General features: G+C 49.3%; 1 protein-coding gene, 1 non-coding gene and 1 pseudogene across 2 annotated transcripts; 2 read left to right on the top strand and 1 right to left on the bottom strand.

Annotated features, from left to right (window-relative positions):
* The first annotated feature begins 11,342 nt into the window (after positions 1 to 11,342).
* On the top strand, positions 11,343 to 13,324 carry LOC144116868 (small subunit ribosomal RNA; annotated as a pseudogene).
* A 1,540-nt stretch (positions 13,325 to 14,864) lies between these two features.
* Positions 14,865 to 15,016, top strand: LOC144116646 (5.8S ribosomal RNA). The gene has a single exon (XR_013311943.1). It is a non-coding gene; the product is annotated as a 5.8S ribosomal RNA (ribosomal RNA).
* A 1,732-nt stretch (positions 15,017 to 16,748) lies between these two features.
* On the bottom strand, positions 16,749 to 52,026 carry LOC144107832 (uncharacterized). Its single transcript, XM_077641043.1, has 4 exons — positions 51,776 to 52,026; positions 26,137 to 26,235; positions 19,827 to 19,980; positions 16,749 to 17,135 (listed from the first exon to the last, which is right to left on the bottom strand). The coding sequence occupies exons 1-4, from the start codon at positions 51,922 to 51,924 to the stop codon at positions 16,920 to 16,922; spliced, it is 618 nt and encodes a 205-aa protein (XP_077497169.1). The 5' UTR covers positions 51,925 to 52,026; the 3' UTR covers positions 16,749 to 16,919.
* Between the last annotated feature and the right edge of the window lie 2,829 nt (positions 52,027 to 54,855).

Here is a 54,855-nt window from a genome sequence, read left to right as displayed (position 1 = left end):
CGCTCTCTGGGGGCGAAGCGCAAAGTCTTCTTTTGCGGGAGAGAAGCGCTGAGAGCGAGTTGGACGCTCTCCGTGAAGAAGCGCAAAATTTTTCAAACTTTCCACTTGTGGAAATGAAAAGCGCAGAGAGCGAGCGGACCGCTCTCCGATGAAAAATTTTTTTCAATTTTTTTTCTCCTCCCCGTTCAGAGTGCGCGGAGAGGAAAAAATGCTCTCCAAAGTTTGGCGTTTTCCGAGGCGCGCCGGCGCTCCCTACCGCGGTAGGTTGGGCGTCGGGACAGCGCCTCGTTGCGGCTGGCGGAGTTTCAACTTTTCCGCTCGCCGCCAAACCTCGGACAGGGGGAATTATTTTTTAAATTTTTTTTTTCGCCCTGGCTGATGCGGTTTTTGGCGCGCGCCGCCCCGGCAGACGTGGTTTTCAAAATTGGCCGCGGCAGCAGCCGCGGCCCGGCGAATTTTTTTTTTCAATCTCCACTCGAATCCGAAACCAGAGTCCTTCACTGAGCACAGCGTCCTTAGTGGCGCGCCCTCCGGAGCTTAAGCGTCGCGAATTTGTCGCCCTCGGGAGCTTAAGCGTCGCGAATTTGTCGCCCTCGGGAGCTTAAGCGTCGCTAATTTTCCGCCCCGCCCCGCAGCTTAAGCGCCGCAAAATTACCCGTTTCCCCAGAGTCAGTTTGGCGGACTTGAGGTGCGTTCACCCCGGCAGACGCGGTAGATTTGTTCGGACTTTGAATTTTTCCGCCATTCTCCCCGGCAGACGCGGTATGTTTGTTCGGACTTTGAATTTTTCGCCATTCTCCCCGGCAGACGCGGCAGGTTTGTTCGGACTTTGAATTTTTCCGCCATTCTCCCCGGCAGACGCGGTAGATTTGTTCGGACTTTGAATTTTCGGCCAGTCTCCCAAGCAGACGCGGTAGATTTGTTTGGACTTTGAAAATGGAGCACACTGTCAAGTACGGGAATTTTTTACGGCCGCACCCTGTTTCGGAGGCTTACGAATTTAACATCCGCGGATGGGCCTCGGAGCGGCGAACGGTTTGGTGCCACATACGTCTCTTTCCTTTTGCCCTATCGGAAGATAGCGCAAGCGATAAGTGTTCACCCCGGTACCGTTTCGGAATTTTTCGCGGCCGTCTCAGGTGCCAAGTCTCGTCCGTTCTGTCGGATGCCTTCCGCTTTCCGTAAAACCCTTGATTTATAACGCGCCTTTCCTTCGCAGACAGCACCTAGAAGATCCGAGTTATTTCCAAGAAGAAAGACGTGTGCGCCGGTCTGATTTCCTGGCACGTGAAAATGGTACAGAAAAGGGCTATGCGTTCGCGTGGCGGGAAAACGGGCATGTCCTTGTGCGAAAGGCTGCAGGCCAGAACGCGAGCCATTCGCATCCGAGATGAAAATGACCTGAGTAAAATGGGGATGACTGCACTGCTTGGTGCGAGGAAAGCCATTCTTAACGCGAGACCGTGTTTACCAAGATTCTAGTTCTTTCGATGTTCTAAAACGGGCCGGCCGCAAAAGCCCGGTCCACATTTTCTTTTATTCCGCAAACGTGCGTAGCTTAAAGAATAAGGATTAGGAGGTCAACATTTCTTTTTTTTTTATCTTCTTTAAACCGCAGTTTTGACATTTTGCCATTCAGTGAAACATGGTATGCACAAACAGGTGCGGAACAATGTCTAGGAAAAATAATAAAGGCGGTGGAGTTGCACTGTAGGTTAAAAATAATCTTTCATATAAGTACAGTTTTTCAAGTCTGCGCTTTTTATCAATAGAAGCGGTTCTGTGTTCGGTGTTGGTTATCGGCCCCCTTGAGCAAGAATTTTGTTCTTTTCTTGATAGCATACCGATTAGAAACCAATTGTAATTATGGCCGATTTTACCATAACATGTGTTGGAACAATCAGCGGCAACAAGTGACTTTCTCGACATCATTTCTTTACATGGTTTCTCTAACATTGTTAATGCGCCTACACGTGCTACTTGGGGTCGAGTGAGACCCTAATTGATTTATGCTTGACTAATTGCGACGAACAGGACCCAGGTGTCTTGCTAAGTGATTTTAGTGACCACCTTTTGTTTTATTCCAAGATGGCGTGCACAAATCACTACACCTCGGTTCAGCCTGTAACACAGGAAAAAAAATGAACACATGGTCTCCAATGTGTACTGTCTTTGCGAAATTGACCCTAATCTAGTACACAATAGTCCCAAAAAATAATAGAGCTGCGCTTTTACTGTAGCAATGTTAACCAAGGGCAAAAAAGCGCCAAAAACTTGCGAAAAACTTCTGCTTTAGTAAAGCGCATAAGAGGCCGAAACCATCTGTTTGGCATATTTAGAAAAAAAAAATAAACGATAGAGCTGTCAATTCTAGAACAGCATAAATAAGATAGGAATAAATTAGGTTCGGACATATATAAATCTCGAATTCATCACTGCAGTGGAAGGTTCTCACGAATTCACTGCGATCCGCAAAAGACCTGGCGTACTGTAGAGGAAACTCTACAAAATACCGCAAACAGAAATCTCGGTTGATATTGCCACACTGCGAGCGCCGCCATGCGCCCGAGCGGCATGACTGGGCTCGTGTGGGAGCGAAGAAGAGGACGTTCCCGTTCGAACGCGCGCTGCTGGGTTTTCTGGCCTTCGGATTAACAAAAGCCCTTTTTTTTCGTGCCGCCCTACGTTTGTCGGCGACATTTTGGTGGAGCCGCTGGGTATCGTTCCATGAACGCTCACCCCGAGGGCAACTCTGACGCTGATCAGCGACGCTTAGACACAACACCCGTCCATAAAGCGAGCCGCCGCCTGCGAGGCCTACAACCCGAGTTCGGCCAACTGACGGCGCCGGTAAGGGCCATGACATCCACCGCGGCTAGCCAGACAAGTCACCACTCCGGGAGTGCCCCGCCATTTGTCCTTCACGCACCTCGATCGCCGCCACCGTTCCACGGGGACAGGTTCGAGGACGTCGAAGACTGGTTGGCCAGCTTTGACCGAGTGGCGAGTTTCAATGAGTTGGACGGCGAGCGCAAGCTGCGCAACGTCTACTTTGCGCTGCAGGACTCGGCCAAAACGTGGTTTGAGAACCACGAAGCTTCCTTTACCACCTGGGAGGCTTTTCGTCGAGAGCTGCTAGCGACATTTACCAGCAGCGAAAGAAAAGAGAAAGCGGAAATCGCCCTGCGCTCGAGATCACAGCAGCCGAACGAGGGCGTCGCGATGTTCATCGAGGACATGACGCAACTGTTCAACCGGGCCGACCCTGCTATGCCCGAAGCCCAGAAGGTACGACACTTAATGCGTGGCGTAAAAGAGCAGCTGTTTGCCGGACTGGTCCGTGACCCGCCACGAACAGTGTCCGACTTCACCAAGGAGGCAATGGGTATCGAGCGCTCTTTACAGGAACGGGGTGCCCACTTCGGACGTCAGGCTACTGTAGCAGCCTCTTCCCAGTCCCAGTACACGCCTACGTCGCTGCCCGCCGAGGACCTTCGGGAACTTGTAAGAAGCCTGGTGCGCGAGGAACTGGCGAAACTTCGCTTTGAAGCTCCACAGGTCAGCGTCGCTGCCATTACGGACGTGGTCCGCGAAAAAATCCGACGAGTTGTGCAGCCACCCCCAGCTCCACATCCGGCGCCCTCCGTTATGACGTACAGCGAGGCGCTACGAAGTCCCGGGCCAGCGATGCGAGCCTTTTCCCCCATCGCTCCTGTGCAATACCTGCAGGAGCCAATCGCAACAGCACCCTCCGTGCGGCAGGAGTTCAGGCCCCCCGTGAGCAAAGCGCACGTTTGGCGTACACCAAACAATCGGCCGCTCTGTTACCACTGCGGAGAGCCTGGCCATATCCTTCGCCACTGCCCCTACCGCAGGATGGGTTTAAGGGGGTTTTCACCTGACTCACCTCGACCACGCTACGGTGAAAGACCACGGGATATCGAACAGTACTTGGCTGAAAACGTGCAATCTTCGACCTCGGAGCGACGCCAGTCCCGATCGCCATCCCCAAGGCGGTTCTCTTCGCCCGGTCGCCCGTCATCCTCTGGCCAGTTCAGAGGTACGTCCCCACGCCGGGAAAACTGAAGACGGCGTCCTCTGGGGGTAGGACCGCCGCTGGCGCAGACAGTGAACAGCCTCCATCCGACGATTTTATGCGACGACCCCACCCGCCGACCTTAAAGACGATCCCACCGCCGACCTCACCGACAACCTCAGCGACGACCCCATCGACGACGGCACCAAAAACCTCGCCGACAAATTGTCAAACAATTGTTTCCGCCGCCGAAATTCTTGTTGCCGCCGATGGCTATGACGTATCTGCACTCGTCGATACCGGAGCCGACTTTTCTGTCATGAGTAGTAACGTAGCCGCAACCCTCAGAAAGGTTCTAACACCTTGGCATGGGCCGCAGATACGCACAGCTGGTTGCCATGTGGTAACGCCGGTTGGCGTTTGCACCAGCCGTATAAAGATCCGCGGTGCAACTTTCACAGGCTCCTTCGCCGTGCTACGAGAGTGCTCTAAAGAACTGATTCTCGGCATGGACTTCCTTAAAGAGTATGGGGCGATCATCAACCTGCATGAGCAATTGGTATCTTTTTCGACACAGCGAGCCGTTGATACCGACCCCGAGCCGCACAGAGCACCATTACGCATCTCTGATGACCACACAACGATACCGCCGAGAGCAAGCAAGTTTGTCACAGTCCAGTGTGATACCAGCTCCGGTACTCGGGGCATTGCCGAAGCGAATATGTCGCTGCTACTGTCTCGGCAAGTTTGCGTTGCTCGCGCCCTTGTCGACCTTGTTCACGCGCGTACCACGCTCTTAGTGACAAACTTTAGTTGTGAACCCCAACATTTGACGAAAAACACGGTGATTGCCCATTTTGAAGAACTTGGCGAACATGCCGGCCAATGTGCCTTATCAACAACGGCTCCCGAAATAGCCGAACAGGACACTGCAACAGCCATTAGGACCGACGTGAACCCTGACCTTCTGACCAATCAGAAACGCCGCGTGGAAAGCCTTATTGACTCTTTCCGCGACTGTTTTGCATCAACATCCAAGGTTCGCCAGACGCCAATAACTAAGCACCGTATTATCGTCGACAGTGACCAGAGACCGCTATGTCAGCGTCCTTATCGTGTTTCGTCGAAGGAGCGGGATGCTAACCGCCGCCAAGTTGCCGAAATGCTCCACGACGACGTCATACAACCATCGACGAGCCCCTGGGCGTCACCTGTTGTCCTCGTCGCAAAGAAGGACGGCAGCCTACGGTTCTGTGTAGATTATAGACGCCTCAATAACGTTACCAAAAAAGATGTCTATCCACTGCCGCGCATTGATGACTCATTAGACCGCCTCCGCCATGCTACCTACTTTTCGTCACTCGACCTTCGTAGCGGTTATTGGCAAATCGAGGTCGACGACAGTGACCGAGAAAAGACCGCCTTCGTTACTCCTGACGGACTGTACGAATTTAAGGTGCTTCCTTTCGGCTTGTGTTCAGCCCCTGCGACGTTCCAACGTATGATGGACACCGTATTAACTGACCTGAAGTGGCAGTCCTGCCTTGTCTATCTCGACGACGTCGTGATTTTCTCCGACACGTTCGAGGAGCACCTGAAACGTTTGCGTGCCGTCTTCGAAGCAATTCGTTCTGCGGGTCTGTCTCTCAAGCCTGAAAAGTGCCACTTCGCATTTCGGGAGCTCAAGTTTCTTGGCCACATTGTGAGCGCTCAGGGCGTTAGCCCCGACCCAGAAAAGACCGCCGCCGTTGCTGCATTTCCCCAGCCAACAGATAAACGAAGCTTGCGGCGTTTCCTGGGGCTTTGCGCCTATTATCGGAGGTTCGTTCAAAACTTCTCCAAGCTCGCAGAGCCGCTGACTCGCCTGACAAAAGACTCTGAACCCTTTTTCTGGGGCCAAGATCAGGAAAAAGCTTTCATAGAGCTTAAGGCCCGCCTCCAATCTACGCCTATCCTTGCCCACTTCGACGAGCAGGCCGACACGGAACTGCACACAGATGCCAGCAATGTGGGCCTCGGTGCGGTGATTGTGCAGTGGCAAGACGGTGTGGAACGCGTGATCGCATACGCAAGTCGCACTTTGTCCCGTTCCGAAGTGAATTATTCCACAACGGAAAAGGAGTGTCTCGGTGTTGTGTGGGCAATCACAAAATTTCGCCCATACCTGTACGGCCGCCCGTTTCGAGTCGTCAGCGATCATCACTCCTTGTGCTGGCTTGCGAACCTCAAAGATCCATCGGGGCGACTTGCACGGTGGAGCCTTCGGTTGCAAGAGTTCGACGTCACCATCGTGTATAAGTCGGGTCGGCAACATAGCGATGCAGACTGTCTCTCCCGAGCTCCTCTTCCGTGCCCACCAGATGAGTCCGACGACGATTCTGCTTTCCTCGGCGCTGTCACCACATCCGACCTTGCCCACCACCAGAGGGCCGACTGCGAACTGCTGCCTCTAATCGAGTACCTCGAAGGAACCGCTCCGTCTCCGCCCAGACTCTTCTCTCGCGGACTTTCGTCGTATTGCTTAATAGATGGAGTCCTCTACAAGAAAAACTACGGCCCGACCGAAACTGCGTATCTCCTCGTTGTCCCAACCGCACTTCGTCAGGAAGTTCTCGCTGCATGCCACGACGACATTTCTTCTGGCCACCTCGGTTTTTCCAGAACATTGGGACGCCTCCGCCACAAGTACTACTGGCCACGGCTTGCTGCGGTCGTCCAACGCTACGTTCGAACCTGCCGTGAGTGTCAACGACGGAAGGTACCACCGACAAAACCGGCCGGCCTTCTGAAGCCAATTGATCCACCGCAAATCCCATTCCAACAAGTCGGCATGGACTTACTGGGCCCATTCCCGGTGTCCTCCATGGGAAACCGGTATATTGTTGTTGCCACGGACTACCTAAGCCGCTATTGTGAAACCAAGGCTCTTCCCAGTGGCACCGCTGCTGAAATTGCACAGTTCTTTGTTCACCACATCGTGCTTCGCCACGGCGCCCGCGTGGTTGTATTAACTGACCGGGGAACCGCGTTTACGTCGGCTCTTACACACGAGGTCCTCCGTCTTAGTGGCACCAGTCATAGAAAAACTACTGCTTACCATCCTCAAACGAATGGACTTACTGAGAGGCTGAACAAGACCATCACAGATATGATGTCTATGTATGTCGACGCTGACCATCGCAACTGGGACGAAATACTTCCCTATATCACGTTTGCGTACAACACCGCCCTCCAAGAAACGACGCGCTTCACCCCCTTCCGTTTGGTGTATGGCCGAGATGCCCTGAGCATGCTTGACGCCATGCTGCTCCCGGATTGTACCCCCTCGTCTGCCCCAGGCGCTGACCAATTCGTTCGCGATGCAGAAGCCGCTCGCCACCTTGCTCGACAACGCATTCGCCACCAGCAGACAACTGACGCCCGGCGTTACAACCTCCGCCACAGGGAGGTGATTTACCAACCCGGCGAGCACGTCTGGGTATGGAGCCCTATACGTGTGCGCGGTCGCTCTGAAAAGCTCCTGCGGCGCTACTTCGGTCCCTACGAGGTGCTACGTCAACTCAGCGATGTGAACTATGAAGTGTACCCGCAAGGAGTTGTCCGGTCTTCTCGCCCGCCCAAGTCTGAAGTCATCCACGTGTTCCGCAGAAACCGTATTACACCCGTTAGCCCCTCCCGGAGTTCACATTCAGTGCTGCCGCCACACGCCATCGCACTTTCGGTGTCTCCACACTCTTTATCCCCCTTGCCGGAGGCATCGAGGCGATGCCTCTTGAAAGGAGGGGGGCAATGCCACAGTGCGAGCGCCGCCATGCGCCCGAGCGGCATGACTGGGCTCGTGTGGGAGCGAAGAAGAGGACGTTCCCGTTCGAAAGCGCGCTGCTGGGTTTTCTGGCCTTCGGATTAACAAAAGCCCTTTTTTTTTCGTGCCGCCCTACGTTTGTCGGCGACAATATGTAAACAGGGGCGGGGTTACTAAGAGGCGAAGCTCTCGCCAATATAACGAACAAACACTTTTCAACATTTGGAAAGTTTGATGGCGCTGACCAACGGACATTTTGGCGCCAGCTTTATTTCAGTGCAGTTCATTCCAGGTTTCGCTATTGTTCGCTTATCTGGGGACTCACTGGGAAATATAATCTTGAAAGGCCCTTTTTATTGCAAAAGAAATCTATTCGCTTTGTTGAAAATTTTTCAAGATATGACTCCACATATTCCTACTTCAGCGAGTACTACCTATACAAACGTTACACTACCAGCGACCGTGTCAGGCGGCATTCTTGAAACTCGTAGCCAATCGACAACAAAGTTTTTTTTTCTAAATTCACGAACGATATGGGTTTAGACGCACAAATATACAGAAACCAAGAAACAGAACCAACTATGCTACGCAGCATTTCAACTTGAACCCATCCCGATTTAATTCATCTTCCTCTGTCTGCTTTTCGTAAGCGAGCGAAAAGTCACTTCCTGGGAAATGCACTATAGTTTTTTATTTTATTTTTCCTGCTTATATCTTTCGCACATTTGTTTTAATTTTCTTGGTAGGCACACAGTTAGTTTCTACACATATGTTGCATCTGTGTCGGCTCTTGCAATGCTCTGTTCTGATATTTTTTTGTTTTTTTTTATAGGCACGCATTCAGTTTCTATAGTTATGTTTGAAATTGTCTTCTCTTGCACTGTCCTTTTCTGTGATTTTTTAGACGTGTTTTCTGAGTAATAAGAATGGAATGAACGCTTATACTTGAAAGTTGTGCTCTACAAACATTGTGATCATTATAACGTGTATCTGTGTGTGTATAGAAGTGCTTCTTGCTGTTGCGTTCGAGTGGTGCATAGGGCCCAGTCAGGCGGATTGATTTTCGCCGTTCGTCTGCCCTCTGCACCAAGGCACTGTGTTGTCGGAATTTTTTGAATTAAAAAAAAGAAAATCTATAAAAAATACGCGTTGCCCCCTACACTACTCCAGCATCCGGAGACTTGGTGTGTTTCTCGCAAGCGAACTGATTGTGGTCAACAAATGTTAAGCTACAGGTTGCCGAAGTCACTAAATGACATTACTCGATGTGACATCGACGTGCTCACTTGTTTTTGTTTTGTTTTTTGAGCAACCTGCCTGAGATATTTTTGTGCGCCTCTATGTCTTTCTGTAATAAGCGGTGTACGGCGTTTTCTTTTTCTTTTACTGTTGCAATTGTATCTTTTTCGGTTTCTTGTTTTGCATTTGTTTTAACCCTGGTTCATTTATAAGCCTTCACTTCCGCCCTGCCGCAGCCTCTGTAACGGCACTGTGGTCGGTAAAGCTGCCCCTGAGAAGCTTTTTCCCCTTGTATCTCTCACAACAATTGTATCTCCTTGTTTGTGGAAATAAATTCAAACTCAAACTCGTCCGTCTCCTTCTTCACTAGCCGAAGATAGAGGCGTTTAGGCGGTCTCGCCTGGGGCGGAAGCGATAGAGTTTTCAAGTTTTTGCCGCTCTCCCGCAAATCGGAGGCGCACGACTTTCCCATCGCAGGATAGGTCTCGGAGCGGCAAATCATTTGGTGACACATTCGCCTCTCTCTTCTTGCACCATCGAAAGATACAAGCGATACAAAGGGTCCCTCGCCCGGGTAACGTTTGGTAATATTTGGCGGCCGTACCAGGCCTCGGAGGCGTGCGAATTTGGCATCGGCTTACTTGGCGCGAAAGCTCGAAGCTTTTGCCACCCTCATCGCCTCTGTGCTTTATATCTATCTGAAGATACGGGCGTTTAGGCTGTCTGGCTCGGGCAGTGTTCAACGAAATTTACAAACTTCGCGGTCGTTCCGTTAGGCGGGGCCGTACAATGTTTACATCAGCGTGTAGCCCTCTAAACGACAAAGAATTTGATATCCTTTGCGCCGCTCTAGTGCGTCGCCCGGCGGAGTTATAGCAGTTCAAGAAAGGCCGCCCCGGCTGACCCGCGGAGGTCTGGGTACTTATCGCTGCATATATAAGGGGGGCATACCGCCGCGGCAGACTCGGAGGCGTAGAGTTTGCGCTTCGTCGGCGAAGTCTGAAACGCGCCTCTCGACGCCCCGGAGGCGCATTTGTGCATTAGCGCGGCGGCAAAGTCCACGAGTACGGCTCGTGTGGAGCGCCGCGATGCCGGCCGCGCTGCCGCGCCCGCGATTTGACCAGGTCCCGCGGGGGAACCGCGGTACCGACAAAGGGGCCGATAGCGCCACGGCAAAGTCCACGAGTTCGGCTCGCGCGGGGCGCCGCGAAACGCGCGCGCCGCGATGCCGCCGATGGGTGCCGCACGATTTGCGCGGCCCCTGCGGCGAAAGCGCCTCGAGCACGGCGCCAAGCGCCACGGCAAAGTCAACGAGTTCGGCTCGCGTGGGGCGCCGCGAAACGCGCTCGCCGCGATGCCGCCGATGGGTGCCGCACGATTTGCGCGGCTCTTGCGGCGAAGGCGCCTCGAGCACGGCGCCAAGCGCCACGGCAAAGTACACGAGTTCGGCTCGCGCGGGGCGCCCCAAAACACGCGGGCCGCGATGCCGCCGATGGGTGCCGCACGATTTGCGCGGCTATTGCGGCGAAGGCGCCTCGTGCACGGCGCCAAGCGCCACGGCAGTCCACGTGTTCGGCTCGCGAGGGGCGCCGCGAAACGCGCGCGCCGCGATGCCGCCCGATGGGCGCGCACGATTTGCGCCAAATTTACGGCGAGATGGGCACGAGTACGGCCACTTGCCAACCCACGGAGGTCTGGGTACTTATCGCTGCTACTATATGGGGGTCCTTGTGGCGCTGTCGGTGGCGTGCGCCCGAGCGCGCGCGCGCCGTACGGGTCTTGATATGCGGCCTCGTGCCCAGCGTGTCCCCGTCCCGTGGACCCCACGGCATTCGTCTGCAGCCCATCCGCGTCTGCGATAGGGGCTGGTTGTCGGATGACGCTGTTCCCATGGATGTGTTATGAAGTGTGTTTCGTGCTACCCGGACTCGATTCCGTGCGACTGCGCCGAAGACGTGGGCGTGTCCCGTCGTCTGGCGGCTTGGCCGTCTCGGCTACACAGCAAGCGCTGTCCAGTGCCTGAACGCCGCGGCCCTAGCGGTCGCGTGCGCACAGGTGGGCGCGTTACAAATGCTTTGCCTAAGGGCGCGTGCTCTCTTGCCGCGCGGTGATAACCGGGCCTTCGGGTCGGATGCCGCAGCGAGCTCGAACGATGCACGGGCAGCGAGAGCTGCCGCGAAAAAGATGCGCGCCGAGGGGTGAGAGGGGCCCCGATCGGCCGCGACAGGGCTCCCTTGAGGAGCGACAAGGGTTTGCCTATGCATCTATCTGGTTGATCCTGCCAGTAATCAAATGCTTGTCTCAAAGATTAAGCCATGCATGTCTAAGTACATGCCGAAATAAGGCGAAACCGCGAATGGCTCATTAAATCAGGTATGGTTCCTTAGATCGTTTCTTTCTACTTGGACAACTGTGGAAATTCTAGAGCTAATGCATGCATTGAGCCTGAAGGCATTTGGCTGACGGGCGCTTTTATTAGACCAAGACCCATCGGGTTCTGCCCGTACTCTGTGGTGACTCTGGATAACTTTGTGCAGATCGCCGGCGACGTTTCTATTAAGTGTCTGCCTTATCAACTTTCGATGGTAGGTTACTTGCCTACCATGGTTGTTACGGGTAACGGAGAATCAGGGTTCGATTCCGGAGAGGGAGCCTGAGAAACGGCTACCACATCCAAGGAAGGCAGCAGGCGCGCAAATTAACCACTCCCGGCACGGGGAGGTAGTGACGAAAAATAATAATACGGGACTCTTTTGAGGCCCCGTAATTGAAATGAGTACACTCTAAATCCTTTAGCGAGGATCAATTGGAGGGCAAGTCTGGTGCCAGAAGCCGCGGTAATTCCAGCTCCAATAGCGTATACTAAAGCTGCTGCGGTTAAAAAGCTCGTAGTTGGATCTCAGTTCCAGACGAGTAGTGCATCTACCCGATGCGACGGCTCGGACTGAACATCATGCCGGTCCTCTCTTGGTGCCCTGCATTGGTGCGTCTCGAGGAGGCCTGCGCTTTTAATTTGAAAAAATAAGAGTGCTCAACGCAGGCGAGTCGCCTGAATAAACTTGCATGGAATAATAGAACAAGATCCCGCTTCTGTTCTGTTGGTTTTTGGAATACGGGGTAATGATTAAGAGGAACAGACGGGGGCATTCGTATTGCGGCGCTAGAGGTGAAATTCTTGGACCGTCGCAAACGAACTACTGCGAAAGCATTTGCGAAGAATGTTTTCTTTGATCAAGAACGAAAGTCAGAGGTTCGAAGGCGATCAGATACCGCCCTAGTTCTGACCATAAACGATGCCAACCAGCGATCCGCCTGAGTTACTCAAATGACTCGGCGGGCAGCTTCACGGGAAACCAAAGTATTTGGGTTCCGGGGGAAGTATGGTTGCAAAGCTGAAACTTAAAGGAAATGACGGAAGGGCATCACCAGGAGTGGAGCCTGCGGCTTAATTTGACTCAACACAGGAAAACTTACCCGGCCCGGACACTGGGAGGATTGAAAGATTGAGAGCTCTTTCTTGATTCGGTGGATGGTGGTGCATGGCCGTTCTTAGTTGGTGGAGCGATTTGTCTGGTCAATTCCGGTAACGAACGAGACTCTAGCCTATTAAATAGGTGCGGGGTTCCCAGCACCTTACAACCTTCTTAGAGGGACAAGCGGCTCCTAGCCGCACGAAACAGAGCAATAACAGGTCTGTGATGCCCTTAGATGTCCGGGGCCGCACGCGCGCTACACTTTTATACTTCTTTCGTGATTGCGATAGGGGCTTGCAATTGTTCCCCTTGAACGAGGAATTCCCAGCAAGCGCGAGTCATAAGCTCGCGTTGATTACGTCCCTGCCCATTGTACACACCGCCCGTCACTACTACCGATTGAATGATTTAGTGAGGTCTTCGGACCGATGTCCGGCGCGGCATTTCGGTTGCGCCGGTCTGTTGGAAAGATGACCAAACTTGATCATTTTGATTGGGTTAATTGGTTTGATCATAGAAGGTTGTGGCCAAGTACTACACCAGGGTGGCCAAATCCTTCTCTGGTGAGAGAGTGCGTTATCGGTTCTGGTCACCGAGATCAGGCCGCACTCCAGCCTGGTTAATTGGAGGGTTAATTGGAGAGACTTGGGAAAGGCCTTTGCCCTGCAGTGGGTGTAGTAAGGCTGATGATGATGATGATGATGATGATGATCATTTAGAGAAAGTAAAAGTCGTAACAAGGTTTCCGTAGGTGAACCTGCGGAAGGATCATTACCGGACTGTGCTTGTCACACCCGGCGCCGCCCCCGCTTATAAGCGGGGGAAAGCCTCCACCGCGGAGTTGCGAGATTCTGATGCCGCCTCTCTGCAAAAATTGTTACGCCCAGCGGAGGTCCGTCACCAAGGGAATGTCGGACGGACTGCTTCCGTGGGTTCAAACGGCGTAACGCACCAATCTGGTGGGCTTTCGGTCTTCGACACTCGTTGTCGCAGAGACTCGAACGTAGCCGGTAGGCTGGCCGAGGGAAAGGCCGGCCGGCTGCCAAGGGAACGGCGGCGGCTGCGCGAAGTACGAAAGGAACCGCAGCTCGCTGGTTCTCGTTAGAGTTGCGACCGAGGCGGTAGGCCGGCCGAGGGAAAGGCCGGCCCGCCGCCAAGGGAACTGCGGCGGCTGCTGCGGAGTACGAGAGGAAACACGGCTCCCTGGCTCATGAGAGTCGCGACGGAGTCGGTAGGCTGGCCGAGGGAAAGGCTTGCCCGCCGCCAAGGGAACGGCGGCGGCTGCTGCGGAGTACGAGAGGAAACGCGGCTCGCCGGCTCCAGAAAAGTAACTCTTCGCAACAACGCGCGCGCGGCGGGACGCGTGCGGCCCAGTACTTATAAGGAACGGCTGCAGCAAGAGGTCTCGCAGTGCGGTCGCGATGTCTGAAGCCGTGCCGGCGGGGCGAAAGGAGGCACCGGGAAGAAAGGGACGAGGGGTTATAATCCCGCATTTTGAACACACCTGCGGCAGCGGGGTTCTCCTGCTGCTTCGTCCTTCCCAGCCTTCGAGTAGTGTGCCGGTGCGATACCGAAACGCCGTCCATGGCACTGTGGCCGGTGGACTCCTGTTGCGGGAGTAGTCTGACGAACGCCCGTCTGGCGGCTTTCCAAGTACGCGCTGCGTAGCCACCGCTAGGCGGTGCCTGTCTCTTAAGCGAAGCAATGATGTGGCGAAATGGTCGGATAGGGCGCAGCACGAGGGCGGACTCGAGGGGCATTTCTGAGCGAAAGATGACCCCTTCCCCAAAGAGGGCGCAGCGGTGGGCGGCAAAGAACCGTCCACACAGAGCTACCGCTGCTTGGGAGTCCATGGGTGACGTCGCTGCGAACACAACGGCAGAACGAACGTGCTCGGGGAAACGGCGCAAAAGCTCTGTGTTACTGACCAATTAATGACGAAGTTACCGGTGTGCTTCCTGGTGAACCGATGGTCGTCGGACCCGTGCGACCGCTTAAAGAAAACGGGCTGAACAGCAAACCGTGAACAGCAAAAAAACGGCACCAGCGAATACCGGAACTTGAGAGCGCCGTGCACGTCTGCCTTAGGGTTGCCAAATGCCTCGTCGTCTCTAGCGACCCGCAAGCCATTGTCGCACACAAGCTTCGAAGAGACCTTGCTCGCCTCGGCTTTGAGGCACCGCGCAAGCATGCCGAACGGACGGCTGCTGGAACGTGGAATTGTCGGACGAAACTGCAGTCGGGGAGGCCAGGGGAGGAGCCCGGTGCCTAAAACCCTGGTTGTACTGTACGGAATTGAACAAACCAAATGCACGACTCTAAGCGGTGGATCACTCGGTTATCGGGTCGATGAAGAACGCAGCCAGCTGCGAGACTTGGTGTGAATTGCAGGACACACTGAGCACTGATTCTTCGAACGCAATTGCGCCCTTGGGTCTTCCCTTGGGTTCGTCTGTCTGAGGGTCGGATCATATATCAAGAGAGACGCCGGCGCCCGGGGATAGCGCGGCCGGCGACTCGTTTTGACCGTGTCGGCAAAGAGGACGGCTCTGTACGAAACGCCGAAGATCCCTCGAAAGACTGCGAAAGAGGAGAGTGGGTCGAACCCTTCAGCCGCGCTCCAAGCGGCCGAGTCGGGTCGCCCTGCGCAGACGACGTAACGCGGGACGGCGGCTGCTAGCCGTAGAGCGTCTGGCCTCCGAAGGCGACCGCCGCAGGAAGGGATTACCTGCAGGGAAAGCGCGGTCCCGACGGGAGACGAGGCCGTGTGGACGGGCGGCAAAGCGTTGCCCGCTGGCCCGCGTACGTGTAGCCGAACTGCTGCGAGAAACGCAGAGACGGGAGCGCCCTGTCCGTGCACGCCCGCGCGAGAAGAAGGGAGATCTCGCGCGGGGTGCGGGGAGGCGACAGGCGCGCGAAAGCGTTTCGTGCGCGGCAGTTTCGGGCGAGGCGCAGAGGCGCGCCGTGGCGCGGTGACGAAGGGGTCCCCCCGGACCCGATGCAAAGGGACCGCCCCCTCGAACGGGCGCGATGTCGAGTAAGGGTCGAACGGACACGATCTCGTTGCGAGCGCAGTCCGCCGTCGGTCTAAGTGCTTCGCAGTCTCTGCCGCGAGAAAAACTGGGCCACTCCAGTTGGGGCAGGGGCGACTCAAAACTTGACGATGCCCCTACGCCAGGCGGAGGTCGCTCTCTCGAGGGAAAGAGAGGTGCGGCAGGGAAAAATTCGGCCGCGGCGGTCGGGGGCTCGAAACTCTCTGCGTTATCCGCGCAAATCGCATGCGCGCGGTCCCGAGCGCCGGCCAGCGGCGCCTTCCAGTCTCGTTCGCAGTCGCCGAGGGTGCTGCCGACTGTGAGCGGGGAACGGGCGGAAGGCGTCGGCCGGACGATTGGGGAAGGACGCGCGCGCGCGCGCTGGACCGCGCCGGAATCGAACGCGAGAGCGCACATCTGTGTCGACCTCAGATAAGGCGAGACAACCCGCTGAATTTAGGCATATCACTAAGCGGAGGAAAAGAAACGAACAGGGATTCCCTGAGTAGCTGCGTGCGAAACGGGACCTAGCCCAGCACCGAATCCCCCGTCCTTGCAGGCGGTCGGGAAATGTGGTGTATGGGAGGCAAAGTTCCCGGGAGTTTGCGACGGTGCAAGTCCCCCTGACAGGGGCTTGTCCCAGAGTGGGTGCCAGGCCCGTCTCCGCCATTGCGCGCCCAGGACGAAGCCTCCCGTGAGTCGAGGTGCTTGAGAGTGCAGCCCTAAGTGGGTGGTAAACTCCATCTAAGGCTAAATACGACCGAGAGACCGATAGTCAACAAGTACCGTGAGGGAAAGTTGAAAAGAACTTTGAAGAGAGAGTTCAAGAGTACGTGAAACCGCTTAGAGCTCCCTACAAATGTACACATACCAAGGGATCCGGTAGCAAAGGTAACAACCTAAATATTATCACAGTAATATAAATCCGTTATATGTAATGTTTACGTTGGCAACTTCTCTGATATGTTCGGCATATATTAGGTGTGGAGTGAGTGTCTTTAGTGCTTCAATTTGTACCTGTAATCATTTCTTGCTGGCCATCGTTTATGTAAGTCTCCTGAAATCGCCGAAACTTGTATGCTGCTTACAATACGCTTCCATAGAAATTCTATGATGAATATAATCCTGCAACGGTTTTACACCTTTATTATGATTTCCCAGTGTCAAGCTTTATTTCTCTCACTTAGTAAACATTCCTGCAATATCACGCGATCAGCTTCGACATGGACGTGTCTACCCATGGGCTGCAGATTTGTCCTTTTTCCGAAGCATAACTGTCACTAGTCGCACGATGCATCCCGTGCCGGGACTGGACCAATCACAGAAACTCTAAAGAATTAAAGTAGAAGCGCAAGAGTATATTCTTTGGAGTATAGTGTGTGCCAAATACTCACAACGTCGACGGCGACTGGCAGCAGCAAGGAGAGGGCTGAGGAGTTGCTGACCAACTCGGTGATTATCGAGGCGGACACGGCCAGGATGGACTGCTTCACCAGCAGTCCCGCCGTGCTGCGTTTCAAGTGCGCCGTCAGCCACAGTTCGAAGCCGGTCTCCTGCGAGGGGAGACGAAACCCGTCAGCACCTGATGGATAGTGGTTTGGAGGCCACTGGAAGAGGGTGTTCGCATGAATCTAATTGTTTGAAACTTCTGTACGTGATAGATACCGTAATGAAGACTTTCAAATGGAGCGACAACTGCAAAGATAATTTGGAAAGAGTGAACGAGCGGTGATTCAATGGCGATTCAAGAAAGATGTGCCGCAAGGTAAACCCTACCTCAATGCACCGGGACTGAGCTGAGTGGTGCACGCGTACAGAGTAAACATGAATCTAAAGAAATTGTGCTTTGAGACTGAAACACAGGCTCAATGGGGCAATGTTAGTCATGTCCCGTCTAGCGTCTATGGCGTCATATAGAGTAATTAGTTTTGTTAAACGGCTAGTAGGTGCTGCTAAGCGTCAGCTTAATGCGTGTTGAAAAAACAGCAGGAACTCTCGAGACGCGAACTTCCGTAAAACATTCTGATTGACTTTTGTACAGTGGCTGTTCCGCCTAAAAGGAGCGAAATTATTTGGAGCCGTGCAGAAACGTGGCTGTGAATTACTGCGACAATGTATGAGTTTGTGTTCTTAATTAACCTTTTGTGAACGCAGTCGCCGCGCACTGCGGCGTGATGTAACCCGACGCCATGACACACGCAATTCTACCTCTGCATGGCTGTACGTCGCCGCCGCCGCGACGCCGCCGCACCCCTTCTGATCTGTGTGTTAACTTCGTGAAGGCAGTCGCCGCCGTAGAATGGTCCACGCTCCGCCTTAAGGGTATGAAGCCATAACTAATGGGTTAATGCGCATATAAGCAGAATTGGTCGTTCTCTACTTAATATTCACATATCCTTGGAAGTCCTCATACCACTTCTGGTGCAGTGGTGCAGCGGTTAAGCGCTCGCCACTGCCCTGGGGTGGCATGTACTGCCAGAATTGTGCCTTGTACGATCCAAGGTTATACCGAGCAACTTCGCACGACGATTCATTATTACATCCGCCCCGCCTCCCAGTTTGCATGAGGATGCCGTATTTTAACCCGATAGCGTTAAATGCCTTGTTCACCAGAAAATACGGTGTCGGCGTTGTCGGCATCGGCATCGGCATTGTGAGAGAAATATCACGATAGCAACTCTGGAAAGTGCCCAGAGAGTAACCTAGTAGGCATGTGGGCCACCTAGACCACCTGACCTTGTGGGGTTATCACAACCTGCCCACCGGATAGTGAGCAGACTGCCCACAGAAGCATGTGGCAATTAATGATTGGTTACGAGAGGTTGGTTGGAAGAGAAACCTGGGTCTGACAAGCAGCTGGACCAAAGCAGCGCCTGCCATCGGAGGGCAGAGGCATATCGCTTAGCCGCAGCGCCACTGCGCCATCAGTGAATGGCCAATTCTGCTAATGTGGTCGTTACCCATTAACGCCATCGCGTTATGCCCTTATGGCTGAAGCTTAAGTGTCTCCTACATTTTTTTGCTGACTTGTCATGTTAAACAGTAGCTTAGTGAATGAGCCTCATCTGGTCAACTGAGATTTGGAAAGTGTTGTCGTCCTGGGTAGCTCAGTTGGTAGAGCGTCTGCTGCGGTGAACCGGAGCTCCCGGGTTCGAACCCCGGATCAGGACGAATTTTGCTTTAACCGCGAAGTTTCTGCATACCTTTCCTTCGTAAATGTATAGCTACGCTTGACTGGATGTACTGGTTCGTACTGGTTCAGCTGGAACTAGCAGGTTTCCTGCTGGTTGTACTGGTTCCAGCAAGATGTTTGTAATGGTTTTCTGCTGGTTGTACTAGTTCCAGCAGGGTGCTTGCTGGTTTTCTGCTGGTTGTACTGGTTCCAGCAAGGTGCTTACTGGTTTTCTGCTGGTTGTACCGGTTCCAGCAGGGTGCTTACTAGTTTACTGCTTGTTTTACTGGTTCCAGCAAGGTGCTTAGTGGTTTTCTGTTGGTTTCACTAACTCAAGAATCAGGACTTTTTGCTGTTCTTTTCAGTGGCTTTTTTCGTTTGTTTCCAAGGTAGCAATATAATTTACCTAAAAGAATTTTGCAACTAAATCTATTCAACTGTGAGCGCTAAAAATTGAATAAATAATGTCAATATTTAATGAGAGAGCTTTGTTTCTTAACCGTTCCCCGCACACACCTGTGGGAGACCCATCTTGAGGGGTATATAAGCATGAGGCAGGCCATATGGCATTAGAATGTGAGTACGTGTTACACTTGGAAGTTGTATGTATATTATAGGGCTGTTGCTATAGCTGCTTTTCAAGTGGGGTTTAAAGCTGTACTTGTGTTAATTCCTACTATGGGTAGATTTGCATGGCCCTGCAGGGTGAGTTTACCAGTTACCGTTGGTTTCGAGCGTTTTTTGCTCTTTCTTTTTGTGAATGCTTAAAGTTTAAGAATTTACTATTTGTTTTAAAGTTTCAGAAAATTATGAAAATTAAAGGATATTTTGCATGAATGATTTATGTACACAGAATTAAATGTAATGTTTCGGTGCTGTATGGAAGCTAATGGCCCCAGCACCTACTGGTTCCATCAGCTGCTCGTTCCATCAGATGCTGGTTCCAGTAGCTGCTGGGAATGTGCTAATAAACCAGTACTACTGGAACCAGTATGATCCCAGCAGAAAACCAGCAGCAAATTTTCACTTGGAAATTAACTACCTTATTAGAGATTTAAAAATCTGCTCTAACCTTGACGACGAGCGAGATGGCGCCGCTCCCGGCGACGGTGATGATGACGCCCCTGGGTAGACTCCGCGCGAGGCCGCCGACGCCTCCGATGGCCTCGAGATGGCTCCAGGCTACGGAGTAGTCCAGCACAAGGCACAACATGCCAAGGGGGTGCCTGACGAAGTATTATGCGAGGCCTCGGTGAGCTCTCCGCTCGAATTCTAAACCTTTGTTCTTTAGCGATAGAATGGCACTGCAAATTTTATTTTTACTAACAAAGTACAGGTTGTCTACGCAAGCAAGTATTCGTTCCCTCTTTCTTTGTTGATTTGATTTGTTCCCAAAGCTGCAGGGCTTAGACCCTTCCTTCTTCTCATTTACAAAGCAATCATTCTGGCAATATTACCTCTACTTGCGATTATTTGATGATGAGTGTGTTTTTATTACCCAAACTTTAACAACATTGACCTCAATACACTGCTACATTTCCCGAATTGAAATGTGGTGCTAACAACGGTTAATGTCTGTTAATATAGATAACACCTGTTTGATCTCTTTCCATCTCAGGTAATAGCCCATATCTACTCGATAAGTTCATCCTTGATTCCAAACATACACTTCTTAAACCCGAGGCGGATAATCAGTCCCTGCGTCTTCTAATAAGTTTCGGCTTACTTTATGGTCTCTTCTGCATGCGCCTTACGCGAATCTCCCCCACATCGCACAGACGCTCTCCGCTGCATCGCATGCGAGTGCGTCTTGTTCCAACGATCGCGTACGGTACAAAGGGGCTCCGCTGGCGTGGAGAAAACTACTCGAAACTTTAGGAGGCAGCCGCAGACTGGAGAAAAAAACTGCTGTCCGCGCTCACGCACGTATACATCGTTGTAGACGACTCGAGTGCGCCGCCTTCGGTGCGGTCTGTACTGTCGTGAAGTGTACACGTAAGTTGCGAGTGATCCTAAAATTCATGCGTGTATAGCAGACATGCGCTAATGTGTTTCATTCGTCACATCCTAGTGAAATATCGCATGTGCATTTCTCATCAAACGGCACACTGTGCTGTCAAATATCGCCCGTGTTTCGATTGATTACGCAATATGCTTGCAGTCTACTCTTATGATTGAGACGTGGTCACAGCAATTTTTACATTCGTGTACGGCACTCTGTGAGCTGTAAGCGGAAAATAATTGGGGTACGTTCTGTTCAGCTGCAGCCTGCCGTTTCTGTCGCCAAGAATTGTAGGCATAATCAGAACGAACGCACATAAGCAAGTTGAACGTTTCTCTCCTGGAAATGTGTTTACGGTTAATGCAAATTCGCCTACATATGACATGCTACAGCTTCTTCCTATAGAGAACGAGCACGAGCGAAAGTTGCTAACCTCCGGCCTAGCGTGGCTGTTTATACCACGTGCTGCACACACGATGACCCACGCTGGAAAAATTGTCCGCAATGAACCAAATGAATGGTGGTGATGCATGCATGTGGTGGTTCTGAGATATTTTTCCGCATATCTCAAAGAGTGTGGGCGCGGCGGAACCAGCGTAGGCATGTGGTCTCACAAGCTTCTCTTCTGCCTTCTGCAGGTTTTCTTGCAAAGTTCTACAGCATCAACGATTGTAGTAAATGGATCAGCAATCGACACGTGTTCTCTGGCTGCACCGTCTTTGGAGCCTCTTCCTTTTCATTGTCCATTCCCGCGTGACATCAAGCCTGGAACGCCACCTAGCCACCACGTGACCTTGTCAGAATCGCCTTTAAAAGAACGTCAACAGGAATTTGTCTTCAGTGGGCGCGGCGGAAACAGCGTAGGCATGTGGTCTCACAAGCTTCTCTTCTGCCGTCTGCAGGTTGGTTCCGATTACTGTTCTGTTAAAAGTGATTGCCGCTGTCTTCTGGTCCTGCCGTGCCCACAGCAGTTCGTTGAAATTGCCTACAATGCTTTTTGTATGTGCAAACTGCTCCTATGTGGAGACGTTGAAACTAATCCCGGTCCGGATACTAGTGAAATGCTGAAAGAATTACTTAAAGGGCAAAAGTGCCTAGCCACTGAAGTGACTGCTTTGAGAGAGCAACAGAGCAATATGGAAAAATTCATGAATGATATGAGACTAAGGTTTACAGCCTTGGAGAAGCAGGCAAACAGGATTGACACTCTAGAACAAACAATATATGAACACCAGGCGAAAATAACTGATTTAGACGACAGGAGCCGCCGCTCAAACCTTATTGTTTTTGGAGTAAAAAAAGAACCCGGGGAATCTGAGTCTGTCTTGAAAAAGAAGGTTCTAACTGAAGTTTTTGCAGAAAAGCTTAACGTATCTTGCAGTTCTGTGGGCAGAATACACAGGCTGGGCAAAAAGGCAACAAACCGCCCTGTAATTGTGTTCTTCCAGGACTATAACGAAAAGCAAGAACTCTTTAAAAACTGCAAGAAACTAAAAGGCAGTAATATTTCAATACAGAACGATTATTCACGAAACACACTTAGGAAGCGTAAACTACTGTGGGACAGCGCAAAAACAGAAAGGAATGAAGGAAAAAAAGTTACCTTGATAAATGACAAGCTGCGAATCGAAAAAAAATGCTTTACACCTTTGATGACAGCGATAACAGCAGAGTTCAACTCGATGATAAAAACAGTTATCAAAGCAAAGACTGACTTTCACAACCTCGTGTTAAGGAATTTCGCTTACTTAATATAAATGCACGTAGTATTGTAAATAAATCGGAGGCTTTGGAGGCTACCTTGTTGATTCACAATCCACACGCCGTTGTTATAACCGAAACTTGGCTGAGAGATGATATTGATGATGAAACTGTTTTCCCCCGCTCTTATCAAGTTTTTCGCCGTGATAGAGCAACACGTGGAGGGGGAGTTGCGGTCCTGGTGAATCAAAACACAGAGGCACACACGTTGCAGCAAATAGCTAACCATGAAAGTGTGACCTTAAAACTGTCGTACGGGGGTAGATCGTTTGTGCTTTTTGCTGTATACAGACCACCTGATTCACCACCTCAATATTTATGTGATCTGGCCGATCGCATGTCTAAATTTCGCCGTGATAAAATATATATTGTCGGTGATTTTAATCTCCCAAATATTGACTGGAATAGTCCCTTCCCTAGTACAAACAATGACATAAATGCTTCATACATGTGTGATATTATGCTTATTCATAATTTGCAACAGGGAGTTAAGCACCCAACGCGCATACACGGTGAAGCTGCATCTATTCTCGACCTCGTCTTTCTCAGCCAAGAAACAGAACGTTTTACTGTTTCAGTTGAAACTGGGTTATCTGATCATTGCATGGTGGTTTTTACTTGTCCCATTAAACAAAATGTCGACAGTGAATCTGCAAAAATTATTTCCGTGAAAAACTTCTCCAGAGCTAATGATGAAAGTGTGTTAGACTACTTCAGCTTACACCTTGACATGTTTCGAGGAACTAATGTTATGAACTCTGGAATAAATTTAAAGAAATCTGTACGTGCTGCATTGATAACTACATTCCTAATAGAACAAAGAAAACATGTAAAAAAACTCCTTGGATCACGCGAGAAATAATACATTTGAAAAGAAAAATCAAACGTCTGAAGCGTGGGGGTGCCTGTCGAAATATAGCTAAAATACATCAGGCTAACTTCACAAGCGCTTTGCGCCAGGCTAAACAAAATTACTTTCAGTATAGCCTGCCAAATTTTCTTCGTGACTCACCACATAAGTTCTGGAAATTTTTATCGAAAAAGAAAAAAAACAATTACGCGTATTTCATGTCAAGGTGTCCAGCTTGCTGATAAATCGCAAATCTCTGAGGCATTCAATAAGTATTTTCAGAGTGTGTTTTCCCATCATGGTTTATTTGTTCAACCCAGTACCATGTCTCCCAACACGACCCCCGACATTGTTTCTTCATCTGGCGTATTCTCCATGCTACTCAACCTCAAAACTAAAGCGTCCGCTGGACCTGGCGGGATACCAAATATTTTTTTGCGCCGTTATGCAGAAGCCATCACAGAGTTCCTGGTTGTTATTTTCCGCAAATCATTTGAAACAGGAAACATTCCTTCCGACTGGAGGAAAGCGCGGATTGTGCCCGTGCTGAAAAAGGGTGATCCTGCCTTGATTGCTAATTATCGTTCCATATCAATAACTTCCACATGTTGCAAACTTGCTGAGCATATCATAGCTAACTACATAACTACATTTCTAAACGATAACAAGGTACTTACCCCCCATCAGCACGGGTTTCGAAAAGGCTTTTCCACTGTCACTCAGCTAACTTCTGTCATTTATACTTTTGCAAGTGTACTAAATAGCGCTGGTCAAATGGATGTTATTTTTTTAGACTTCAGCAAAACCTTTGATGTTATTTCTCATGCCAAACTAATTTACAAACTTGAACTTATTGGTCTTCCTAATTTCATAATTCGTTGGATTTCCTCATACCTTTCTCACCGCACACAATTTGTTTGTATTGATGATTGCTATTCAAACCACCTGCCAGTCACTTCAGGCGTCCCACAGGGAAGCGTCCTCGGACCTCTCCTCTTTTTGATATACATAAATGACATTACTAACGTTATAACTACCCCTGTTCAAATTAGATTATTTGCAGATGACTGCGTTTTATTTCACCAAATTACTTGCCAAGATGATCAAGTTTTACTAAACTCCAATCTTCAGAACATACATACATGGTGTAATAAATGGGACATGAAGCTAAATTTAGAGAAAACAGTATACATGACGATAACTAACAAAAAGGCTTCCTTCTCATTTCCTTACAATATTTCATCTCACCTTCTGACCGAAGTCAGCGAGTACAAGTATCTAGGAGTTACAATAACGAAAAACCTTAGCTGGAATAAACATGTATCAAACGTATGCTCCTCAGCCTTTCGTAAACTCTGCTTTCTTAGACATAAACTAAAACTTGCCCCACCTGAACTTAAAAAATTAACCTACTTTTCAATAATAAGGCCATCACTAGAATATGCGTGCACCGTCTGGCATCCCTACACTAAACGTAACATCGAGGCCCTTGAAATGATTCAACGCAAAGCCGTCCGTTTTATTTTTTCAAAGTATCGTGTAACTGACTCACCAACGACCCTCATGCAAACTCACGGTATTGAAACATTACAGCTGCGCCGGAAAATTCAAAGACTGAAACTACTTTTCTTACTAAAAAACCATAAACTGTCTATGAATGCAGACCCCTTCCATAAACCTAACACTACGCGCCAAACACGAAATCATCATACACAATAATTAACCCCTTACAGTGCTAGGATTTACGCCGTGTTGTATTTGTATTTTGTATTTTGCATCTGAGCCTTGTATTTATTGCTGTATTTTGTGTTACAACTTGTATTTAACATTTTTTCAATTTTGCTAAACCTGTTCTTTTTTGCATATATTATGTACTCGCCCCTCCTGCTTGGGCCTACTGTAGGCCTGCAGTATGTTCTAAATAAAAATAAATAAATAACCGCCAATCCCCGGCCCACTGAAACCACCGAAGACCAAGCGCTCGAATCGCGCTTCACAAATTGAAGACGTGTATTCATCCGCATGTCTGTATGAAAAGGTACTAAAAGAAAACACATGGATTTTGCAATTTCAGAACCCACGCAGCCTGCATAACGTAGACGATTCAAAGGCAGAAGAGGGAACGAACCTTTCATTCGCCGCTCATAGCAAGCACGACAGAGCATAAATGCCGTTGTGAGGTCGCGATCCCGGACATGATGCATACATAGGCCGCACGCAGCCTGAACACACAAAATGATCTTCTCACCAGTGGTTACCTTGGCCTGGCTGCTTTTCTCGTATAGGTAATCGCCAATTAACAGGCGAAGTAATGTTCTTGGACAAAACACATATTAATGTTAACAGTGGCAGTTTTACTAATCATCACGTGGCGGCGTCCCGAGTACGTTGCTTTTAAGCGGATTTATGGCTTATAAAATCTACGTTTCCGTTTAGCAAACTAAACAGTCTAGCCAGACTTAGTATTATCCCTTATCATCCCTTTGCCGCCAAAAGCTCCACATGGGCTATGAAGGACGCCTTAGAGGAGGACAACAGAATAATGTCGATCACATGGGGTTCGTTAACCTGCACTGGCATCGCACTGTAAACAGCAGCAACTGCATTCTACTTGCATAGAAATTCAGTACCCGCTTCAAATATTCCCTCAAGAGCCGAGCGCAACAGCACACAGCCAGCGCTGTGGGCTGCAGCTCTCCCGCTGTAGAGTTTATGGGTGACTAAGTGGAATATACTGCTTATCAGCCGACTGGTAAATGCGCCACTTACAGTTCGTCAACGCTTGTCTTGACGCCCACACGCTTGTCGGCGACGGCGGGGATTACGATCCAGGAGCAGAACAGCAGGAGCCGCAGGCATTCCACGGGCCTAAAGCATGACGAAGGAGAAATAACTGCTGTGAGGCCTTTTTATTGATTGCACAGTGCAGATAACTTCTTTCATATCCGGGCAAGCCGGCTAGATGAACAATGAACAACAAAAGACGAAGGAAGTGTTATCCACTCTTCGTTATATAAGCTTCACTGGGTCGACTAATTCAGATCATATACAGGGTGCTTCACCTAAGACTTTACGCGATTTAAAAAAAAGGCTTTTTGAGTAAGAAAAGCGCTTTTATTGGCAAAGCATTGGCAGCGGTGCGGTACATAAGAATACAGCTAAGACTTGCTAACTAGCCGGCCGGTTAACTAATATTGAGAAGTTAACTTTATAACTACTCATGCTAGGCTCCTTAATTATTGAGAGGCTTGTCATCATCATCATCACAATCAGCAGCAGCAGCACCCCGACTACGCCCCTGCACGGCAAAGGCCTCTTCCATGTGTCTGGAATTAATGTCCTTTGCAAACTGCGGCCACCGTATCTCCGCAAACTTCTTAATCTCATCCGCCCACCTAACTTACTGCCGCCCCGTGTATTTTCAATTTCGAAAACGAGGTTCCGAAAATGAGCCCAAAAAGTTGTTTATTTCCACGAGTTACGTGCAGTGCAGTGGTTGCTTTGCCTGCAGCTTCATGAAAGTACACGCATTTTGGCGCGATGTAGCAAGATTTTGTTGGGTGCTGAAGTTAACCGCCTTTTCGAAATAATAAAAACTGACACGGATATTACATACAGTGGGCGACACGCTTCTGAATAATTAAGGAGCCAAACAGTAATAGTTAAAAGTTAACTACTGAATATTAGTTAATCAGCCTGCTAGTTAGCACGTCTTAGCTGTATTCTGATTTACTACACCGGCGAAAATTAATGCTATGCCGAAAAAAGCGGCCTTCTAAGTAAAGCCTATGTTTAAAAATTGTGTAAAGTCTTAGATGAAACAACATGTATTATACGAACAAGGCAAGAAAATCTGGGTGCATCTGTGAGGGCAGAGCACAGGGTTGCTGAACTAAGATGATGTGGACGTTCGAGTTGTCCACAAAAACGACAAATACGATGCATCAAAAAGCGTCAGTTTATAATTTCGAAGTAACGAAACACTCGCCGAGGAATTTGTCGTCCTTAAAACTGAAGGGCAATCGAGCGGGGTAAAAATTGAACTATAAATCCTTACTGCTATTCTTTAGATTCACGTATAAAAATTCGGCGGGCATTTTTTTTTCGACTACAGGGTAAGAAGCGATAGCTTTCTAGGCGTAGCATGCAGTTGATGTAATTAAGAATACAAGTAAAGCGAAGATCTACCGTATGCAATTCGATTACAGAGCCGCCGCGGTGGCTCAGTGGTTACGGCTCTCGGCTGCTGGCCCGAAAGACGCGGGTTCAATCCCGGTCGCGGCTGTCGAATTTCGATGGAGGCGAAATTCTAGAGGCCCGTGTACTCTGCGATGACAGTGCATTACAGTCTACTTTGCATAACCGCATATTACACACTTGGAAAACCCAAACTACGAGGGTGTAAGTGGCACGTCGTGCTTCTGATTTTCGCACGTGGAACCGCGGGAAAAGCGGTTTCATATTGACACTGCATCTATCCGTGGTTTTTGGCAAGTCATCGATGCTTCTATTTGCTGTCTGTTGTAGACGAACCTTAAGTTATCCGATTTCATCACCTGACGCCAATGGTGTAGAACTTTGTGGAAGGCACGCGGGTCCCAACGAGTAGTCTGGAACATTCGACGACAGCTATATAACAGCCGACACGCTTGAACCGCGGATCAGATTTTCGACGATCACTGACCGTGCTCGCCGCTACTGTTGTGCTGTAAGTGTAGCCTCTTTTTGTGGGCACAGGTTCACCGAATAAGATTTAGTTTTGTCTTTCACAGTATTGCTACTGTGTTCTTCAACGTCACCACCACGTTACAATATTCAGGTGAGATCTGAAGCCAAAATTTAATCCCCAGAATCCTGCTTAACTTACCGCAGGCGAAGAGCTCGCGCGAACTTATCAATACGTGGACAAACGCGCTTTCAATCAGCCGCGCCCGGCGAACAGGATGCGAGGAGCGAGCCAGCTTAGAACAGTTATAGAGCAAACTCTCCAGGGGACCAAGCGCAGGCAATGGGCGAGTGGCGGCGACGATAAACCCAAGAAAACAAAAATAGTACTGTCAAAACCTTATCGATGGCGCTCGCGTCTCTTTAGGCGGAAGTGTTGTTGAGCAACGACTACCAGGTTTAATCTACGCGGTCGATATTGTACGTTTAGCAGATGGCCAAAAAAATCCGCAAACTTGGAATAATTGCCGTGGAGAACGTCTAGATTTTAGTTTTAGCACAACTAAGTCAGGTTTCATGATTTTCAACGATACGACTGATCAGGAGCTTTAAATCTAAATCCATGAAATACCCCGAGTGTCCGAATACAAATATCTCGGGGTATAGGTAAACAAAGGCCAGATATGCACGGAAAAGCACGAACAATCTCTCATTGCAAAAATTGCGAAGATATGCCGGAATAATAAAACATAGCTCATTGTGGCGGTACAACAGGTGTGAAGTGCTGAGGGGTGTTTCGAAAAGAACAATTGTGCCAGGGCTTACTTTCCGGAATGCAGTTCTGTGCTTAAGGCCAGAAGTTCAGTCGAGATCATAAGTAAATGAAAGAGCTCTTGGAAGATTATCACAGGTGCCAACGAGGTGCCAACCACAAACGACGCACTACAGGTGGATATGGGCTGGGCACCGTTCGATGCGCGGGAAGCTGGGAGCAAAATACTATACGAAGAACGCCCAAAGGAATTGGACGATAACAGGTGTGCAGCTGAGGTACTTAAATACCTGTACGGAACGAGCGTGGGCTCACAGTGGCGGAAAAGAACTAGAAAGCTATCCAGTAAGTGCGACAGACACGAGGACGGAGAAAGCGCATTAAAAGACAGGTTAAAAACGCGGAAGTTGAAAATTCAATAGATTCAATGGAAACTGAGCATAGTGTAGAACTATATCGATTCTGGAAAAGGAGGATCAGGAAGAAAGTGTTTTATAACTCAAGAGGTAATGCCCTACTCTTGGAAGCTAGGTCAGGTTGCCTTATAACCCGCAGCTACAAAAAGACACATGCGAAGATGACACATGCGTTGTGTGTGGTAAATCTGAAGCAATAATACAACACCGCATAGTAAAATGTGATGGTATTCATCCCAATGTCGATGCAGGCAAAGTAGCTCTTCTTGAGGCCCAGGGATTTAGAGACAATAGCCATGTAGATAAATCTACAGCGAAAAAAGCGATTCGAATATTAGTGGCTCAAAAGCAGAGATGTGTCATAAGGTTAAAAGTGTAGGAATAAGAATTTTAGACAAAATGGCAAATTTTACTAACTTACAAGACAGTGAAACAAAAACAAAATAAAAACTGATCATGGTGGCAACTGCCATCACCCCGCTTCAAGGGAGATGCTCCTACCTTCCATCCATCGATGAAAGCAGCAAAGGAAGTGGGGACCGATTACCAGGGGCAATTTTTCCAACTGTCCTTATCTAAAAACGCTTTACCGCGGGAATGGAGTTCTTTTTGCTCAAATAGAGACTACATTATTCCTTTCGAATGATGACGTACTTGCAGCTCCTAAATTGGGACCTCTCGAGCTTGTCGTTTGTACTTGATGCATTTGTACCTCTCTCTTGTTCAGACAGATGGCGCTACAGGTCACTTCTACTCAAATAGTAAAAAAAAGAGGTGATTATGAGAGAAAAAATGAGAGAAGGAAAATCATTCAATCACAAGACATGACCTGGAAAATGAGCTGGGTAGATTGGCACCAAATTAAACCAATTGTGCAAATCTGCTGAGGACAATGAATGTGAAAATGATAGCACGGGTACTTTCCAGATTAATCCCTTTCTGATAACCTAGTACCAGTACAAAGAAGCCAATGTGCACCAAACGAGAGGCCTAGCACCTTGCAGCGCTTCTCTGGTTACTTCAGGCAGGGTCGTATACTTGTCGCGCTTGTGCTCGCACATGCGGTCCAATGTCTCGGGATCGTAGTCCCCAGGCGACTGCCACATTTAAAATGTACGTGCAATGCGGCTGCTTAAGAATGCTCTCAGATTTCAGCCTAGTCTCCGCAAGGTCGGTGACTAGTTTTTCAGTTGTCACCTGGGCACTCGGATGAATCTCTCTTAACATAGAAACATTGGTTCATCTTTCGTTACAGGGGCGAAAACATACAACACAAGGCATAAGGACGGGTCGGAGCTCCGCCCCTTCCACTACGTCCGGGCTTTCTGCCCTGTCTTGTCTGTTTTCGCGCCTGTAACCAAAGATGAACAGTTACCAGCTTGCCAAGCAAGACGTGCTTTTAGAAACAATGCACAGGAAATAAAGTTAAGGCGTGTAACTCTATTGATGTGAATAGACTTACATATGCCAACAATGTGCGCTGCAGTTTCTGGTTGGAACTTATATCGTTTACACAGCCGGGTTGACGAGGATGATGACTGTTTGTTGGATAAAGACCTGGTTAGATAGACGTTTACTCTTAACCGTAATGTTTTTATCCTATCCTAATCCGTTATTTACTTTTAGCCTGGTTTAAGCTACTTTTTGCCAAGTGGCTCCCTCCTAAAGGAACCCAAGTCCTTCTGTTTCTACCGGCTTTCCCAGTCCTGAAGTGCAGTTTTTCCAGAGCTTTCCAAGGCTTTGTTCAAAAATGACATCTATTACGTATATGAACTTTGTTCATATATTCATACTGTCACATAGTGGTGACGGCAGCTGAAGGATAGATAACGACAGACAAAAGTTATTCTAAAAGAAATCTGTTTATTGACCTAACTTTCGCCCAAAATGGACTGAATCACTCGGCGGCGGCTATGCGACTGGCGTGCTCGGCGGTCGTCGAAACGAATTGCTGTCGCTGTCAGCCGTGCTCAATTTAAAGGTGATAGAGAACTTTCGAGATAAAGTGTTCAAAGTTACAAGACTTATCTGGAACAGCTTAGAATCAGCTCTGCCTGAGTGGGGTGAATAGATAAATATGTCGCTTCTCGCGTCGGAAACAAACAGGCCTATTTTGTTTAACTGCTAGGCTATCCATGATAACTTGCTCGTCGCCGGTAGCGTCGTTTCGACTCCGCGCACGGCCTTTTATTTACTTTTTGCACACATGTGCCCCTGAAGGGGTCTCTATGATCTCTGCAGCCCGTGCGATAGTTACGAGGCAGCCTAGAGGTGAGGTGCTGTTGTTCTTCATCCCCGTGTCCCTGCGCGGAGTCTATGCTCTCCCTGGCATTTCGTTTTCCATTAAATGCATAGGATTGGTTCCTTACTTTTCCACTTCTTGCTGCCGTTGGTGGTGGCTTATCGGGGGTCTCTGTGAGGTGGGATCTCTTTTCTTTGGCCATGGCGGCCAACCTTCTGCACTTAACTTACCCTAACCAGCCCCATGTTTTCCATATATGACAAGACAAGAGACCCCAGCTCAGAGAGAAAAAACAGTCGCTAAACTAGACTAGAGAATATGACCTAACAAAATGCGCGCCCGTTCCTGTCTCGACAGGGAACACACGCCTCGCCGCTGATAACGTCGACGCCCACATTCGCACAGACTGAGCAGATATTGTTGCGCCCGAAGAATCAGAGCCGCTGGGATGCTGACGGATGCGCGCGGCCGACTTGTCTAAAAAGTCTCGCTGGGCGGTTCCTTCCCTGGCATGGCGATACGTGAGACGCAGAACCAGGGCGGAGAACTGGCGCTTTCCGACGCTCTTTGCCGGCTCCCTTATATTTACAGATGCCGAAGGCCGACGTACACTCAGTTATTAGCCCTTCGTTTCAGTGTGTTTTTGTCCAGGAGCCGTTGCCCTGTTATTCTAGGAATATGTCTCAACACATGATGCCGAAGGCCGACGTACACTCAGTTATTAGCCCTTCGTTTCAGTGTGTTTTTGTCCAGGAGCCGTTGCCCTGTTATTCTAGGAATATGTCTCAACACATATGTGGCAGCCAAACCCACTATTACTACTTTACTTACTACAGAACACTAGCACGCATTGCTTTGGCAGCGAGAGCTGTTTTACTGAGCTCCCTCCGAGGCGAGCCTCAGTGTAATTGCTACCGTGACGCTCGAGCCATCGCGTGGCCAAAGACACAACTAAAGACAACGAGTTTGCTAACGCAGTGTAAAGTGACGGGGAATAGCGGCAATGGCACAGCAGGTGGCTGGAGCCAGAGAGTGGAGCCACCCGACTGCGCTAGCTGAGGTTCTGCTTGTGCTATGGCCGAAGTAGCACTGCCCAGTGGGAGCGTTATATAATATCGGTTCTTTGCATTGTACAGCCTTTGTCACAATTTTGGAGCCCACCGTGAAGGGCTGCGGAGCGGCTGCGGGGTAGTGTGGCGGCGCTCCCGTCACACAAAGGCGCTTGCTCCGAGGGTATAGAGGGTGAAGGCGATAATCTCTATTTCTCTCGGGCGGGCGAGGAAGAGGAAGGCGCGCTAGGTTCACAAAAGTTAGTGCGGCGTTCGCGTTGTTCTCAACGACTGTGCGCGAGGGCGCTTAAGTCTCGAAAAACGTTGCTTCAAACTTCGGGCACTGCGAAACCGGCGCGCGCTGCCTCAAACAAGCCAAGTTGCGGGGGCCGCTCAAACATCAATCGTCGAGGCTGTTTCGCGTTCCAGCGCCCAAACTGTAAAGGATCCAACGCGTTGCCCGCGACTTAAGCCTCAGGTTTGCCTCGTGTTTTCCAGGTCTACAGGAAAAATTGTCACAAAGGTCCATCCGAAAGGCTTTCAAGGCCAACAAGGACCTAGCAATACGACGGGAAATGCTAATACATGGTTGGAATGTCATACTATGACGTCCTATATCGTCAAATTAGGAAATCGATGTCTAGCCTAATTCGAGCATGGGCAACACGATGATGACAATAAATGTTTTGCCGGGCCATCCCCATTTCTGGCCCATCCCGCCTCCAAAATTCGACCTCGTCAGAATTGGCCCAAGATCGATGCCTAGCCTGATTCGAGCATGGCCAACACGATGGTGACAACTATAATTTAGCCGGGCTAACCTCAAATGTGGCCCAGCCCCAAAATTTGACCTCGTCAGATGTGGGCCAAAATCGATGTCTCACTTAAGGAAACGTGATGATCATATGACCTTTAGTACATGTATATCATGTGTGTATCACCCGTGCCATGGTTATGACCTTGAGCATTTCTCGGGGTAAAATCAGCCTGAGTATTGTCAAGGAGCTATCGCTTGCCATGCTCGCTTCAACCAAGGTTAAACCGCTGCAATAAATTTATTCTATTAGTTTTTAGCCAAAACGTTTTCAGCATTTGATATGAATGGAAACAGTTTGAATCAAGCGTTCGTTTTTTCACGATATGGCAGCACTCGCTAGTACTGTGTCAAACGACTGGCATTGCACTAGGCAACAGAAGTCAAGAGCTTAAGAAGGGAGTAAGTAACAAAGCCTGCCCTTTTCTGTGGCATAGACTAATCAAGGAAGCGCACTCGGCTGTACCGAAAGGCTACATCATCTTTTCTGTTGGCTATTTGGTTGCAGTCCACACTCACACTCGTAGTTGGCATTCTGTTTGCTTTTGATGCGTGTCTTTACAACTTGTGTGGGCATGCTAGACGTTCAGAACGTTCTGCATCGTTTTACGTTCAGGAAAAAGTGTGGTAAATGTTCACTTTTCTCTCCTTTAGAAAGAGTCGTAGAGTTCTTTGGCGATTCATCAGAAATAAAATTTTAGTTCTGTGCTATACTCGTGCCTCGAAGTATTTTCTCCTAAAGGCACGCAGCTTAGAAATGAAAGATAGATCACGCTGGGTCGGTCCAGCGTTGTCCGCAGCCTTGTGAGCGCGTTATATGAATTCTTTCCAGTTACCTACACATACAGTGCGGCCACCAGGAATCAGTGTTTCGTTCCTAATGTCTGCCGAGCAGGGATAATAAGTATCTGATTGCTTTGGCGGCCATGAATTTTTGCTGGTTATTCACTCACTCCTTTCGTGTGTGGCATAGTTACTTATACAAGTGGCCGTGATCGAGTAGCCAAATAGGAGCGTAAGTTGGGAGAGATAGACGCTGAAATCCTTGAAGTCAACGCAACCTAGTTTTACTCTGCTTTCTTTCAACTCGCGGGAACCATGCAGCTGAGACGCCGACCGCTTTTCTTGTAGATTTATCGCAAAGGGCCTCCTTGCGGGGAAATGTTTGTAACAACCTACTGTTCTCTACACGTACCCCAAACCACCGTACCAGCATCTAGCCATTGCTGTAACTGCCACTACACTGAAATGAACCAAAGTCCAGAAGCCAACACAAGCAAACTGCCGAAGCACCATCCGACCGCTTTATGTCGTGGTTGTAGTTCTCGCCAGGTTGTACATCAAGCATGTTTTCTACGAAGTGCGGGCGAACGAGTATAGACACTCTGTAGATTCCTCGAGTACTCGGAATTGAGCCGCTGTTGGTCTGTTCTCTGGAAGGCTACGCCGGGTAGTCTAAGCTTTACATCACGGCTCTGCGGAGATCACACGTCTGCTAGTCTGCTCTGCATGTTAGCCGCAATTTAAACCACGAAAAGGCTGGCTGCGCTAGCCACGCATGTTGACACCAATTGGAATTGATCATGACAATTTTATTGACATCCATAATTTCATTTTATACTTACACTCAGACCAATCGCCATGTGGAATTACTTAGGGCATCGGTACTTCCAACAAATCTGAACTGTCCGCACAGTTATCGTCGATGAGGGGGTAAAACAGAAAACGCACCATCACTACGAGCTTGATTGGTCTAGTGCTTCGTAAAAGCACCATTTGCGTTCTCAACATCTCGCATTCGGCTTGGCAGGGACGCGTACAGCCGCTCCAAAAGGCTTGGGGTGGTCCGTAGGTTGTCCCACTCCTCCTTAATGGCCTCCCAAAGGTGCTCTTTGTTGCTGTCTTGGAAGGTGCGCCGCGAAAGTCGTCTCTTCATTATTCCCCATATATTCTCAATACCATTTAGGTCAGCCCCCTTTGGCGGCCAGTCCAGCGCAGGAATGCACAGCTCCTCCATGGTCTTTCTCACTCGGCTGAGGGAAGGGACAAATAGAAAGCAAGGGATAAAAAATGTTCAAAGTTATGAACTTCGTAAAGGAGAGCCCTCAAGTAAATACAATACTCAAATAAATATCGAAAATTTGTAATGAGGTTGGGTAAACACCGTCGAAGTCATTGGAGATAATAGCAAACAATATTAGACAATACAGTTACAGGGCAAAGTTTTAAAATTTTCCTTCTCAAAATATCATTTACTTGACTGCGGCGAAGTTTTAACGCGATAGCGTTACTTGGGTACCTTGGCAAAACCCGCGCAGAAAAGGGGAGCCCATATGCCGAGTCCGGAAATTCAGAGAACTCGCTGTGTACACAAGGTGGCTAGCAAAGTGTCGAGGTTTCTCAAGGATAGAAACCTGTGTCTCACAAGGTCCGCGGGTGGCTAACTTTGTTGGGAAACAGCCACTGCGAGGGCAGAGGCGTATCGATTAACTGCTGCACCACTGCGCCAGGAAGGGTGTGGGGACCGGCGATCTATGAACTGTCCAGCAGACTCTGAGTGAACTGTCTACTGTCTGCGGGTGCAATGAAATTATTTATTGGTTGCGAGAGGGGGCTCCGGTGAGAGCAACTTGGTTATCACAAGTCCAACCCGAAGCTCTGTTTGCAACTGCCACCTCCTGGGGCATCAAAAGATGTCTGCAACGCCTGCACCTGGCAGCACTTTGAGTTGGCCTTCAAAACTAGCTAAAGAATAGCGGAAAGAAACAACCGATCAAAAACCTAGCCAAAAGAAACGCTTTCGCGTTTTCATGCCATAAGGATATGCTTATGGATCGCCAACTTTTTGTATTTTACTTCACGCGTTCGCTCCGGCTTGTGACATATAAAATGTTCATTTCTTTTAGTGTATCACTTCGGACACGTCCTACATAGGGGCTCTAAAGAAGAAACAAGAAGAAACAATTAAATGAACGCACGTTGCCATATGCACGGGACTTCTGTCATGTTGGAAAATGAACATGCCGTCACAAAACGGGCCGTCCAGCAGAAACGGTAGCAGGATTTGTTGCAAGATGTCCGCATATTTCTCCGCCGTCAGCGTGTCTTGGATGCGATGAATGGTGCCAAGGCATTTGGACGTGATAACGCCCCAAACACTTATTGAACATTTACCACTTGCAGCAACCTGGTGGATGTACTGGGGGTCGTACCTAAAAAAAACCGCACAGTTGGTACCTTCACTTGGCATCAAAAAACAAGAATCGTGGCATCGCACGCGAATGGCGACACTAAACAGTATGTTTGCTAGTTATGTGTAGATAAACGTCTCAGATTCGCGCTCGTGCTATGAGATACCCATAAGAAGAGGGCTACAGATTGAGTTCAAGCCCATGCAAAATTTTTCGCACAAATCTCTCACCATACGCGCATTCGCTTTTCGCATGTGGACGAGGGGCAACGCCGCCTCCTTGGGCTTGACGGCCGGACGCCTTAGGCATTAAGACACCGTAGCGAGCGTCTAAGAGCCAGGGTTCTGCTTACCTTCGGTGAAAATATGTATGACCTCGATGCCATTTGTGAGCGCTGAGTGATCTCTATAAATTCGAAAATTAGAGCTATAACTGCGAAAAGTATTTTTACTGTAACTATGAATATTTAATGTGCGATAAAAAGATTCACTACAAATGACAACCGCCCCTTAGAATGGGACTCTCCATTGAATTTGGATAAAAAAATTTGGTCAGCTTATAGTTTGTTGCATTAACGTGAAAAACATATTTCCATCATAGCCGCATAAAACACGATATTGGTGAAACCAATGCCGCGTTTTGCGAGTACTGATTAGGTATAGCGCTGGTCATATACACAATTAAAATCTTTTAGGTTGGCTACATCAGTGTATTTTCTGGAAATCATCTGATATTCGTTAACCATTTTATTCATAAGGTTGATTACTACCAAAATTGATTACTACGACCAAGACAAGGACACAAAGAGATACACGCCCATGGCAATAATGTGCCTTATTAAGCCTTTATATTCGGGTATGTGTTACGACAAGAATGTTCCAATTTCACAACTAAGCACAAAAGAAAAAGACAGTCGTGTACCTTTTTGTCACTTTTTGTTAACGATCCACACGGCTAGACCAGTGGACAAGCCGTATACCTTGCCGCCCTAAAGCGGGCGATATTTTTTTTATCTTCAACTCCGGACGCTCTACACACAAAATATTTACTTTTAGTCTCTTCATGAGATAAAAAGAAGATAAATGTGGTATGTTCATTGTTTACATTGATATTGCGACCGTGTGATTAACGATAAAAAAGTGAAACTTCTGAAAACAAGCTCCTTCCTCTGCATACTGTTGAAAATATCTTTTTTGCATAACATAATATATGTCTCTTTGTGTACTGTGAACTATTGCCTAAGTTTTGAAATGCCTGAAAAATACGGTAAAAGTATGCCAAAAATGGTTAAAATACTTCAGAACATAGATGATATCTTACCCACCTTGCACCAACAAGCCTCCAGACCCGTTGCTGCTGATCCCAGCGGGAGACAAATGTGGATTCGTCGGTGAAGATGACCGAATTCCACTCGTCTCTCCCCATTCCACGCAGTCCCGCGCGAACCGCAATCGCGCTTCTTTGTCTCGGTTTTTCAAGCGGGGTCTCTGGCAAGCAATCCTGCTGTGAAGTCCAGCTGCGGTTAACCGCCGCCTGATAGTGCTGAGGGAAACTTCAAGCGACAACTCGCGCCTTATTTCACGTAGAGTGAGGGACGGCTCACAGTTAGCAAGTGCCACTCTTGCTAGGTCATCCTCCAAATATGTCGAATACGGTCTTCCTTCTCTAGCTGCGTCCTTCAAGCGTCTCTCATCTCGGTATGCGCAAACTATGCGATCCACCGATTTCTTCGAGCATCCTACTTCAGCAGCAATCGATCGTCGGCTTTTCCCAGCTTTTGCAGGGCTTACTATTCTTAACCTAGTGTCTATATCAATCCGCGGTGGCATGGCGCACGTTTCCACGAGGAAGCAGAATGACCACTGTCGCACTTCATATAGGGTCCCATTTCGGCGCTCATGTGCGATGACGGCACACACTAAATGAGCAAATGAACAAACAACAAAAATTCACGGCCGCCAAAGCGATCAGATACTTCTTATCACTGCTCGCAGACATTATAAACGAAACACTGATTCCTGGTGGCCGCACTGGAAACTGGAAACTGGTAGGAGACTGGAAAGCATTCATATAACGCGCTCACAAGGCTGCGGACAACGCTGAACCGACCCAGCGTGATCTATCTTTCATTTCTAAGCTGCGTGCCTTTAGGAGAAAATACTTCGAGGCAGGAGTATAGCACAGGACTAAAATTTTATTATGAATCGCCAAAGAACTCTACGACTATTCCTAAAGGAAGGCAAAGTGAACATTTACCACACTTTTCCCTGAAGGTAAAACGATGCAGAACGTTCTGAACGTCTAGCATGCCCACACAAGTTGTAAAGACACGACTCAAAAGCAAACAGAATGCCAACTACGAGTGTGTGTGTGGACTGCAATCAAATAGCCAACACAAAAGATGATGTAGCCTTTCGGTACGGCCGAGTGCGCTTCCTTGATTAGTCCATGCCACAGAAGAGGGCAGGCTTTGTTACTTACTCCCTTCTTAAGCTCTTGACTTCTGTTGACTAGTGCAATGGCAGTCGTTTGACACAGTACTGGCGCGTGCTGCCATATCGTGAAAAAACGAACTCTTGATTCAAACTGTTTCCATTCATATGAAACGCTGAAATCATTTCGGATAAAAACTAATAGAATAAAATTATTGCAGCGGTTTAACCCTGGTTGAAGCGAGCATGGCAAACGATACCTCCTTGACAATACTCAGGCTGATTTTACCCCGAGAAATGCTCAAGATCATAACCATGGCACGGGTGATACAGTGGTGTCACTCCAATTGACGCACATGATATACATGTACTAAAGGTCATATGATCATCACGTTTCCTTAAGCGAGACATCGATTTTGGCCCATATCTGACGAGGTCGAATTTTGTGGGCTGGGCCACAAGTGAGGTTAGCCCGGCTAAATTATAGTTGTCACCATCGTGTTGGCCATGCTCGAATCAGGCTAGGCATCGATCTCGTGCCAATTCTGACGAGGTCGAATTTTGGAGGCGGGGTGGGCCAGAAATGGGGATGGCCCGGCAAAACATTGATTGTCATCATCGTGTTGCCAATGCTCGAATTAGGCTAGACATCGATTTTGGTCCAATTCTGACGAGTTAGAATTTTTAAGGTGGAGGTGGACCGAGTTTGGGGGTGTACCGGTTAAATTATCGTCACCATCGTGTCGCCCATGCTCGAATTAGGCTAGACATCGATTTCCTAGTTTGACGATATAGGACGACATAGTATGACATTCCAACAATGTATTAGCGTTGCCCGTCGTATTGCTAGGTCCTTGTTGGCCTTGAAAGCCTTTCGAATGGACCTTCGTGACAATTTTTCCTGTAGACCTGGAAAACACGAGGCAAACCTGAGGCTGAAGTCGCGGGCAACGCGTTGGATCCTTTACAGTTTGGGCGCTGGAACGCGAAACAGCCTCGAAGATTGATGTTTGAGCGGCCCCCGCAACTTGGCTTGTTTAAGGCTACGCGCGCCGGTTTCGCAGCGCCCGGAGTTTGAAGCAACGTTTTTCGAGACTTAAGCGTAAGTCGTTGCGAACAACGCGAACGCCGCACTAACTTTTGTGAACCTAGCGCGCCTTCCTCTCCCTCGCCCGCCTGAGAGAGAGAGATTATCGCCTTCACCCTCTATACCCTCGGAGCAAGCGCCTTTGTGTGACGGGAGCGCCGCCACTCGGCCCCGCAGCCGCTCCGCAGCCCTTCACTGTGGGCTCCAAAATTGTGACAAAGGCTGTACCTACTAGCATAGCGCAGCTCGACTGTGTGTAATGTAGCTGCTTTGTGCTGCATATGCAAAAAAAAAAAAATGCAGCTCAACACAGCGCACAGTAAACTGTCGGCGGATGATTACGAATTGAGCAGCAGAGATTAGCGGTGGCAGTATTTTTTTTATTCCTGTATAGCTGAGGAAAATTACAGTGCACCAAGGACCTCACTGCCACCACTTGCAGGTGCTTATTCGATGTGGCCGGAGTTAAAGCCAATGCTGTCCGCAACAATAAGAGGACTGGACACCCTTTAGAGTTTCTTACTATTACCCAGGCGGAAAGCTCGCTCTCCGTTTATGGACGCCTTGCGGAATACCAGCGCCCCGTTCATTACCATTCTATGCACATTTTGCAATCTAAACGAACCACACACTTTCACCCTAAAAGTGGTAAAGCTCTTCGAGAAAGGAAGAACAAGCGAAAACGCTTTTTCCCAAATACCCCGACTGCCTCGTGGCAAATACGGTAGTTTTCCGCAGGTTCGCAAGGTCTGAAGCAGCAGGGCGGCAGCCCTACCGCTCTTGGTTTTGCAGAACCTGTATCAGGCCTGCAAGACACTGCAAAACAGCTGTTCTCAGACGTTAACGTAAAAGTGTGTATGTTGGGTGTTGTGGCACATCAGTACCTAAGGCTACCATGCGCCAACAGCCTTTGAAAAGTGCCACTTCTGAAACCAGCCCCAACCTGGGGCTCCTGCCCTGTGTAGGGGATGACAGACGGCAGTAGTTGGTCCGCTGGGCGGGTGGCTATTACGGCGCCCGTATCTAAAACGATCAAGGAACCCATTGATGGAGAGGGGCTCGTGCCACACTAGGTGGACCGACGCGGAGGTTGGCATAATAATTGATCTGGAGCCAGACTTGCCCGCTGGAGAACGTTTCCATAATATCACTATTTCGGCTCTCCACCAGATTAGGTAAGCAGACGCTATTTGTGGCCTAAGCAAGACAAACAAATACAGACATAGGCTTGAAGCCGGGAGGGAGCGCCGTCGTCGTTCAGGGGTTTGGCACTCTGTGGCGGCCCGGCTTCCATAGCCTCTCTGCTCCCCATCACCCCTCCCTCTCCTTCGCTACCGAGAGGCGATGAGGAATCCGCCGCTGACCCTCCTTCCCTAGATCCTGTGGAGGTCATAGACTGCTTGGCTCGATACAAAATCCACAAAACAGGTTTAGCCATCAATCTTTGCGCCGGTCCTCTTGCTGCCTCCGATTTTTCCATGGTATATGATTGCGGTAAAATAACCCCCAAGCCCTATAGAGCGCTGCAGAAGAAGGTAGAGCCGGTTGTCCGACGTCCAAATGGGTCGGCTAAAAGTTTCCACCGCCGGATTTACAAGTACCATGAACAACTATTTAACAAGGGCCCAAAAATCTTACTGGACGAGCTCAGCAGGAGCCATGTTGATGGCGGGAAAATCTCTTTAGCTGACATTCGCGAACATTATGGTCACCTCTTCCAGAATGAATCTCCGGAGGTCCCATGGGTAGGGATAGAACCTGGAGTGTTGCCATCGGAGGCCCCACTCTTTACCTCTGGTGAGGTGATTTCCTTCTGCCAGGAAATGCGCCAAAATACTGCTCCCGGACCAGACGGCCTTACGGTGGCGCAGCTAGGTAAAATCCCCATTGACATCACTTTGGTCATGAACAACTTCCCTTGAATATTTCAGTACATTGTCTTCCCGAGGACATCCGCATGTCCAGAACGGTTTTCATTCCAAAACGTGACATCCCAGAATCGGCGGCTGATTTGAGGCCCATAACATTTAGCTCCATCTGGGTTCGACTTTTTTCTAGGCGATTATTGGGTCGTTTCACTTGATGTTGATTTCATCCTCTGCAGAGCGCGTTTTCTGATGACCGCTCTGCACAATCAAACTTGCTCCAGCTACAGGGCCTTATGAAATGGAGCAAGACAAAAAAGACTTCTATGCCGCCTCACTTCATCTCGGCAAAGCATTTGACAGCGTAAGTCACCATGCGCTATTTTCAGCCCTTCAGGAGGGGGTGAGTGCCCGACATACCTTGAGGTTGTAAAAGACATGTATTCAATGCAGAGGACCACATTTTCACACGCGGTGGTCACGGACGGGATCCGTGGGCTCATGCAGCGGGGGATCAAGCAAGAGGACCCTTTGTCTCCCTTCCTATTCAATCTGGCGCTTGATTCGCTGCTGCATGAGCTGAAGGGATCCTGTCTGGGGCTCCACATCAAAGATACTAACATGGCTGCATTAGCCTATGCTGGCGACATCGTTCTTGTAGCCAGCAGCCTCGAACGTTTTGTAAACAAGCCACCCTGGGTTTCAACTGACATCATTAATCACGAATTGGCAGTGTTGAAATCCTCACGGTTGAAACCATTTCAAAAGCTTTACCGTCTCACCAGTGTTCTGCTTCCAAAATTGTCATATGCAACATCCAGCATTCTCGCTGCAAAAGCTTGAGGGACATCTGGTTCGCCACATCCGCATCGAGGTCAAAAGCTACTGTACTTGCCATTTTCTTATCTGAATATCATCCTTCATCTTCCACATAACAGGGGGGGAGAGGAATTGGGCGTGTTACACCTCACTCGATAAGGACCAGAGGTACAGGTGAAAGATTGTCATGTTGCAGCGGTTAGGGTCAGAACAGGTAGACACCACTGTGTAAGAGTGCCTAAGGGACGAGAGAGAGACCATCTATACCAACACCTCGACGTCCCACACGGTGTCTCAGATATTGCATATGTCAACAAGGCCTTGAAGGCCTCTAGACGGTCTACACTAAAAGATTGGCAGGACCGCTACATTGATAAGGACTTGGGTTCTTTTAGGAAAGTCACTTGGAAACAAGTGGCTCAAACCGGGTTCAAAATTCCTAAAGGACTGGGACAACATGAAAGCATCAAGACTGAGGGCAAATCTTTACCCAACCAGATCCTTATCAAACAAAGAATCATCTGATCCATCAACCAGGTTGTGCAGACGCTGCAAGTTCCGACCGCAAACTACAGCCCACACTGTTGGCAAATGAATTCCTGTCCATCTCTCCAGAATTGCTCGTCACAACTTCATCTTGCACGCCATTGCCTCTAAGCTCCGAGAAATCCATCCCGGTGCCCAGGTGTCAACTGAAGACGTAATCACAGACCGTGCGGGGACTTCCCTCAAGCCCGATATTGTTCTGGAGCTGCCCCATTGCACTTTAATTCTAGATGTGGCAGTCACCTGGGATTATGACACCGAGACATTGGAGCGGATGTGCAAACACATCGTACTGTCGTACATCGACAGCTGAACCAGTCCACATTTAAAAACAAGCTGAGCGATGTGATGTGGCCACAAAGCGAAATATCTACTCAGTGTACAGTCATGCGAAGTCATGCGGGAAGAAGGTTACTTATCTCGCCAGTAACTCCCGGAGACACGATCAGCCCAGCCGAGTCCGTCGAAAGGACTCCGAATTTCGTTTTCTCGTAAGCCTTTTTTTTTCTCTTAATGCACATATCGTAGCCTTTATACAAGCGTTGCATACTTCACACTTCTCCCACTATACCGGTAGGCCAAAACGTGTTTGATACGTTTATGGCAAGGGAAATTTGAAACCAATTTAAAAGCAACCCGACGGCCCCCGGCGAAGCCAGGCGCCCGATACACGAGCGGTTCGGCATCGTCCTCTGTCCGGCCCAGCAGAAGCCGCCACCAGCACCTCTGCAGCTGGCGCAGCGGCCAGCGAGCACTTGACCGATGTGGACGATTCGTAATGGCATTGTCATATCATTGTATCTTTATTAGGACGTCTTTAGGGGGAAAGAGAGGTCATTTTCGTGTGAGAAAGGAGACTGAGGATTGTGGCCACCTGGCCAATGACATGTCGTACGCTGTCCAGATGACGACGTCGGATTGAATGGCGCTAAACGACAATATGCGGATAGCACTGATCCGTCGAGCGGGGAGATCTCGGCCACGCAGAGGATATCTCTGTTCGCCTCTTGTTGCAGTACCTACGCTTTGTTCCACCTCACTGTAGTGCCTTCTCAGCTTGGCTGACCTGGCCCGGTGCATTACGCAGCGTTTGTTTCGTTTGCCTTTCCTTCATGTTCCGTTGTTTTTGCAACTGCAGGTTTCATATGGGTGGATTTGTTTTGCCCCGGAAATAAATCGGAATATCCGTCCGAGTGGCCCACCGCGGACACCCCCCTCCCCCTTTCATGTTTTCATACAGACACCCCCAAACTGAAACCAAATACTAACGTCAGAGCCTCTTTCTAGTTGCAGGTAGATCGTTTCTGCTTTAGTTTGAGATACTTGAATCTGATAGGGTGATCTGTGCGTTTGATCCTGTGGGCAAGCTGTGCTCCCACTGCAGTGTAGTGCTAAACTGTTATGCAAGCAGAACTGCAAATTTGGGTTGATTATTGTTATGATCCGCATATGCTACTGGGCGGAAATATGACATGTTGAAATCTAGACACTAACCTTGTATTGTAAGCTGGTTTTTACTTTATCCACCTGTCTTGTTTTCCCTCTTTTGCAGCTGTACGGCCTACAGCACAATTGGGTGACACAGTAGGGACCGCGAATGAAGCTGGAGAGGTGCGTGGTATTTCGCTAGCTTTTTGTTCACGTACTGTGTTAGTCATGGATGATTAAAAAAGTTTTTTGAGAGTTCTTAATGGCCGTGGACACTGGACCTCTTCTGTTTACCATGCTTGAGCAGCTTGCAGGCCGCTAGAAAAGTCTAGACAGGAAGGTTCGTCGTAGTCGTAAGGGATCGCGGCCACGAATCACGGAAGCACGCTGCTTTGCGGGCTACTGCGTCTCGTTGCTCGCATATGTACATTAGATATTGGCTCCTTGGGGGCGGAAGAAACGACGTGAAGTTATTGGGCGGCTGCAGGCTGTAGAGCAAACTGCTGATCGCGTTTCGCGAACAAATGGCTACGACGACACGAGTGTATGGCGTTGTGTGCTGTCATCATATCTGAACTTAAGCTTCGAGAAATCCTCAAAAGCATGTGACGGGCAGTTGCACTGGCCGCTCGCTTCCTCCCGCGCGTCTTGTCCCGCAGCTTTCCACCACCCCTCCTCCAGGCAATGGCTGAATCGCTGATGTGGAAGCTGTGGGACAAGACGCACCGGCGGAAGCAAGCGGCCCGCCTTGACAAAGGCCAGCTAGAGGTTATGCCCAATGGGCATAAAATGGCTCATAACCTGAAGAAGGTGGCTGCTAAGCAGGGAATCCGTCTTGTGTTCTCCGGCCCCTGCAAGCTGTCTCAACTTTGCAGGCGTGTGGCGGATGGTCCGTGCAGCGCCGCTTGCACCACTGAGGTGGTGTACCCGTTTCCACTGCAGTCTGGCAGAGTTTACGTTGGCCAAACTGGCCAATGTATCAATGATAGACTGCGGCAGCATTTCCGCTTTCTGAAGGGTGAAATTGGGGCTAATCTCCCTAGGCATTGCAGGGAATGCAATGGTTGTCACCCCAAGCTTCATCAAACAATTCTCGTAGGAAGGGGAAGTCTAGAATAGAGCGGGAGACTTTAGAAGCAGCACACATCCACAAACTTGGCCTTGACACCCGTGTTAGTGAGCTTTCTCTGGCTCTCCTTGATAAAGAGACCTGGTTTTTGATAAAAAAAGAGTAGTCTCATCCCTTTGCAGTCGTTTTTCCTTTGTCATCATCTGCGATTCTACCACGTGTTATTCTTGATTTTATTGTTTTTATTTCTGGGCATTCCGCAAGCAGACGCAATGTTTTGCTGCTATGTGTTTCTTTGGTGTCTACTTCTGTAATCTTCCGCGGTGAAACACATAACTTACGTTCTGCCACATGTAATTGTTTTTACCACAGTGGCAACTTCAGACATGACGGAGTCCTACTATATTGCCACTGTTCGCAGCATGCTTTGGGCAAGTCACAAGGCCTGTAAAGCAGTTAAGTTTACAAGCATGCAGGAGAAAACTTTTCGAGTATTTCGTTGTATTGCAAACAGCATGGAACACAGCTGCAGAGAAGTAAAACAGCAGGTTGTGTGCTATAAATTTTTTCGAACTGCGCTTACCAAAAAAATACCAAGTTGACTAGCTTGCCATAATTCTACGCATCTTGCTGTGACGGGGCCTAGGTCTCCAACAATGCAGCCCGCTTGGACATGAGAACTCAGTTTTGGCCCTTGCTAGCTTGATAATTAATATCGCTGTACTGGCTATGTGTGTTAGTATTTCCCGGTTAGTAACCGGCGCCTTTAAGAGCAGACAGTGTAACAGTAGGTGTGTTTTGACTGTTGGGGCCCATGAAACTACTCCGGGCTGTTTTTGTGCAGTACTAATCTAAGTATGGAATATACAAGAACCCCATCTGATAGAAATTTCTGAAGCTCTCCATTCCGACGTTCCTTATAGCCTGAGTTGCTTTCAGACGTCAAACCCCATAACGCCAAACCAAACCAATTTTTACCATACACATAGGAATACTACACGCATCATACTTTTGGAAGCAACTAGTGTGCTCCATTTGATAGAAAATACATGCAAGCCAGAAATTTGCTGTCTCCACCCCTGGAGTGTGTCTTGGCTGTGTCTTGGGCGATTCTACCACGTGTTATTCTTGATTTTATTGTTTTTATTATTTCATGGCATTCCGCACGCAGACGCAATGTTTTGCAGCTATGTGTTTCTTCATACTAAACGTCATTTGGTGTCTACTTCTGTAATCTTCCGCGGTGAAACACATAACTTACGTTGTGCCACATGTAATTGTTTTGTACAACAGTGGCAACTTCAGACATGACGGAGTCCAACTATGTTGCCACTGTTCGCAGCTTGCTTTGGGCAAGTCACAAGGCCTGAAAAGCAGTTAAGTTTACATGCATGCAGGAGACAACTTTTCGAGTATTTCATTGTATTGTAAACAGCATGGATCACAGCTGCAGAGAAGTAAAACAGCAGGTGGTGTGCTATAAATTTTTTTGACCTACGCTTACCAAAAAAATACCAAGTTCACTAGCTTGCCATAATTCTACGCATCTTGCTGTGACAGTGCCTAGGTCTCCAACAATGCTGCCCGCTTGGACATGAGAACTCAGTTTTGGCCCTTGCTAGCATGATAAATAATATCGCTGTACTGGCTATGTGTGTTAGTATTTCCCGGTTAGTAACCGGCGCCATTAAGAGAGAGTGTATCAGTAGGTGTGTCATGACTGTTGGAGCGCATGAAACTAGTCCGGGTTGTTTTTCTGCAGTAATAATCTAAGTATGGAATATACAAGAACCCTATCTGATAGAAATTTCTGAAGCTCTTCATTCCGACGTTCCTTATAGCCTGAGTTGCTTTCAGACGTCAAACCCCATAACGCCAAACCAAACCAATTTTTACCATACACATAGCAATACTACACGCATCATACTTTTGGAAGCAACTAGTGTGCACCATTTGATAGAAAATACATGCAAGCCAAAAATTTGTTGTCTCCACACCTGCAGTGTGTCTTGGTTACTTTGAACACGAATTAAAATGTGAAAGTGCTTTCCAGGAAACACATCTAAGAGTGGTCCCTTATTCTGTGCATATTTATGTGGCTTTTATGTTCAATCAGAAGTGAGATCACTAGCAAGTATATTTATGTTGGCATTTCATGTCGGGTGAGCTCTGCGTTTAAAACAGTATTAAAACCATCTGTGCTGTGCGTTCATCTTAGGTCCATATTGGACAATGGAGTTATGTGTCAGTGGCTGCGTGGAATCGCCTGCTGGCATTGGGCAGCGACTCTACATTCTGCAAACAGTTGGCAGTGTGCCTGTGGGGCAACGAAATCCTTGCCGAGAGGAGCCTCAGAGGTACGCTGTCAAAGAATGCCGAAAATACATTCACCGCTTTCCCCTCTAAAGGTGGCTTCAGTGTCAGGTAAGCCACTCGTTTTTGTTTCATAGCTGCACGCATTTATTCACTCGTACGGGAGACCATCTACCCCTTTTTATGGAAAACGGCCTATTTGAGATTCTGTGAGTTTGTAAATAATTATTTCCATTACTGTCATTGTTGTCAGACTTATGAGAGCCGTTCCGCATAATAAAGAGAACTTTAAAGTGAAAGAACGTTAATTTTAACCTCGATAATTTGAATTCTCGGATAATCCGAACTACACTACTTGGTCCGGCCAAGCTGCATTGAGATCTGTGCATAAAAAGCCCGTTAATGCGTAAGCGAGTCGGTTCCGCTGCGGATAATTCGAACTCTGCGCCGCCACGTCTGGGCAGCTTGGCACACTGCACGTGGCCAAAAAAAGCACCTCCGCATAGTTAGAGGCTGCGCAGGTCCTGAACAAGGACAGAAGAGGGAGGCAGATAAAACCGTGGAAGAGTGAGTAAAGCCTAAATGGCGCCGTCGCCGGCGCGGCGGCCGGCGGCGCCGACGAGTAGGGATTGGCGGCCGCGGTGGCGGCTGCCTACCCTCAATTCCGCGCAGCCTCCGAAACTCGCCATTAAGTACTCGTTAATTCGAGCGTTGTTAATTCGGAAATACGGATAAGTACTGTCGGCGCGGTCTCAGCCAACGCCCATGAAAGGCTATGACTTCGGACGGGCGCTGCAAATTACGTTCGAAAAACTTTTTCCTTCCCGAATGTCGTCCATCCTTTCAACCATCAGTCGCCAACGGAAGCACGCGGTCAGCCACGATCATGACGCAGGCTTTTACCATTTCCGGGAGGTCAGCCACTGGCTGGAAGCGGATAACGTGGGCTATCAGCGCTGACCAATTAGGGCGCGACCGCGTCTGGCTTCCGCCTGCTTCTACAACAAGGCTGCGCCTGCTGAAGCAGCCTCTCGTTTCACCACGAACTCGTCGTTGCCGCTACACTGTGCCTCATGTTCACGACAAACAAAACTCGCACGAAGCTTTCGGATTGTCTGAAGTTGTCCGCAGGACAAAACTTTAGCGATGAAATGCGCCAGATTTTCAGAATGCTTCTGGATTTTCAAGGCTGCTAGGCTTAGCCACTACGCGTCGGTTGGCGTCAAGAAGCGCCGTAGGTTCAAACAGGTTAATTATTTAGGTTCAGAAAGGGGCCACGAAGAATATTGCGACGTCGATAGATCAAGACCTGCAGATTGTTGCTGCAGTGAACGAGAAGCCGTTTCAGAGTGCGAAGGACGTGCGCAGTACTGTCGGCCTCGAACATAAGCGACAGCACGGTACGGCGAAGGCTAAGGGAAGCCGCACTCAGAAGTCGCATCACCGCTGAGAAGCGCCTTCTCACAGTTGCCAACATAACTGCTGGCGTGAAGTTCGCTGTCGATCACCGTAGCTGGGGAGTGGAGGACTGGAAATATGTAAACTTCTCCGACGAATCTACTTTCCCGACTCGCTGGGACCAGCAGAAAATGTATGGCGCATGGAGAACACACGCTTCTGTCCTGGGAACATCAAGCAGGTGGCCGCAAGTGGACGCACGTCAGTAAACGTATGGGCGGCTATTTCGTGTTACGGCCTAAGCCCCACTGTAATAATCCCTGGGAGATTTACGACTGCTGCATATTGCACATTGCAGGAGCACGAGATGACACCCTATGCACACAATGGTCCACACCCGTATGGGTATTTAGTCCAGCATGACTTGTCTCCCGTTCACACCGCAAATGTCGTGTCACGTCTTTTAGACGAACTAGGGGTAAGGAGCCTGGAGTGGTGTGCGAAAGGTGCGGACATGAATATCATAGGGCATGTTTGGGCACGTAAAAAGGATAAGCTTTCAAGGCTCTCCTCGCACTTGGCGACCGCCCATGAACTGTGGTAAGCTTAACAACACGAGTGGCAACATATTCAAGATGACACAGCCTTCGTCCAGGCTCTACGGATCTTTTCCAGAAAGAATGGAGGCCGTCATTCAAGCCGGTGGAGCGATGACCTGTTATTAACTCGCCAAACGTGCAAGAAAAGCTCAAGTTAATACTAATATATTAGGGTACTACTTTGTGTGCACTCAAATTTTGTTACCATTTGGCGAGCGTCCAATAAAAGATTTCAACCCACCGCTGCATACAATTTTACTCCGTTCACAAAATCAGGATGCAGCAAAACACGCATCAGAAAACAATGCTTTTTCTTGGGCGTGAACGCTATTACAGGCGCTATAGTATCCGGGCGGTGTCACTGCTATACATCCTGCGCATATCATAGGGATAGAGAGCGAGAAGCATTTTGCGCAGAACTTCAGGCCACGCTCTGCGTGTGATAATCGTCTTATCATCGCTAGAAGCCGTCGACACGCAATCAGCTGCTGTTACGCAGCAACGTTAGCAAAACGGGAGTGCCAGGAGTTAGGGGAACCGCGGCGCCCTTTCCACTTTGTTTTGTACAGCCGCCGCATTTCGCCGCCAGTAGGGTTCGAGGCTATCGGGTACGCGCTCCCGTGTTCCTGCTCATATTGCTCACGATAGTACAAGACCTCGCGACGCACCCTCTCTGTTATCTGCGCAGGTAAGGGACGTAGGACAGGCTAATAAGCTCTCAGTTGCGAGTCACCGCTTGTGTTCCCTGCTTTTTCTATGTCCGTCGTCTTTTGCGCCGTTTTTTCCACGATGCTTGACCAACTAGCTCAAATGTCGGTATTACTCAGGAGTTGAGTAGGTGTACGCTTCTACACAATGCCGTTACCCTACTGACCCCAATCAACACGCTCATAACATCGAGCGGCAGCCTACCAGTGGAGCGAAATAGCGTGTCCAACAAAGCGCAACCAAATGTCAACGTCAGTAATGCGTATTATAAAGTATGGAAGAGTCAACCGCGGCATTACCATGTCGTTAACTAAACTGCCTACGAAAGTGACCAAAAGCCGGCGATAGCGTGTACTTGCGTCATTAAGGCGATAGCGCATACGGCTCGTTCGGTCGGAAAGCCGTCGCCGTTGCCTAGGATTGACCTGAAGACCTCAGAAACGTGACGGAAATACTGGCACAAGTTTCGCATGAACAAAGAAATTCGCAGGAATTCGAGTTCGAACCCAAGCGCGCTGCAAACCAGGAGGGCACGCAACACATATGCCAAAAAGCGTAGTTTGCTCAAGCGTGTAATATAGAGCGGCACCAAGTGAAGGCGATGTTGTGTGTACGACAGTAAAGTGTGTCGGAGATGTGTACTCATGTTGTACTAATTAAACAAATAAGGAAAACGAGCTATCGCGTCTATCCTAAGGCGAAGCTAAGAGACTTCCTAATTTAGTCCCGCGACCCCTTTCTCACTGGTCCCTTATGGCTGAAACATGGACCAACTCACAAAGCAATTCACGCTTCTGAAAGACGACAAACGCCGCTCCAAGCCTTCGCTTTCTAACCCTCCGTCGGCGCAGTTCAATCACACAGCGCTATCTGGAACACCGAGATGAAAGCGCTGGATACTTTTTGCCGAGCGCTCGAAAAGGGACCCAACATCTCAGCCTTGCAGCACGTGCCTGCTGCAACGGCTTCTTGCAGCGAGAAACGGGTTAACTCACTTTGGATCCGAAGAGTCCCGCGCAGCTAGCCTGAAAGCGGCGTCACTCCGTCGTCCCGGCCAACAGTCACGTCCGGCGCAAGTTCCAGAACTTCGGTCGACGATTTCCATACTACTTAGTCCGCACCACGCAAAAGGCATTCGCTCCATGCTCGCACAGTCGCCTGTTTCCGGCTGCTAAACTGCGCAGAACCGCGAAGTCCCGCAACCGCCGACAACCAGAGCCACCGGACGACTGCCGCAGCCACGCGAACGGCGCTCAGACTCGGAGGTGTGGGTGGTAAGGCAAGTGCTGATGTAGCCCTTGCGATGACGTCGCACGTAGCAGCGAGGCCCTAGCGACAGTGCAGGGGCGAAGGAAGTTGCCGACTCATGGCTCATGACCACCAGAGCGCGGCAGCTTGAGCCGTCCGGCTCGAGGCGTCGCACGGCAGGTACATGTACATGGCAGTGGTTTTTCGTCTGCACTGCCCTTTGCTATTAGTGGCTGCTGGTGCCGAAAACACCAGAGCGTGGGCATGAAACGCTCGAATAACCCTTTCTTATGCGCAAGCTTTGTGCAAGTATCACATGCGTAAAGTAGTAAAATTGTGCTCGTGTTGGTTCTGGGAACTGAATGACATCACTTTACAAAATCAGTGATCGAAACGGCTTTAAACAAAGGGGGTACATATACCTGTATTTGAGCCAGCCACTTCGTGAAAAGACCTCAAATGTGGTGTGTGTTCGTACCTGTATTTTTGATGTGTAACAAAACATGCATTTTGTTTTAAAATTGCTACAAGGAGGCAGTTGACAGGAGGAAGATGCTGGAAAGCTTAACAATCTTTAAAAAAAAATTACTTCCCCGTCAAATTGATCCCCGTCGAGCGAAGCAGACCTGGGGCGGAATTACGGATCGCTCTCAACTGAAACTGTCTATTTATTTATTTATTTATTTATTTATTTATTTATTTATTTATTTATTTATTCAAAATACCTTACAGGGCCCAGAAGGGCATTGAGTAAGGGGGGCAAAACAATAGATTAAGCAAATAGGAAGAATAAATTAAAAACAACGCGTGATACAAGGCAAAAATTGTCTCAAAAAGTGTCTCACTTGCCCCTCTCCTATTGGTCGGCCGTTGACGGCGGCCATTTTGCTTTTTTGCGTCACTGACTGACGTCGTAGATGGCCCAGAAGTGTTGACGTTGGCCACCTAACTATGCGGGCAGACTGAGACAATTTTTTGAGACTGGGAAATTTAGTCTCAACGCGTTTGGGACGCAAAATGGCGGCGGTTTATTTTGCCACACGCGGCTGGCTGCGCGAGCAACGGCGTAGGAGGGTACACGAAGACGGTTTTGACTTCCCAGACGAGCTGTTTCGTCGCCAATGTCGACTCGGGAAGGAGACTGCACAGTGGCTGTGCGACCAACTCGCCGATGAACTGGGAGGTGCGCGGGCGAGTGCGGTGTCTGTGCAGCGTCAGGTGTTGTGCGCGCTGCGTTTCTTCAGCAAAGCCGGATTTGAAGGCGCCGTGGGCAACGTCGCTATAGTCCAGCCCACTTTCAGCAAGTGTGTGCGGCGGGTGTCAGCAGCTATTGTCAAAGTGGGGTCGCGGGACGGTTGGGTGCGGTTCCCGGCGATGCTGCACACAAGGCCAACTTTTGGAGTCGAAAGGGCTACTACGCCCTCAACACTATGATAGTAAGTAGGCTTTGCCCCCCGTTTTTGACTGCATGTTCGGCTCCAAGCTCAGGCCTTGACGGCGGAAGATCACAACTAAGCTTGTGGTGTGCTTTCTCTCACAGGTGTGCGACTCCAACATGAAAATTATAGCTGTTCACCCCCGTTGCCCAGGATCGGACCACGATGCCTTTTCGTGGCGCTATTCGTGGCTGCGCCACGAGATAGAGCAAGGACTGCTGCAAGGTGGCGAGTTTCTTCTGGGTAAGCAATAAGAAATCCCCACCTCGGTTACAAATTCCGTGGTGAGGCAAAAATGAAAACCGAAAGAGCTTATCGAGGCTTACTTCACCTCCAAAAGGGGTGACAACTGTGTCGGTTCGTCTGAATTATTTCTAGCAAAGAAACATCGAAATCTTACATGGGTACATTGGGGCTTTCCATTCCTACTAATCACACATGGCCCTGTCGGTAATGTATTCGCACTGCACACGACGTGTTTGCGTGTACCTTGTTTCCTCCTCCTTTATAAGTGCCCCTGTTTCCACAAAATAGTCAGTTGCAAGTTCTGCGCTTTGTGTGTGCGTATTAGTGCGTCTTGTTGACCGGTCGTCTTCGCGCGCTTTTTTTTTTACATTGCTATGAATCTCTCCAGAATGGCGTCTCCAGAGGTGTTATTCAACTCAGCACACAGCTCCATACGACCCGTCCTGGAGCGCGCCATCCGCGTGTTGAAGAGTCGCTTCCGGTGCCTGCAAAGGTGCCGGACGCTCCAATACGAGCCGGAGCGAGCGGCCTTCATAATCTGAGCATGTGCTGCGCTGCACAACCTATGTTTGAATGACCCCTTGCCAGAAGAAGGAGACGTGGATGCCGCTGACCCGGACGACAACGAGCCACCTCCGGCTGCAGTGTATACGCAAGGCGCTGTGAGCCGCCTTACCTACCTGCGGGGGAAAGCCGTGCGTCCGTTTATCGGAGAACCCGTCTCCAGAGGCTGGCATACCTGCGCACGGTGCGTCGTCAGTTGCGGCGACAACTCCAGCGTCGCCAGCACTGAGCCCATCAACATCACCTCGCAGGGTAGCTGGCCAAGGTGTTCATTTGCGCAACACAGCAGTCACGGTTACTGTTGGCAGCGTCAGTCCCTCGTGTCAGTTTAGTGTTCACTTGTGTGTGAGAAACTCTGTATTGTGGATGTGCCCTTAGCCGCAGCCCGCAAAGTGCAGACTTTTTTTTCTTTGTTTACTGTGTGCCTACAAGGTGTCGGCGCTGAAGAAGCGCAGCGTGCACAACACCTGTTGCTGCCTGTGGGGCAACGAAATCCTTGCCCAGAGAAGCCTCACATGTACTACAATGCAAAGAACCGATATTATGTAACGCTCGCACTGGGCAGTGCTACTTCGGCCATA

The sequence above is a fragment of the Amblyomma americanum genome, chromosome 1 (genome assembly GCF_052857255.1).
Source record: "Amblyomma americanum isolate KBUSLIRL-KWMA chromosome 1, ASM5285725v1, whole genome shotgun sequence".
Lineage (NCBI taxonomy): Eukaryota > Metazoa > Arthropoda > Arachnida > Ixodida > Ixodidae > Amblyomma > Amblyomma americanum.
Note: the sequence above shows the minus strand (reverse complement) of the source record. Positions and strands in the feature narration are given on the sequence as shown.

Bases quoted from the DNA above. Each gene is read 5' to 3' on its own strand.
- LOC144107832 (XM_077641043.1), bottom strand. From the start codon at position 51,924: ATGGAGCGAATGCCTTTTGCGTGGTGCGGACTAAGTAGTATGGAAATC. The intron at 26,236-51,775 runs GTGAGTTAACCC...GTCATGCTTTAG, and splicing joins CGGGACTCTTCGGATCCAAA to GCCCGTGGAATGCCTGCGGC. The intron at 17,136-19,826 runs GTTAGAGCAGAT...CTCCCCTCGCAG, and splicing joins CCATCTCGCTCGTCGTCAAG to GAGACCGGCTTCGAACTGTG.